We start from the raw sequence: 60,948 nt of genomic DNA, 5'->3' as shown, positions 1-60,948 counted from the left end.
AGGAGGTAAAAAGTTGATGTGTCATCTTCACTAAATAAAAAAATGAACTCTTATTAGTGTTAATATAATGGTGTGCAACACAACCAAGGGAGTGTAATTTTCCACTCTGGATGGTGAGCATGATGCATCTGTTAAATACTATTCAGTGAGATGAAAAACAGATGATACAAGAACAAACAGAATCTAATATAATAGAGAGACATGAACAGACAAAACATGCATTTGGGAAATATAGCGGTAACAGCTGAAAAGAAAAAATCAAATGTTAGTACTTATGATTTAGATTATGTGTATTGGGGAAGGTATTGGGCAATCTGTTGTAAATGATTCCCGTGTGTGTGTGTGTGTGTGTGTGTGTGTGTGTGTGTGTGTGTGTGTGTGTGTGTGTGTGTGTGTGTGTGTGTGTGTGTGTGTGTGTGTGTGTGTGTGTTGAGTAACAACAGATAGCAATAGATTTTGAACCATAGGTGCAAACTGTGTGTGACTTTACAAACAGAAAAGCCAAAGAGCCTGTTAAAAGAATAACTGAACTATAAATGTAATATTCTGAATATACCAACCTGTGTTTTCTGTTCATTTTGTGTTTATGATAACAAGAACAACACAAATTAAAACCAAGTAAAAGAAAGAAAGAGAGAGAAAGAAAATAGTCAAGAAACTTTGTATTTATTTATAATTGGCATGCCATTGCAAGTCAAAATGAATGACTGTAAAGCATAAAGGTCATTTATGTGAGAACTCAAACTTCAACCTGAATATTCATCTTTAAAAAACACTTTGAACAGACAGTAAAGTCAGGATATTTCAGTCTGTGCAACTTAAAATTCCAAAACCTGAAGATATTATAATAAAAAGAAAATAAGGTACACAGAAACTTAACCATAACTATACCAGTGATGAAACCACCAACAGCATTATAATCAATAGTTCTCATTCAATGTCAAATATTATCTCCATGTATAAATGTGACTTAGTATGTCAAAAACGCAGTATAAATACCTTCAAAACAAAACAATTCAGTTTTTTAACAGCAGAAATAAATACGCGAATTGTATAGAGACCACAACCTAAAATGACCATGAAAGCTAATGATAGAGAGAGGTGTCCTCCCTCTTAACTCTTCCTTCACTGTGAGTTTATGATTTATTATGTTTTCACGAATGTGGTCTCTAATTATTGTAAACACATTACAGTGCAAAGTGACAACTTAGTCTGTCTGCATATACTGTAGTAATTCTCATAGGCCAAAGTCCAACTAGTCCAACTAGAGGCCTTTAAGTGCAAAGTCATACATGAACATTTACTTAAAATTAAATGTTGTCTTTCGTTGTGATTTCTTTTTACACATTTCCTTTATCTGTTTCCTAAAGCAGCTGTTGAAATTAAAACTTTGAGACATTTTAGGAGAATGCCAAAAAAAAGAGAGAAATCTTATACATACACTGTAGTCTTTACTTTATCTAAGCGAGTTCTCTTCTAAAGTAGACCACACAGTGGTCTAAAGACACCAGACACCAGCTGCTTGGTCATCCGATACACAATTGATTTCTAATTTCCACACAGCTCTTAGTTATTGACTGTATGATAATTGTTCATGATTTCTGATTGTCATTCTGCAAAGCAAAAAGTTCAAACTCAGAAGTGATGTTGTATTTGAGCAGTAAATCACCTCTGCTGACACTGATGATCAGAAAGCCATCAGTGGTCCAACAATATAGATCACATTAGGGTGGGTGAGAAGTTCAACCTCCTGTCCTTCAGACTGAGCTGCTGGGCTTCATTGGAAGGGACTGTGTTTTTCCACAACCTGAAAAGCACATTCATGTTCTCAATGTTTAGATATATTATAAGTATAGCTGATAAAATATATATCAGGCATTAAGCCATTCAGAAGCAAAATCTACAGGTGCCTGCTTAAGCCAAACTTTGCCTGAGGAAGTTTACCTGATGAGCTGCAGAGCAGGACACGACTGCAGGGCTTTAACCAGGGCCTCCACTCCAGCAGCACTAACACTGTTGGATTCCAGACTGCAAAGAAATACACACATAACAAACCTTATCATATCACATCACATGGAACCGTACCCTACCATATATAACGTATCGTATTGTATCATATATCATATCACATCGTACCGTATCCTCCTCTATCCTACCCTACCAAATATATCGTATTGTATCATATCCTATTGCATTGCATTGCATCATATCGTGCCATGCCATGCTGCACCATACAGTACCATTCTGTATCATACTATTCTATATCATACTATTCTAGACCATTCCATTCCATACTGTACGGTATCAAACCAAATAAGGTTGGAAAGAATTGAACTTAGATTCCCAAACTAAACATCATAAGTCAAGATAAGATAAAATGTAAAGCTATAGAAATAAACAAAAAACAAACAAAGTAATTAAAAACTAAAACTAAAAACAACACCTGAAATCATGCTAGAATTAAATGAATAAATGCGGATGAAAAAAGAGTCTACACTGGTCAGTGTGTGTGTGCGTGCGTGCATGTGTGTATGAACAAACTTACTCGATTCTGGTCATCTTCTGACAGAGAGGCATAACTCTGGCTAACTCCAACGCTACTTCATCACCACAACCATTCCACCCCAGACTAGAGACACACAGAGAGAGATGTACAGAATATAAAAGACCATTCCAGACATCGCATTTTAAATCAGACTCAATCATATTTATGTCACATATAGGTTGATGACATGCTCAAAGCTACTTTTGGTGAGGTACACTTTGTTGTGATCATAGGCAGAGCTGAATGCTGGCAACACTCACTGTAAGCTAAACAGTTTGCATTCAATCTTGTGTTATGCAATTCTAGTAAAGTGCACATGGCACACTCATGTTTACCAATGAGAACCATTTATGAGGTTATAAAAAGGTACTTAGGCAAAACGCTCCCCCAGTGCCTTTAATATTTGTTTTCATTGTTACTTATTGACAGCTTATTTCATGTTAATTTGTAAACTCACCCCACATCCTGTATGAGAGGACAGTGAGCCAGATTGGCAACCACAGCACATAGCTCTGGTGTGCCGACAGCGGTCAGACTGAAAAGGAAACATAGTTAATATTAATCTAATGATCCGGCAATATAGTCATTCATCATTGTGTTCCCAAAACAGCAGGAGTGGGCTGACGAGAGTTACTTACTAAATCTTGGTGAGGTTCTTTGTGCCCATTATTGCTTTGGATAGGCTCACCGATCCTTCACATCCAATTTTGTTTTCTGAAACACTAGAATAAGACACACATGTGCGAACCTCAGGATAACTGTGATAAATGTAATAAATACCAAAAGGATTTATGCCTGAATGTGCATCGTGTGAGACTTACTCTAAGACAACGAGGTGTGTCAGTGATGGCAGAACGAGGGCCATCTTGGCAGCAGCGAGGTCACCCAGACTGTTCCTAGACAGGCTTAAAGGAGAACAAAGGCAGATGTTTTACTTCATAAATGCACATCGATATGCATAAAAATAAAAAAAATGTCATTTGCATTTCAAATTAGACAAAATTAGACGTATCATATAAGAACCCAATTTTGAAGACTAGAAGTTTTTACATATGGTAGTAAAGACGAAAGGCAATCCGATTTGAGTGTTGGTTTGACCAAAATATTGTGTTGTCTTGCATACAGGCAGCACATATGTGAAAAACGTCCTTACTGGAGCTCCTCCAGGTGACAGCAGATCCTCAAGGCCTCTAGCAGCTTCTCTCCTGATTGATCACTGATATGGTTGTCTGATAGACTGCAAAACAAACACACAAACACTCAACATTCAATGTAACATGATACTGCAGTTTGAACGTTCTTTTAAAGCCTCGATGTGTTCAGAATAAAATGAGATTTGAATTAAAGCCACATTAAAACGTTAAAGCCACTATGTGTTTGATTTAATAAGTTCTGAGCGTCTTTGAAATGATTCTGAAGCAAAAAAAAATATTGTTCTTTGCCATACTGTCATTTCTGAAATCTGCCACTGGGTGGTGCTAAACTCAGAAATTGTCAAATTATGTACAGTCACTTTAATAGGAGCTGTGAAGCATTTGAAGTGCTATAATAGATGTAGAGTGATTATACAACATGTAATGAATCATATACATAGCAACAGCAGCAACTAATGAAGACCAAATTCCTGAGCCAGAAGTGTCCCTGTCATTCCCACTCTTGGATAGGAAGAACAGGCTGCCGAATGGGGACAGCTGGTCACCACTCACCATAGAGAGGGCGGGTGGTGAGAGCCCTAATAAAATGGCCCGTGTGTGTTTTGAATTACTCTGTCAGTGACTCTGAGGGGAAGCCTGTGATATTTTGGTACAACTTAACAGCAAACAGCTTATTAAAAATCTCAGCGGAGCACATACTGTAAACCATTTAGAGAAGGACAAGGGGCGTTCCTTCCATTGGTTTTGCACACGAAGCTCTGTTTACTTGCCAGGAGAAGTAATATAATAACCCTGACCATGTCATTGGGGTTGTCTCTGTCTGAACTTGATGTATGACATTTCTAGCCAATTGCCTGCAGTACAAACTGTAATAAAAGATGTTGCATTATGGGAAGTGTAGGATTAAACATTTATGGAGCTGCTGACTGCTTTAGTTCTGACCATTCTTAACCTCTTCCTACAACAGAGCATAGAATAATAAATAAAATATTATATGCTCATACATGGATGATAACTGTATCAACCATCAATGAAGTGGAGTGAGTACACACCCTGGTGATGAGCCAGTTTAGAATAATAACTTGAAAATGCAAGCATTGGGGTGTACACTGATTGTTTTATTTCATACTAAGGACTATCAAGTAAAACTAGGGATATCAAGTAAAATCAAGAAAATCAGAGCAAAAGTGACCCGATGTCATTCTGAGCATGGCTGGATCTACCATACAGCAATCTGGGTAAGTGCCCAGAGGCCATTGAGCAGAAAAGGGCTTGAATGTCTTTTTATTATTTTTTTATTATTATTATTTTTTATCCTTCTCTATAGAAATAAAACAAAAGGCATGACCGATTCTCTTGATGCTGCTAATTATGGTCACTGTCAGAAATCTAATATGTCCAAACAAAATATGGAGTTACAAGGTTTCCAACGACAGCAGTGTTATCCAATCAGAATAAAATAAAAGTTGTTTAGGGGACATGAGCTTCTGTGCCCAGGGGCCTTGATTCTGAGGGTCCAGGATACCTGATCTTCCTGAGTTCTGTCCAGATAGGAAGGAGTCTGATGAGCCATTCTGCTCCTGTATCAGCCATCCTCCATCCCTCCAACCTGAAACCACAAGAGAAAGACAACGACACATCACCGATGATGGCTTTTAATTTGTAACAGATTGAAAGGAAGGAGTGTCCGCATAACTCACTCTATCTCCTCCATTCGTGTCAGTCCCTCCATAGAAGATAGGAGATCCAGTACAGCGTTTGTTTCTGGTCGTCCCATTTCTGTAGCAATCTTATTTAGCCTGGTACACACACACAAACACACACATACACACAATCGACATAAACAGGGACACATTTGCTGTATAATCAAACAATCAGACCCCTTTGAGAAATTGTTATAGTTAAGCTGAATGGAGACCCAGCAGGTGATTGACAGGGAAAAAAAGTTGAGTGGTGTTCAGCTCATGTCCAGATAATTGATATTCATGTAAATATGATTTACATTACACTATAAACAGTTGCATTCTACATTCTGACCCTGTCGCTCATCAGGGAGCAACATTTAACGGCTTAGCACTATGAGAGATTGGGCAATTATACATTTCCCTGGGTTGGGCGGGAGGGATTCATGCAGAGCTGATGACATGCTGGTATGCTGAGCTGTAACAGCAGTGGCTGCAATATGAGCAGCAAGTGTAAGCAAATGCATGGCATCGTAAATAGATCAGATTATTAGAGGGGGCCTTGGACATGTGTGAGTAGTGTGTCAATGTGACTTTAGCAGTAAAAATAAAGATGTCTGCCAAAATGCTTTGCAAGCTTCCATACATGTATTAAATATTTCTTTATTACTATGTTGTGAGTGGCTATAAACGGACCACATTTCACTGGTCTCAGAGGGGATGCCTTTACTACTGCTGAAATAATTTAATGCAATAACTTTTGGATGGAGGTTTGGTGTATCATGCTTCAATGAGAATGTTACAGTAGACTAAAGGGAGTTCCTCACTTGAGACTGCGTATGGAGCGGGTATTCCTCAGTGCTTGGGCCAGAGCCAACCTGCTGTTCTCAACCAGGTGCACAGACTCCAGACTTGGGGTGCACACACAAACACACAAACACACACACACACAGAAAGACATTAGACATTATCAAAGCCAGTCAATCGGACATTTTTGTGCACACATTTATTATGCATATGTATGGGTCAGTGACAAAAAAGAGTTGGCAAGATAAGCAATTCAAAAATATCTTCAGGTTTGCATCAGTTTGTTAATATATATATTTTGTATTTTTTGTTGATCTTATGTCATTTGGAATGACATTTGCACCATGTTTTACAAAAAGACTGAATGCTCCTGAAAATGTCAAATGGTGTAACCACAAAAAATGATAAATATGAAATATTTGATCCACCTACAGTGTATTTAAGTGTACTTATAATACAAATAATGACTTCATTTTAAAACATCACATTAAAAGAAACATTTTGGATTTTTGGTGTGTTTCTACAAAGACTCTATTTCTATAGATCTATTTCCTGTATATTATCAGATTTTTATGAAAAATACTGCTTACACCAATTGGACACTGGTTTGCATCATGTCATTGACCCATATATACATGCATGTGTGTGTCTTTGTATGTTTTACCAAAGTTCTTCCAGACTGACACACTGTCCCAGTGCTTTGACAAGCAGCAGCCCTGCAGTTGCTGTCCATCTACAATGGGACAGACTAGAAAAGACAAGTCAAACACTAACTTTTCTCTTCATACATTGTGTGGGACAGATCTTTCCACATGATTACAACTTTATGTTTTACATGATGGACGTGGATCATGTTAATAACTATAAATTATGTAACATTTCATTTGCATTTCCACAGACACACTATATATTACTGAATGTTGAATGCTTACTTGAGTGATCGGAGACGGTGCAACACTTTGGTGATAATCTGAGCTGCTGGGTCATAAATGAAATGACCTGATAAACTGGGAGAGAGAGACAAAAAAAGATGTCTTTAATAATACATAAAACATTGATGATCTTGTAAGGAAACGAACACAAAAAGTACTGTACGTGCCTGTCAGACGGCCCCAATATTAGTTTTTTTACATGTACTGTATGTCTGTAGAATGTCTTTTTGAATGTACTATAACACTGTCCTACCAATGTTAACAGAGCTTGGCTGGTTAAGTTTAGTTGTGAATTACCTGACCTAGCCCCCAGACCTAAATATGGTCCGCTTTGCAACATGACAATAATAATATGAGAGGAGGAGTGATGCTAAATCATTCAGAGTGCCTTTATTCACACTCAGCAATGAGATGAAATGAAGAGAAAAGGCTCTCGAAAAGGAATAAAATGTGTGTTAATGGTTGTGTGTGTGTGTGTGTGTGTGTGTGTGTGTGTGTGTGTGTGTGTGTGTGTGTGTGTGTGTGTGTGTGATGTTCACTTTAAGCTCTGAATGGCTGTAGACTGCAGCAGGGCCTCTGACAGCTTCTCATCCATAACCCCTTTGGAGCCAATGCTGGAAAAGACAAAAGTGGATGCTTGTCATGCTAGAGCTTTAAAATAGGCATCGGATGTGTCAAATGGGGCAAAAAAAGTCTAACCTGAGAGAGGTGAGATTTGGTAGTGAGGGAAGAACAGAACAGAGGAACTCAGCTCCATTTAAACTCAGGCTGTTGTTTGAAAAACTGGGAATAATGAGAACAAACATTATTCAGAAATATGTCTTGTATTATATATGAATTATATTCATACAAGAAAAAAGAAGTCCAACTTACTCCAACTCTGTCAGTAAAGGACACCTCTTGATGATGCTGCTCATAGCTGCAATATGGTAGTCATGTACTTCACAGTCCACAAGGCTGGAGGAGAGGAGAGGAGAGGAGAGGAGAGGAGAGGAGAGGAGAGGAGAGGAGAGGAGAGGAGAGGAGAGGAGAGGAGAGGAGAGGAGAGGAGAGGAGAGGAGAGGAGAGGGAGTTACATTCAGTTACATTGTAGAAACATTTGCACAGTATAACATGTAGTAGTTGTGTTTTTCTCCAGACCACAATGTTGCTAATTAAAAAAAAAAAACCCCTTTTTGGATTCATCAGGCAGTGCATTTAAATTAAATAAGAGGTACCCTATTTTCTCTGTAGCCATTGATGGAGCTGGATCTGCTGAGTCAGCGCTGAAAACACAAAGACAGATGACACAAAATGACGCATTAGTTCATTACATTTTTATATATTAACTATAACAAAGCCTGAAACACTTTAAAGTTGAATATTTAGCAGAATTACAAGGGACATTTGACATTTATTACCTCACTAAAGTCTGTTGGGTGGATTTCATCAAAGACAGGTGTAGCGTGGTGTGGTGCACCCTGCAAGGTAAATGTGTTTAGAGGGTGTTATTCATGACTAATACAGATACTGTAAACTTGATTTGGGACATTGTACAATGAACATCTCTGAAAGTGTATATCCTGAATGTGTGTGTGTGTGTGTGTGTGTGTGTGTGTCTCACCTGATTGCTCGTATGTTGCTGTTAAGCTCCAGACAACGACACACCAAACGAACAGCTTCCACAGATCTGATCCAACGCTCCTCAAAACTGATACTGATATAATAATACACAAATACATAAAACAATAGAATTCAATAGTTCACAACGGAGACAGGAGAAAGTTCAGTTGTGACTTAAGTGATATAAAAAATGATATAAAAAAAAGAAAAAGCTTTAAAAAAAAAAAAAAAAGAAGACTAAAGCTAAATAAACAAACAAACAAAACAAAAAAATCTTACGTCTTTGATTCTGCAAATGTCAAGACCAAAAACTTGTGATTCCAAATGTTAAAAAGCTACGTTCCCAAATGTGGAATGTCATTTTACATTTCCTTTTAGGAGCAAACGGCTCAAACTATGTCTACTGTACTCTCTCTCACCTGAGAATGCCTCCTCTCTGACTGCTGTTCAACACTTTGACAAAATGTTCAATCCACTCTGACTTCAGCTGGTTGTTCTTGAACCTGTGGACCAATCACAGATGATCATTAAGTATCAGGTAATAGCATGAAAAAGAAGAACTAACCCTGAATAATCTTATACAAAGAAAGTCAAGGCGATAACAAGTCAGGCTTTTTATTGGACGCCCTTCTGATGAATTTCTTTCAGTTTTATCTCCACTCTCAGTTGAGAAGCTTGAACTGGCAGCTCTCTAGGAATGAAAAAGTAAAGCTTTGCTGAAGAAGGCTGTGGAATACGGATTCAAGTCTTTCAATCAACCAATCAATCAAACTTTATTTGTATAGCACTTTTCATACATTGTGATGTAACACACAGCTGCTTAACATAGTCAAAACAAATGAAGATAAACATACTCATTAAAAACAGGAACTCATTAAAAAAAATAGGAATTCAGGAAACAAAAAAAATAGCTAATAAAAGATTAATAAAATGTTAAAAATATATAAAAGGAAAGAATAAAATAAAAGTCACTATCTATAAAGTGAGTAAAACCAGAGCTGTAAGGAGCAAAAGAGTAAAAGTAATGAAGTGAAACAGACATGAAAGGTGGGTTATGAAGAATAAACAATAACATAGAATTAACAGAAAAGTCCAAGTAGTAAAATAGAACTAATTCAAAATAGAAAAATTCAATTGAAAGCCAAATTCATTCATTTGTCCTTTTGCATTAAAAAAAAAAAAAAAAAAATCCAATATATTTTGAGCAATTTCCATGACATTTTCCCTTTTAATCTTTCATAAAAGTTTCCTCAAAAATCAGTTTTAAAATAATGCTAAGATTAGCAGTATAATGAACCTGCGGGGCACACATAAAAAGCCATTACATTTTTATTTAAAGTAATACAGGAACATCAATTTGAATGTACAGTCTGTTTCTAAGCTTCAGAAACGGTCTGAAGGTGGACATACTTACTCCAGTTTGGTCAGACGGGGACAGTTGGACACCATCTCTGCTAATCTGACCAGATGATCATGTTCCAAACTACTCCCTCTGAAACTGAAGAGAGAGAGAGAGAAGTAAGAATAACTCAATACATGATGGGTTTCCCAAAAGTATAAACTGCATAACCGATGGGTGCAATGTGTGTGTGTGTGTGTGTGCTGCTGCGTGTAAACTACATGGCTGACACTTCCTGTTTGTTTTCCATCTGTCAATGCATGTTGCGGGTGATTTTGGGACACCTTAAGTATAAAAAACTTCATACAGGTTGTATCTTACGCAAAAAAATTGACTGATGAGATTAAAACTGTGTGAAATTTCAAAAACCATCACACACACATCGATCAAATTGTTCTGTGAAGTGATGGGTTTTGTTAAATGTGCATCAGGGATACCTCACATACCTTACTCCACACATCAAAAGGCCGTAGTGGTAATGGCAGTGGTGTGAGGGTTGAGGTGTGAGTCAAAACAGAAAGACTCTGCCAAACCATTGTACTTGTGGGTTCAATAAGAAGTCGGAATGATGTGTGCACTGTATATAAAACACACTGTGTCTCTGTACTTATTTACTTTATTCTTTTATTTGCTTCTATATTGAGATTTTTGAATTGTTGACCAACCTCAGAGTTTTTTGGCAACCCCCGCATTGTCCGAACCAGATGAGACACCTCTCCTCGGCTCCCGAGCTATCAGCAGACAGAATCACAATCACAAAGTCAAGTCCGAGGATATAGTGTGACATCATGTATTTCATTGTTTTCTTAGTCATTCGTTCACTCGGTGCACAGACTCACCCAACTTCTACACCAGAGACGTTGTCACAGGTACACAGTGTGCTGGCCACATCCAACAACCCCTGCTGGGTCAGTCTGTTGTTGCTCAGACTGCAAAGGAACAAACATTTAAGACCATGAAAGTGTTACTCTATAGTTAACCCTTTCACTGTCATATGTACAGTATGTTACATTACTACACCTATGCATATATAAATGACATTTGGGATTTTTCTTTTTTTTAATATTCCCTTTTGAAATAAACATTTAATATACATACACATTTTTTGGCAATTGCTTAAATCTGGCTAAAATGATATTTTACAACTTCACAGCCGAGTAATAATAAATAGAAGACAGTGATAGTGAATGTAATTATAAGGCAGTACATTCTGATCAGTAAGTTTTCATTTTCACTGGAAATTAATTTTTTATTCATAAAAAAACTCAAATAATAACACACAAAAACGAAAATATGTGGGTCAAACATGAATATAAAATGTATCCTAGCCAATATCTGCTGAAAATATATCAGTCTAATCAGGCACAAATTTGCAATTAATGGTAATCAACTGCAAAAAAGTGGAAAAAATTGTTATATGTTCCTGCAGCTGCTGGAATTGTCTAAGTTGTCTCTACACAGCAGCTACCAATGAATACATTTCACAACATGTATCTTACTTGATATATCTGGTGATGTTAAGCTTTGGTAGAGAATCCACCAAATGTTTCACTGCTTCATCATCCAGTTGGTTACTTGACAAACTGCAGTGAAAAGAGAGAATAGTGTTAATGTCAATAGGAAGTGAGTGAGTAATATTAGTATGTAGATTATGTAGACAGAAAGGTGTGAATGTGTGTGTGTCTGTGTGTGTGTGTGTGTTTTGCATGTGTGTGTGTGTGTGTGTGTGTGTGTGTGTGTTTTGTGTGTGTGTGTGTGTGTGTGTGTGTGTGTGTATGTGTGTGTGTGTGTGTGTGTGTGTGTGTGTGTGTGTGTGTGTGTGTGTGTGTGTGTGTGTGTCTCATACTCTAAGTCAGACAGTTGGGGACCATGCTGTAGGATCTCCAGCAGTAGCTCCATGTTCTCAGTGTTCAGGCTGAAATGAGTGAACCTGTGTACACATACAGTCAGACAGTGTTTCTCTGCTGATTAAGTAATTCCTTATTTAGTGCTGATTACATGAAGCAGGTCACATGACACACAGACCAGACAGCACTTCACAGAAGGAGGATGTTCGTTAGACTGTTATTGCAAAATGTATATTAACTGCCTTTTTCTGTCGTCACTTGCGGTAAACGGCTCTTTCTGCCAGTGCTGGCAGAGCTCGTTATTTGCAAGCTAAACCACATACCCTGGCAGTCAGACTGAAAGAGAAACTAAAGAGCTAGATCTGATATCCTGTGTCTGTGCCAAACGAATGCTTGGATGGATGACAAACTGAGCTGCCTGAAGGAAAAAAACAACAACAAAAAAACCCCACCCAACCAGTTTTTTTTTTGGTTATACGGGTGGACAGTGCACTGACCTGCAGCTGGCTTGTTCTGCTTTCACCTCGTCAAAATGAATGAAGGATTCACTCTGAGGCCTGAAAGAGAGTTAAAAACATGTTCAGTGACAAAAATGCATATAATTATTACACAAACACATTACTTAAGAGTGCCAGCATATGGGTCAGTGACAAATAAGGGTTTGGCAAAATGAGCAATTAAAAAATGTCTTAAAAAAATAGTTTTAAAGCAGCATCAGTTTTGTTAAAATGTACATTTTATGTTTTTATTGGTTTTATGTCATTTGAAATGACATTTGCACCATTTTTTTTAACCTAAAGGCTAAATGATCCTGAAAATGTCAAATGGTATAACCACAAAAGAAAGATAAATATTAAATATTTGATCCACATACAGTGTATTTAAGTGTACTTATACAAACAATTACTTCATTTTTAAATTTTTTTTAAAATGGTTCTTGATTGACATGATTCCACAGATTAAATGTAATATTTGGAATAGTATTCCATTATCTTGCCAAACTAGTTGATATGGTGATTTATTGAGAATTTAGTGTTTTTAAGTAAGTTGAATTATTTGGTACAAAAATTTTATGGTTACACCACTTAGACATTTTTGCCATAATCCTCTAATATATTCTCTCAAAATGGATTCAAAGCAGAAATTTTATGCTGGTTCCACAAAAAAAGAATGTGAGCAAGTTATTCATACGTTTATTTTCACATTTTAACCCCTTTAAATTTGACTTAACCACATGGACACAAAAAAACATCACTGACCCATACAGAAATGAATTAAACTTTGATTTTGTGTCAAGTTGATTTCTTGACAGATGCAGTACCTGAGCTCTGCTGCTGTGACTCTTCCACTACCAGTCAAACAGTTGATCAGCTTCAATGCTCCGGCTGTGGATTTAATACTGTGGCTGACACTGAGGAGGAAGAGAGGAGAGGATAGGCTACAGAAAGAACTGGTGCACCTTATATTTCTGGTCACCACTCTGTGTGTATGCTTCTTATTTTCTGCATACTGTTTGTATGTAGGATTCCTGTTTATACTGCCAACAGGGATTATTTCAGTTTCACATAGTAATAACAATAATAATAATAAAAAAAAGAACATTGGAGACATCTTTACTCACTCTCACACTCAAAACCATCCACATAATTCATGCGTGTGTGTAGGTCTTACTTGAGTCTCTGCAGTGACACCATCTTGGGCAGGACTTTCAGCAGATTCACAATAGCCTCGTCTCTCAACAAGCTGTGAGACAAACTGGCACATCATAGTGTATAAATGTCTACCTGTTGTATTAATCATAAAATAATATTCATATGCATATACAATCATTAAACTTACTCTAACTCCAAACGGGAGCAACACTTGGTCAATCTCCTGCACAGCAGAGTCATATCAGTGGGCAGCAGGCTGCTGTTGTTGATCCTACAACATAACAGAGGTTGTTGTTCTGCGTCTTAATCCTGAAGTAATGACTTGAAAAGTGTAGAAAACTGTTGGAAACATGTCAAAAATGAGTGTGTTTCCTCTAACTCTTTGTCAGCTCACTGTACCTGAACATCTTCAGCTGTTGCTTGTCATCGCTAAGAAACACAAAGAATAGAATTTGCTTATTAACTGAGAAATAAAAACACAGACAGTGATATCCAGGAGGTTGAAACAGATGTTGATTTTCTACCTTTTTTCAGAGCAGAACTTCAGGATCACTTGCTTTCTGCCCCCATCACTGTAGGAACCAACAGGACACCATAAGATTAACATTTTGCACTTTTTAATAGGCCCGACCGTTATTGCATTTTATGGGCCGATGCCAATATCAGTATTAGGGAGCAAAACAATTCTGATATTGATATATTGGTTGATAATGTTATATGTACAGAATATATACATGAACACACATTTTTTAGCAATGACCCTTCAAATGTGGTTATCAAACACTTATGTATCAAATACATAATGGAGGCTTTGATATTTTACAGTTTAAAATATCAGTGAAATGTTATACTTTTTTTTTTTTTCAACATACATATTAAACTTGAATTAAATAAAATGAAAACAATTTTTTTAGCACATGTCAGACAACATATTTTCCGATACCAATATATCTGTGATAGATCAATATCGGCCGATAATATCGGTCGAGCTCTACTTTTTAACATCAGTTTTTAGTTTCTAATAAACTATTGTCTCCTCAGTCCACTCACTTCTGTGCAAATGTCTACTGTGTATATATACTTGTATTTTCATAAACAAATATGAAGTCATAGAGGCAGCAATTATCAGCTGTTGTACTTCTGGCTCGCAGCTTGCCTTGTTGGCGACAGTGCTTATTCTGTTATTGCTCTACTAAAACCATTAAATGCTTAAAATATAAAACAAAAGGGTACCTGATGTGAATTTGTGTTAAGTTGTTATGGGAGCACAAAGCACCAGCCAGCAACACCACTCCCTCCATGCTGATGCCATTGTTACTGGCACTGAAAAACACACACAAACATAATGAGACCGCCAGGAGGGCATTCATTTATCCTGGATAATGCCCCGGGGTAAACACAGTAGCTGCCAGCGTCGGCACATGTTGTTTGGAACCTGTTTAGTGAGAAAATAATAGACATGCTTTTGCCAACATACCATCTGTTCCTCCCTCCCCCCCTCACTCAAAAAAGCTATGGCACACACAGAACTTGCGCTCATTCTTATTAAATCCTCATCATACTAATACATCATAATAAATACATTTTGCATTATAAATCACCTGGTAAAATATGTTTTACAACTGCTTTGAGAGTATCTTTTCTTTGTCATTATGTACAGTATGTGAGTCTTACTTGATTTCTTGGATGTTGCTGAGACGAGGCAGGGCGTCCACCAGTTTGCTCAGACCTTTGTCGCCTAAACTGTTACTGGACAGACTGACAGAGAAGAATGTAGGGTTAAAACAGTGTCAAGAGCAAGATGTAAATGTAAAAAGTAAATAGTAACTCCCCAAAAAAAGGGGAAACGCCCAAATCCAATGGGGACGCAGAAAAAGTGAATGAAGCACAAGACCATTCAAACAACATCCCATTATAATTTAAGGCCATGTCTAAATTAACCATGAAGACACAGATGTTCTGGATTTTGGCCACTGTGACTAACATGACACAACTCTGAGAGAAAGCAACTGTTGAGGAATGTTTTTGGCAGATGTTTCACTCACACAGTTTATTGAAACTACTAAAATGCACACATTTGTTTTGCGGGGCTGATTTCAACATAGTATGTATGCAAATGATACTGAATCTGTAGTGAGCTGAAATGTATGTGGGTCAGTGACAAATAAGGGTTGGCAAGATGAGCAATTCAAAAATATCTTCAAAACTAGTTTTAAAAGCAGCATCAGGTTTTTTAGAGTGTACATTTTGAATTTTTGTTCGTTTTACGTAATTTGAAAATGACATTTGCAACATTTTTTTTAACCAAAAGTAAGACTGAATGCTCCTGAAAATGTCAAATGGTGTAACCACAAAAGAATGATAAATATTAAATATTTTATCCACCTACAGTGTATTTAAGTGTACTTATACAAATAATTACTCATAATTATAATAATTACAACCATTTTTTCTAAATAAGTATTGACAAATGATGTAAAATTAGTTACAAAATCATAGTGTTGTATTGCAAAAGTGGATTATATTTATTCCACATTTTAGTTTAGTTACATTTATTTTCCTGTATATAAAATCAAATTTTAATGAAAAAATGCTGGTTACACCAATTGACACTGGGTTGCATCACGTCACTGACCCATACGTAATGAGATCTTGGTTTTGTATGCAAGTCAAAAAAAAAAAAGTATATTTTTTACATTTATATAGGCTGCTAAATATTCAATGTAAATATTGTTTCTGATTGTATCTTACTCCAACACTGTGAGATCAGAAGAGGTTCCCAAACTCTTCCACACATTCTGCAGATCAGCAGGGCGTAGATCACAGCAGCTGAGACTGACGGAGGCAACGGCATCATGATTACTATCGTCACAATCATAATCTCACCAGTAATATTACAATTCAGTAATATCATTAACATCATCTACATCAGTGGAATCTCTCATATCTATAGATGAAGAACATGTTTCATTCTATACTATTTGTGACAATAATAATGTAATACATACCAGAGTGTTTTAGATATTTCATTTGCAGGTTGCTGTGTCTCTTCAAAGAACACCATAGACACCTGGACAGGGCTCTGTAGTCTGAAACACAAAGAAACACAGTTACGTTGCAGTGGTGACATCACTATTAAGTAGTCTGTTAGGTTTATAATTATTCAAGAAAGATTCATGAGTGTATGTGAATGAACCCAGTCATTCATAATAAAGGAGCTTGTTGTAAACTAATAAACTAGTCAAATGTGATCATGATTTTGATTGTTTTACAGTGTGGTGTGTTTTAGTCATAATGAATGTATTGGTACAGTATGTCTAGAAATATCTGCAACTATTGTGTTTAGGCATGCCTGCTTTTTATAGCATATAGCATACATTATGAGTGTGTTTGTACCTGATACGCAGCTGCGTTACAGCAGGACAATCAGACAGCAGAGCAGTCAGAACAACCAAACCCTTCACTGAAGAGCAGCTGTCATCCAAACTGAGAAGAGACATGAGAACATCAGGAGAACATCTGTTTGCAAGTTATTTAATATGGATGCTGAACACTGTTTTTGTGGTTATTCCTGAGCAAAAAAATTAAACGGTGAACCAAAACTTTCATAATTGAACGTTGTACGAACAGTATGTGGCTCTGAACTGAATAAGGAATAGAAGAGAGCTTTATATGTTATGATATAAGACATTTATTTGTGATGGGTAGTTTGGTGTCTTACATGATCTTTTTGGTGACGCTGAACTTGGGCAAAAACTGAGTCAGTATCTTCAGAGTTTCCACATCCCACTGGCCTCCAGACAGACTAGGGTGCACACACACACACACACACACACACACACACACACACACACACGCCTCAATGCATTTAATATGCATGAATATACTATATGCATGCTTAGTGGCAAATGATGGATATAGACCTACACTATCCACTGTGATGGGCATTAGCAAATCAACTGATGGTATCTGATAATAACATGCAAAAAAGGAAGTGATAGCTCATTAAATTTACTATCAAATCAATTGGAAAACTACTGAGGCACATATAAAAAGACAAGTTCTACCAACTACTGATGTTAAATACTTGCAATAGGAAAATGGTAAGTCAATAACTACATTAAGTGTTACAATCAGTAAAGGCAGACACAAACACACTGACACAATCAATAGTAATGAGTCATATTAAACAGGCTTTATTGTAGGAATAAAGGGGATTGAGGATGGCAGGCAAAGCAGAAGGTAGAGAAGTGATGGCAGAGCTGAGTGAATGAGGGAGAGGGCACGCCTGGCTGAGGAGAAGCGTATAAGGATTAGTGCTAGCGTAAGTACAGTAGAATTCTAGAATATGGCAACAACATTTATAAGTATTTACACTGAACTTGTGGGATTCAAATAAATAATAAAATAGATCAAATAAGATAAATCAATTTTCTTTTCAAATAAAGATGGCCTTTTAAAATAAAGTGCATTACAGAGAGCTTTTGATTGTGCTTCTTAAATAAAGTGCTTAGCTTTAGAAAAAATAAATAAATCAATTTTTACTTTTAAACTTCAACTAAATCTTAAACCATAAACTTAATTTCACATATGCACTCTTTTGTCCATGTGTATCTCACTGACAGACGAGTCCAATTCGATTGGCTGATTAGTGTCGCATGAGAAGATCGGCTATGCACAGTGGTCTGTGAGTTTCAGCCGCTCCACTTTTACCGTAATAGCTGGAGAAGCTGTGGCCATTAAAATAGAAACTGACAAAATGTAATAATCCTGATGGGTTGATGGAAGGCAAATGTGCAGGATGGGCAGGTGAGTTAAATGAGCCACAATCAGAATGGACTGTGGCTCATTTATTTAACCTGCCCAGAGGATGCCAAGAAAGAACCACGCCCATGCCAACACCACACACGAGTGAACACGGGAGACAAGGCTGTGTGACAGCGACATTTAGGACCATGATATTCTGTTTGTATGTGTTGTGTCATTGTGTGTGTGGAATGGTGTTTTGCCACATTTGAAGAGCTATACTTACTCCAGGACAGACAGCGTGGGGCAACATGCCAACGAGTTTGCAACAGTTTGCATCTCAGACTTGCTCCATTTCTGGTTCAACAAGCTGGACAAAAAATGGTAGCAACAGATTCAAACTTAACAACGAAGCAGTGATACAAATAAATAAAATTCTTTTTTTTTTTTTTTTTAAATGTATGAAGAAAAATCCATCATCACGTTTATGCTGTTCAGGCACTGACTTAATAATACAGCAGTCAGTATGTAGTAGTAAGTCAAGGTACACGCACTCTGCTTACAGCTGTTTCACTTTAAAGCAGGAGCAACATTTGTCAAGGGAACTATCACATTGGCAAAGATCCAGGGGGGGGGTAGTCACTCACTCAGACTGTCACCATGGTCCGTACCTTGAATGATGCCATTCTTCTACCTATCCTCGAGACCTTACGTCAACAAGGTCTTGTGACTGTCATTAAGAGGCTTGGCTTGCCGTTTATAAGAGCATCCGGTTGAACGAGCTTCCTTCTCTTTGCTTTACTTGCCTCATGCCCGTGGTGAAGGTGTTCTTTTGTGGTTTGCACTTGCATTTAAATAGCAGAGGGTGTACTGCTTAGTTTCAGGTTACCTTGTGCTTAGTAATTACTGTAGCTTGCAGCTTTGGGCAAGTGCTGTTTTGTCTCATATTGTTTGTTTCATAAAATGTTTCCCTCAGTAATAAGTTAAAGAAAAAAGCTGTCTCTGTGCTTGAGAGATGGAGCCCAGAGCTCCATTTTTTAAGATCTCCCTTTGGTGCATAAGATGCTTTGATCAAGCTTTTATGAGCCTATAGACTAGTCCAACCTGTTTTTGTCTCCCAACACAGCTTCCTCTTGGCTAAGAGAGTGAGTGATTTACATGCTCCGTCTGTAAATCAATGTTTGAAATGGAAGGCTGATAATACAGGCGTGTCTTCTCTGTTACACTCTCTGTTATTTATCTTTTTCAATGATTTAAAAAAAAAAGGGGCTCCCTGTGTCTAAACAGTGTTCATCCCATTGGATTAACTACCTCTGAGGCTTTAGGAAAACTAACATACATACTGTAGTAAAAGCCAAAGCTGAAGAGTTCTATGAGATGTGGACACCTTTTCTGCAATTTATAAGTAACTTGACTGTAAATTCATGAGTATTCATAAAGACAACAGGACCTGCCACTAATACATCCTCTTCTAATTAGATCTTCCTTATTCAGTTATTACAGCGAGAGTGAATTTCTTTAATTGGGATAAGAGTTTTTTTTAATTGATTATTATTTCATTTCTATAATAGTAATTATTATTGTTTATTTTTCTTCCTATTATTTAAATTAAATTAAATTAAATTAATTTAATTTAAAATAAATTTAAATTTTTTTAAAGTTTTTCTATCTACTTGTTTTTTCAGGGTTTTTTGGGGGTTTTTTTAATGCTGAAATGTATCTACTTATATGTGTACTGTAGGTATGGGTGTACAAATGTGTATTTATAGTATATATTAGTACTTATATGGTTAATTAGGAGTATTTTGGGAATACTTATTTCTAAATTATGTGGATACACCCTTAACCCATATGGGGGAATTATATGTTGGGTTTGTTTTCAATTTAAAAAGTCAATAAACAAAGCATTGGGAGATAAAATCTCTGAGGCCCATTCAGACCCTCACAGTCTCAGGTACTGTTGTAGCTCTCCCCACCAGAACTGTAACCACTTCCTGGACCACTTTAAAAGAGTTTCCTCTAATAGAATTCTGTGCACCAGCAACATGGAGTCCTCACTGTACATGTTCTAGATTTTACACAGTCAATGTGGAAACCCCTGCACCGTTGGGTTCTGCCGGTTTTTTTTGTTTAACTGCTGGGTGTGAACGTGAGGGAGTGGATTCCTCTGTTCCTCATGACACTGTGGTATCAGTCATTAAAGGAAGGTGTGTGGGGACAGTGTGTGTAATTTAAAAATAGATCGGAAGTAATAACTGAAACCATGAACCTACGAGACTGAACGATGTGCGTCACTATCTCTTGCTCAGAACTGGCTGAGACGTTCCAGACAAGAGGAGGAGGCGTCTTCATCAATGGCAATGTCGATGTCAATGACAATGGCAGTCATCACTTGATCTCACAGCTCCATAGTTGGAGCTGAGAGATCGGTCACAATTGAGATCGATCACAATTTATGATATCATCTAATGTCTTACCTGATTGTTAGTTCAGACTTGCTTTTATGTCTGCAGAGGGAAGCATAAATAAGACAGGATTTCAGTATTTGTTTGATGTTGTTCACTGAAGACAAACTGTATGGTTTCTGTATGAGTCAATGAGGGTTTTTTGTGTAAATGTTGTTTAGTCAAATTTAAAGATGTTACAATGTTAAAATAAACGTTTATAATTTTAATTATAAAATTATATTATAATAATAATATAAAACTTTTTGTGGACCCAGCATAACATTTTTGCTTTGAATCCATTTTGAGAGAAAATATTAGACGATTATGGCAAAAATGTCTAAGTGGTGTAACCATAAAAACTTTGCACCAAATAATTCAACTTACTTAAAAACAGTAAATTCTCAATAAAACACCATATCAACTAGTTTGGCATGATCTTACATTATAACTTTTGATATTAAATAAAGGTAATGGAATACAATTGTTCTAAATATTAAATTTACTCTGGGGAATCATGTCAATCAGGAACCATTTACATTTTGTTTTAAATTAAGTATTTATTAGTATAAGTACACTTAAATACACTGTAGGTGGATAAAATATTTAATATTTATCATTCTTTTGTGGTTACACCATTTGACATTTTCCGGAGCATTCAGTCTTACTTTTAGTTTTAAAAAGTGGTGCAAATATCATTTCAAATGACTTAAAACCAAAACTACATTTTAAAACGTACATTTTAACAAACCTGATGCTGCTTTTAAAACTATTTTTAAAGATATTTTTGAATTGCTCATCTTGCCAACCCTTATTTGTTACTGACCCATTTACAGCTTGTATCCTATAAAACTCACCTGGTCATTTCAGAGTTTTGGCAGAAAGATACTGTCACTTCTTTCATCCCACTGCAAAAAAAGAAAAAAAACTTGTCCTCTTGTTTAACAATTGTATAACAAATGTATCTGCATGCTGTTTAGTTGGTTTACTTCTACATAATTGTTATTAAGGGCCAATAGGGTAAGTTTGGACTTCATTTTTTCATGTGACTGAGAAAATATTTTGTATATTCAACAAACTGCTGTCAGATGAGAGATTGAGAGTAAGAGTGAGAGTGAGAGTGGGAGTGAGAGTGAGAGTGAGAGTGGGTGGGAAATTACCAAACACACACAAGAGAGAGCAGTACAGCCTCTTTGATAAATCATTTAAAAACACTGATGCTGTAAGTGTGTGAACATGTGTGTGTGGTCATACTCTGCATGAATACGTTGGATGTTCAAACATGAAGACATTTGCCCTATGAGGAAGTCCACTGCAGCCAGGGAGGTGTTGTTTCGACCCAGCCTGCAGATCACATGCACACACACAAAACTCTTAACCACAAAATCTGCAACATCTTGAGACGCTGTATTGTGGTGAAGGGGGGGAAAAAGCACCGACATGAGAAGTAGAAACTTACCTTACAGAGACCAGTCGTGGTAGTTTGGTAAAGATATCAGCTATGCGTTTAATCCCGACATCTTTCAGGTTGTTGTCGCTCAGGCTGCAAAAAAAAAAACCAAAGCCTATTTTAGCCATTTAGCCATATTATCGACCTGTGTCCAAAATATTTCAACATTATATTTGATTGCAGCAACCCCACAAACTTTTAAACATGTGTTTGCTGTAGCAGTGATATGAAGTTAGATATACTGTATAAATACACTGCAAACATACTTGATTTCAGTGATGTCTGGACATTTCTGTAGAGCAGAAGCCAAACTATCTGCTCCTGTGGCAGTCAGGCTGGCACCACAAAACCTGAAGAAGACAAAGACAAAATACATTGACATTTATTCTGTAGGAGTTAAAGACACAGTGACATTTTCCCAGTAATAATCTTGTGTCCATCTGTCAATTGTTCAAAAGAAGCAGATGGATGTCATATGTAAATCAGTAATAATTAAATAAATAATATATCATAGTATATACTATAATAAGTACTAGCAGTTGTAATATGTGTATAGAAAAATGTATTACAACATCATCATGTGTTCATGTGATTTTGGGCAACTAGATAATCCTCTGTACTAGTCGCAGTAGCTCACACAGGGACATCATAAGGGGAGGTGTCTGTTTGTTATCAGCTTGTAAAAACTTGGTTTTCATTTCCAAAAGAATGCGGCTGAGGATGAATTTATTCTTATCTTCATCTCTCTTCTTCCTGATCTAATAAAACAGGAGAAGGTGGAGTGTGTGGAGGCCAACAATCCCATATACTGTAGCTCTGTTTCTCTCTACAGCCCTGTATCGCACTGTATTTGCCAAGCTACGTCCACATTTTAGTGTTTCAATCGAATTTGAAGGATTTGATTCAAGGCCCTGTTGTAATTGTTCTATTTCCTGACTTTAAGGACAGATGGCTTCTGCTGCTGTGTATTCCTGCAGGAAATCAAAGTAACTGATACTGTATATGACTATAGTCTGAGGAAGGTTAACATGTTAAAAACACCACTGTTGTTGAGATAGATCTGAATTAAAACCATTTAAAGAGACTTTAAACACACACTGAAAGACAGTAAGAGGAAAATACAACAATGAAAAACTTACTCTAGTTTTCTCAAGTTTTTGAACTGAGGCAAAGTGGAAGACAGCTTCTTGGCAAACTTGTCACCGTACTTCCGGCTATGAAAACTGAAAAAAAAAAAAATGTTTTAGAAGAATTCAGTGTGAGATGTTGGGATTTGTCTCAAGAAGAGTTAGTCTGCTGGATGTTATCTTCTAATTAGTGATGCTGTTTCTGTGTTCATATCACCAATTCAATTTATTGGTGAATCAGTAAAGTTTAATATTGTAAGTACCTGCATTGTGTTGAGTTACAACCCAGCTGCAGTTTGAAAATTACTAAAAATGGAGATATCTGTTTTTTGCAAACTATCTCTTCATATCCTTTATAGGGGACAGTTGTCATCCTGCCATCCTTTTCTTATTACACATGAGTCCAGGCTATTGCATGCCTACGTGTTACAGACACACTGACAGGATCACAGCAGGAGACAAGAAGCTCCAGTTAGTCTCACAGTAAGTGGGACAGGTGGCTGAGGAATGCCAAAGATAGAGTAGAAGCTCTTTCCATATTCACAGCCTCAGTGCAACAGCTCTATAAATGTCCAGAGGCTAAACGCAGGTATTCAGATTAATGACAGCTCAACACCATCGATCTCATCATCTCCATCTGTTACAACAGCAGTTTTCAGTCTCAGTCTCAGTCTCTTGCCATAAAAATAGTTCTTAGCCTCACTTGGCCTTTGCATCTTGTACCATGCAAACGCAAGTGTGTGCATGTTGTACATGTTGTACTTTACATAGCTGACTGATTCTTGACATGTATACTTTATTCCTTGATGTGTTCCAACGGAGAGAAAATCCCATCATAGGTAATTATCATATGATATGTAAACACATCTAACTTCAGAAGCAAATATAAATCACATGTAAGCCTCTTCTGGCAACTTCTTCCTCACTTAGATGGAAATTAAATACACTGTGGATGCGTAGGAAGACATTTTTTAGATTCAATTTGATTTGAATTCTGTAGACAAGTGTGTGCTGATGCTATATCGTTTCGCTTGTGTGACTGTTTGTGTCGACAAACCTGAGGTGTCGAATGTACCGACACCTGGGCAGAACATCTAAACACTCCAACTCCATTGAGCACGCCCCAAAGTCCAAACCGATGCCGTTATCACCCACTGAGTTAACTACAAAAGCCAGAGCATCGATATCTTTAGATATCAGCCGGATGTTGCGTAGCTCCAGGTTGGTTCTTGTATCTACAACCAGCTTGGCCAGTTGGTGGTCTTGGCTCTCCTGGACACAGTGGCAAAGCTCCAATACCTGGGCAAATGTAGAAAGGATACATTTGGAAAGAGACAGAGATAAAAGTGGTCCACAAAAGTCAATACCGTTAAATGATACTTCAGTTCATTTTACCTTTGGTCCAGTCAGGGTGTTGTTTTGACACAGTTTTGTGAGAAGATTCAGAACAAGGGCTTGCCGTTTTTGGACCCAAGTTTGACCTCCAGTTCCACCAGAAGTCCTGGCTAATTGAACAAGGGCCTGGGTGCATTGCGGGGACGCCAGACCACATACATACTGGTACAGGGAGTCGGTGAAGACCGTCCTCTGGTCTGACCTGGTCATCCAGCGGGTTTTCAGGCTGAATCTGAGAGAGCAATGAGGAAGTTTTACTTTGATCAAGATTAAGGGACACACCTGCAGTATATTGCTGTGTAGAGGAATGTTCATCAACTCACCAGCCAGCTGAGAATAATACCTCACTACCCCGTTTATTTAGGTACTTTTTGATTTACAGAAGCAAACCAGTGACTGACACTCACACACATATCTGATGGGGTTTGGAGTTTGTACGGATGCTGTAAAAAGAGTTGATATCAATCTGCCAGAGAGCATTTTGTGTTTTACTTTGTGTAGCATTCAGCAACCTTAGTGTAAATTAAGGTAATATATTAGACAGAGCTGTTAAGAGGGCTGGGAAATAATTTAGACGTCTCTAACTGAATTACAGAAGAGCTTTTTTGGCTATTGGACAGCTTGCAGCGTAGCTATAGACTGAAAACATGAGTTTAGACAAAGCGGTATGACTTGAAAGTTCTCCAGCCAGAGTTGAACCAGGGATCTTACAGTTATATAGTATGTGTTTCAGCTATAATGACACCAGTAGTAGTACCAAGGCAAAATATGAGGCAGAAAGGAACAAGCAGGCTGTTTATATACAGTAATTCATAATCCATGATGTGGAAGAAGGCTATTATTGAGTGACAGTGATCGGTTCCTGCTGTAACGTATCTGCCGTGTCATGTCTTGTGCTGGTGGCGACCCCTTGAACCTCCATTCCTCTGATTAGACCATCTGCTTTGTGCCTGCATCGGAGCATTTGCTGCCACCCCGTATAGGAAAGGAGGTCAGCCATGTTTGGTAGCGTGCTTGACTTACTCAGCTCATCTTACTTCCTTGGCTAAGTTATTCCTGGTATACAGTGTGAATTTATCCGGTTAAATCCAGTAGCACTCTTTTGCACCTTGTGTCACTATCCTTCACACACTAATGAGTTCAGTAGCATTTTGGGCTTGGTGTAAGCCAAAAGATTGATAAACATATGGAAGTGTTGTTTGTTGTTATGTAGGAGGTGATTTTTCAAGGCTTAGGTTACAGGGCTCTATTTTTGTAGCAGTACACACAGTAGGACACTGTGCTTACCTGACCTAATAGTAACTTTACCCATCTGCTTGGTATTTTTGTACACTGCAAAGGTGGTAGGACAGCTCTAAACAGATTGGGTACTGTACATGCTGTACTTCTGAAAACCACGCCTGTTTCCAGTACGTCACCCAGCTGATAGGTCGCTCGCTCGCTCTGTCAACACGCACAGACTTAAGGAATTGCCTAGCAACCCCTATAACACTGTTGTATAACGTAAATAAACATTTGTAGTTAATTGAAATTGTAACTGACTTTCCGGTCCCATTAGGTTTACTTGAATTCCGTCTCTTACCGCTTCTTGAGCTCCGCGTCGCTAACATCATTACTGGTCATGATTCTGAGCGCGGCCAAAAACTCCTGTAAGGTCAGATGGGCGAAGCAGTAGGCGTTGAGATCCATCCCGTCCTCCCGTCTGAGCTCCACCTTGCAGGAAGACACAGATGTGCATTATTTATGATGTCACTAACAAGACTGAGAGTCTAGGGCTGTAATGCTCACTGTAAAGAAAACGTCACTCTAATCTGCAATGACAATGAGGCAACATTACTTATTGTACTCTTATTACTTTTACATAACAGGTATTAACCTCACTGATATCTGATCTGCTTTCATTTCCTGTTTTCATAATTATTTGAAACAGTCACTATTAATGCTGCTGCTTTCTATCACAAGCTTTTCACTGTGAAACTTCTGTGAAAAACAGCTCTACATCAGGATATGAACTTTATTCAGTTTTTACATATGCAAACAATGGAATTTGAAAAGGGGAAGCAGCCACGTGAGCTGGCCAGATGAGGAGCGGGAAGAGCTCTAACCACAAGTGTAGTTACAATGTTATCCAACACTAGTAATTTCATTTTTAAGCAAACACAGTTAAAAATAAAGTATGTCCCCCACATGCCCACCCCCACCAACACATACTGTACACACACGTCCCCCTGACAACCATACCTTCTTCAACAATAATCCCCTTAATTCAGTAGAAGCCTTGTACACCCACAGATATGTAGAGAACATTCACACATACAGCCATGTCTAACCTTTGACAGGAGCTCTATCCTGACTGAAAATGCAAGAACCTCCTGAGTAATGTGTTCTTCCTGAAAGAGGATGTTGCCTTCCTCTAACCCTCTCCAGGCCAGCTGACTCAGCTCACACAACTCAGACTGATACTGACCCAGGCTGGTCAGCACAGGCACAGTGCTGCACAAAGAGACCGAAAATAAATGAATTAATTTGATTAATTCGAACACCATTTGCTGCAGTGGTAGATATATATATATATATATATATATATATATATATATATATATATATATATATATATATATATATATATATATATATATATATATATATATATATATATGTATAATGTAAAATTAAGCATCATATGAAAGGGAACAGCTCCTCAATAGTGACTGTGAATATCATTCAAATGAAGAAGTTACACAAACAGGGTTCTTTAAATAGACGAGAAGTGAACAGTCAAGCTCTCTCAAGTCACCTTGTTAATCAAATTTATTGAAATGTAATGCTATGTGTTTCCGGTAACAGTGTCAAGCGGTGTTAATATGTTAAGAGCTCTAAAGAAGCTTCACCTGTGTGGAAAGCTTGCCGTCTTTGGCTTGACATTTCTTCCTCCTTTATCATGGTCACGGCTCAGATATGCACCAAGGACAGTGAGGTAGACCTGGGTGAGTGTGCAGGGTATCTGGGGTAGTGTGGGAGATAGGTTGGGTCTGCCATTTGTTCCGTCCATCATTACGTCTTCGCGCCCTCGTCTTGTTCCTACTTGAACTCGTTTTACCTCTTTCTCCATGACGTCTTTTCTTTCTTCTCTTCCTCTCGCTCCCTCCCTGTCTCCAGATGTAGCTCTTGTCTGTTCCTTTTTACCTTCCAGCAGTAAATACTGCAGACAGATGCAGCAGATGTTGCAGAGGGCAGGGAGGGACGACATGGCAAGGAGGTGTCCATTAGAAAGAAGGAGATCTTTTGCCTGGATTGAGGGACCTTCGCAGTGGAGATATAAATGAGTTAAAGCCCACAGACACATAAAGTAGACCCACACAGGTGTTTTCACTTACTTAGGCAGATTACACCTCTTCTCATGATTAACTCTCCTCTTCCTGTTGCGTCTGTTCAGTTCTTTTTACTGCATTAAGTTTAGTGATCTAATGTAATTCCCAGCCAAGAAAACAATTGTGTGAGTGTCAGTTTCAAAACAAAGAAACTGCTTTATATGAGTTTAACCTGCGCCAAAGGATCCTAGCTTTTTGTTTTTCTTTTGTTTTGCAATTTATTCTAAGAACACATGATAGAGCATTTATGGGTCAGTGACAAATAAGGGTTGGCAAGTTGAGCAATTCAAAAATATCTTAAAAAATAGATTTAAAAGCAGCATCAGGTTTGATATAATGTATATTTGTATTTTGTATTTTTGTTGGTTTTACGTCATTTGAAAATTACATTTGCACCATTTTTTTTACCAAAAGTAAGACTGAATGCTCCTGAAAATGTCAAATGGTGTAACCACAAAATAATGATAAATATCAAATATTTTATCCACCTACATGATTCCCCATATAAATTAAAAAATATATTTAGAACAATTATATTCCATTACCTTTATTTAATATAAAAGTTATAATGTAAGATCATGCCAGACTAGTTGATTTGGTGTTTTATTGAGAATTTTGTGTTTTTAAGCAAGTTGAATTATTTGGTACAAAGTTTTTATGGTTACACCACTTAGACATTTTTGCCATAATCCTCTAATATATTCTCTCAAAATGGATTCAAAGCAGAAATGTTATGCTGGGACCCTATGCAATGATCTACTGGTACATGAGGTCTTAAAGGGGTACACCAGCAATTCTGTGAAGCACACTTAGTACACGCATAACGTTGGGTGACATGCAAGAGAGGTTGACATGTCTTAACTTTTAATAACTAATATAGGTCAAGTTCCAAAAAATCCTGAATCCTACGATTCCCATAATGCAACATGATAATTCATAGTGTACATGAGGACAGCATTATTATTTGATTATTTTTGATCAGACTTTAGAAGGACACAGGATCAGCACTGGGCAATATATATGATATATTACATTTATATAATATGAGACTAGATATCGTCTTAGATTTTGGATATTGTAATATTGTGATCTGGCTTAAGTGTTTTCCTGGTTTTAAAGGCTAATAATAGTCATCACTACATTATTGTTGCACTACTATATCGAGGTATTTAGTCATAAATATTGTGACATTTGATATTGTCCGTATCGCCCAGAACTCAGAACACATTTTAAAGCAAAGTATTTAAAGCATTATCTTATTGGCTTGAATGTATGACAATATTTTATTCAGGAAAACTGTGAGGGTCATTTTATTTCGAGGACTAGACAATTAAGTGTTCACAAGATCAAATATCCGTCAACCCTGAAAGTGTTTAACAGTTCAACCTGTTTCTACGGTTTGTGTAATGTATTTTTCTGCCACAAAGGAAATAAATTCATGAGTGCAAATGAGTCACAACTGCATCTTCTGACATCTTGACTACAGACCATCGACTGTCAAGCAGCCAGTACTGCTGTCCCAGATGATAAGGACAACTGGTGTAAAATCATTTTGACCACTTCCATTTGCCTTACAGGTGAGGATGTGTGTTTTTGGCTGATAAGATAAGCTAGACAAAAGAAATTGAAATATATTTTAATAAAAAAACAAACATTGTTATATAAATATAAAAGTATGCAAGTCTTCACCTTTTACAAAGAAGTTGCCCACATACTCCTTGATCTGGTGGCGGTCCCACCCCACCAGCTGCCCCACTTTATCTGATATTCCTTCCAAATCGATGACGTCTCGTGAGCGACAGGTGACCACCACAGTGCACCCTGGGAGAAGCTGACGATTTAACAACCCTGAGATGAGGTCTGCGACAGGAAGAAGTGTGTACGGGTCCAACGGTTCCCTTTGCACCTCTTGTTTTGTGACCTTGCTGTGAAACTCATCATATCCATCCAGCACCCAGCAGCTTTGCTCTGGATTGGAAAGGAGGTAATCCAAAATGGCTCGCTGTTCAAACAAATTAAAGAGTAGCAAGGACAATGTATTAGTGCACCAAGATAAATTACAGGTGTTTAAACACAGTGTACTACTTGTAATATAACAAATTTAATTTTTTTATTTAAATTTAATTAAAATATATATTTCAAGCAACCTGAAAATGGTTGAAACACACTTTATCTCAGTGCAGGAGTGCTATAAAGGCTTAAACGTAATCAGCTAATGATGACCACATATTTAACATCGTACTTTCACACGTTACAGCAGAAAAGTCAGACATTCGTAAAGCCGCGGATCTCTTATTGCCACCTGCGTACCTTTTCCTCATGGTCCCAATTGGGAGGGAGGTAGAGATGGAAGAGTAGGTCGGACAGGGAGAGAGGCTGTGACAGTAAGTTGAGCTGACGAAACTCTAGCAGGACAAACAGGTAGGATGATGGTATAAAGCCCTGGATGATAAGAGAAAGATTGAAACAAGAGACATAAAAGAAGGGATAGAGAGAGTAAAATGAGGAGAAATTACAAATTTAACCAAGTAGAGGGAGACAAGTTGAGAAAAATGATAAATTATCCAGGAATACTAAGATAAAACCAACAGACGTCACTTACTTTGACCCTGACCCTGCTGGCTGATGCACACTGTCAGTGTGGTCATTAATCATCAATGATCATTAAGCGAAACTGCTCGTTGTTCTTTATTTGTTTGTGTTTCTTCATAAAGTAAACATTGAACTATTTAATGATGAGGAACAAAAAGGGGAACTTACAAGGCCTCGTGACCACTGCTGTCCTAAACAAGATGTGAGCAGAGTTTTTCCTGATCCGGCCTGGCCCACGAGAACTGTCACCTTTCCTGCACATCCCTGGAGGAAGTTCTCCAATGTCACTCGAGACTCCAGAGATCCATAATCCAAATCAGGCTCTGAGTCAGGTGAAAAATGTGGACAGGACACTTTAATTTTGCGTGTCTACTAAAGTTTTTAATGTCAGCATGACCAAGCCACTCAAATTAAGGTGAGTTTTTATTCAACTGCATGTAAGACATTTGCGTATATTTCTATATATTTCCTGCATTTAAATGGAGAATATTCTCTTATTATACGTTTGGTAGATTTTTCTTGTATAATAAGGGGAGTTGATGCTCACCCGGCGTTCTGCCCCCTCTGTCTGCTGACCCAGGGGTTTGATCTGGTTTCTCCCTGACTCTGCTGGCCGTTCTTAGGCTGACCCACACATTCTCCAGCTGGACATCCTGCACCAGCTGCTTTGTCAGTCGCTTCCACCTCCCCTGCAGCATACGTATGACCGCAGCAATGCACTGCTCCCAGTAATCTGTGGACATACCAGTATATTCATTATGAAGAAAACTTCTTCTTGTGGAAGTGTAAAGTCACAATTCACAAATATACAGGGTCTGACGATGCATTCTTTAATAAGTTACTTGCAGTTTCAACAGACTAATTCCTACATGTATGTGGTGACATATACAAAGTTATTTTAGAGCTCTTAAACTTTCTTCTAACTTTCAAATCCGTACATGGTCTGGCTCCACTTTACATCTCTAAACTCCTCACACCTTATCCTGCACCAAGATCCCTCAGATCTGAAAATCAGTTGTCGTTACAGGTTTCAAGATCCAGGCTTAAAACTAAAACCATGCTTTTACTGTTGTAGCCCCAACGCTGTGGAACAAACTCCCACCCAGTATCAGGTCAGCTGAGTCAGCACTTTTTTTTTTTTTTTTTCAAGTTTTTTAAAACCCACTTGTAAAGACAGGCATTTCTGTAATATTGTATAATTGCTGCTTTTTTCTATTTATGTTTCATTTATTTATGCTTGCTTATTGTGTTTATTGTGTTCTTTTCTTATCCTGTTAATATTGTATTGTGTGAAGCACCTTGTAACTTCAGTTTTGAAAGCTTATTATTAAATAAAGTCTCAGTGGGTAATTATTAATAAACTCTTATTCATGCATCTTGTTTTGAGTTCTACACATCCAGACATCAGAACAGGGGTTACCATGGTAATATGATATTCAATGAAAGGAACCACAACCCTTAAACAGGTAGTAGTGGAAAATGAGATGTAAAAAAACATAATTTGATGTTACTAGTTATCTCATTTACGCCTAAAGTAAAATATTTCCACACATATTTTTTTTAAATATATTTTTGATTTTATGAGTTCCGTTGCCCCTATTATAAAAATGATCATAACGGTAAAAACAACTGAATGTTTTATTTGATAAAGAGAAATGACATATTCTTGCTTTCTCTTGTCATTAAATATCACACATAGTTTCTAAACTTGATTTGTATAATTTCTATCAAAGTAAAGCTTCTAGATTTCTACCAATTCAAGGCACATACAATGAAACAACCACCTCAACTAATGATGCTCCTATCTGGGTGTTAAAACAGTGTGTATCTCCTGCTGCACGTTGCCTGTTTAATGGTTAAGATGTTTGCTTTACTACTATAGTTAAAACATCACTTAGGAATGTATACATCTCATAACTTTTCACTGCGTGCCTATGTAAACTTAGTTATATGGTTACGTTGACGTTGGTGGCGAGCAACAGCTGGCGCGTGTCGAGAGAAAAAAACGCTGCGTGCGTGTTTTTTCCCCTCCGTTTGTTGTATGACAGATTGACAGACTAACATCACCCCTTTGATTCCTATGATTTAACTATTTGTTCTTACTATGCGGTGCAGGTTTAGATAAACTTTTAGGTTTTAGGTGTGGTTGTGTGCAGACCGCAACAAAACGACCGCTGTCTTGTTTTGGGGACGCTGCGGTCGCCAATCACAGCCGCAGACTAGACTGCTGAGAGCACCAATGAAAGGGAGAGAGTGAATGAAAAGAGGAGGGCGGTGGTTGCAAGCAAGCATTTGAATCAGATCAATAATTATTTTCTGATAGTTTCACAAGCTCAGACACACACACACACACACACACGTCCACACAGCTCCGCTCAACCCTGCAGAGCTCCGCCACACCGCCCCGACGGCTGGTTTGAACACGGCCTCATAGGCTCCTCTCTATTTGGATTGATATTGTTCGTCATCACGAGCATCAACCGGAGGAGCACAGAAATATATGAACCCCCCATCTAATAAATGATAAGTTGTCTGATAGGTGAGGCAGTGTTGACACCAGCGCCTATGTAAAATCTTCAGATTTTCAACTAAGCGCTCAAAGCGTCTGCACGGGGGGGGGGGGGGGGGGGGGGGATCTATGACTTTAACATAGATCTGAAATGGATTCAATGTTTTAACATAATAGTATCCAGTCATTCCAATAAAAGTACAGGTAGGTGACAATTTAAAGGAAAAAATAGCACACGTTTGAGTTTGACCCCTCCGTGTTTTGTATTTATGTATGTTTTATATTATTATTATTATTATTATTATTATTATTATTATTAGTAGTAGTATGATTATTATTATTATTATTTATTAAGCTATTACTAAAATTACAAACAGTGTTTTAAACTTGTTTTCTTGATTTTAGGCTGCCAACTCACACCTGGCAGGGACAACAGGTGAACATTAGCCTAAATTCTCGCATATTTACAGAAATGTTTATCAATATGCACTGTCCCTGACAATTTAACTAAAATAAATAAATGAAATATAAAATACAGTGAGGGGGGATCTGGTGGCTGCTATGCTGTGGGTGCATTGTTCGGGCATGGTTTGGGTCCACTTGAGAGAAAGTTTAATTAATTAACTAATATTAAATCTACAAAATAAAAAAATAATTGCAATAGAAAGAGCAATGAATGACCTTGTGTGTCATTCAATTTACTCATTTAATAGTTTTATTGCTTCTCAGAAAGTAAGGAATTTATTTTTGTTTTACTGCAGTGCCAATTTTATTGCAATTGCCAAAGAGACAAATTGGCAACAAGGCAGCCTCAACCACACCGTGCCCAGTTGTTGTTATAAACCCTCGGACTTTAACCACCGAATGGCTACTTGCAAGGTTAGTTTGTGAGTGTGTGTGTGTGTCTGCAATCTATAATGGATAGGTGTCCTCAGTACCAATCCGTGGGCGTTTGATGAACAGCTGCTCTGCAGGAGGCGATGACAGCTTCTCTTCTGTTACACTGCAGCTGGAAATTTCACATTCATCTACAGGAAAAAAAACACATCTGTAAATACTGAGGATGTGAATCACACATTAATAAGATATAAATGCAATGCAGGATTAGTGAATATTTTATATAATGACAACCCTTCACTTTTAGTTTTCTAAATCATCAGATTAAGGCAAGGAAACAATGTGGGGGATTCCCAAAGTGAAAGAGAAGAGAAACAGCAGAAGAATTGTTACATCTAAATCGGACCACTGTTACCTTTCAGTTTCACTTTTCCACGTAAGTTCGTCAGTAATGCTAAATGCTAATACTCTGCTGTGGAATTCTTCACTATAAACTAATAAAAAACACAAATACCAAGTAAAGAGACACACTTTTCAGCTAAAAACAGATCATTTGGTCTTGGTTCTAGCGTTTTGGAGGAAAAACCAAGACCGGAAGAAGCTGCAACTTCATCTTAACAGTGTATTTAATTGTGCTCATGTTTTTCAGATAAGCCACATTTTATTTTAGGAGTTGTATTGACTGTGCTGCATATGCAAATACTACAACAAAGCAACATAAAGTCCATGATAACTGAGTGTGTGTGGAGGAATAAAAAGTGCACTGAAGAAATGTTGCCTGTTTATACTGCTGGATGTATAGAAAGATGGTTCTGAAAGTCTGTAAATAAAGCATAAAATCAAAGGGACACACTCTTAGACAAGTCAGCTCACACCTGTATAATTCTCACACTCGCACAGACGGACACAGACAAACAAATGTGAACTACCTGTGTGTTTGGGAGACACTGGTTCTGTTGCTGGAGACTGCGTGTCATCGCCTGGACAGACAAACACGTTGACATACTGTTAGCCAGGCCAGCAAAAAGACTGATTTTTGAAACTAGTGCATTTATCACTTATTATTCATTATCCCACTACTTGCAGCGAACAGAGCAAAAATGTACATACTGAGTGTCGTGGAAAATGTCATGTATGACTGCATAGTAGGAGGAAACACTGACATTACCACATACACTGTTTGATGCCAAATTTAGCAATAAGCCACACCAGAATGAGGCAACATTTATGGTTAAGTGTTGTACTGAAGTTTTAGTTTAATAAGGGGCATGCCGCTCTCAAAAGATATTAAACAGTAGAAGATTAACCACCTGTGATAAAACCATGACAGAAAACAAAACATCATCAAAAAAATTTGATCACCTTATCTAGCTTAAATGAGCGAGCATGCACAAAAATAAATACATAAATAAATGTTTCAAAGAGGATGAACTAATTTGTTCTGTTTTAAGTGGTTTTAACAGACTTTTTTTTCTGATTGGGCTCTAATTTAGTTTATAGTGAGACTGTCATGTCTCACTATAGTTGACTTGGCTTGAATTAACACAGGAAGTAGGGGAAGGTTGATAAAGAAACATGCAGGGCAGATGTGTAGATAGGCAAAGGAGAGTAGGGAAAACACACAGCAGAAATGCCTAACCCCAAAAAACACTAACCCTCTTGAAAACAAATAAGCATACAATAAATCGTCCAAGAATATACATGAATATAAACTTAAGAACACAACACTATGAGCTATATAATCATACAAGACATTCCTTTAAAGATAGAGTCCAAATCATATGAGCATATGATCCAAACCACTGAACGACAGATGTGCAACAAAAGAACAAAAACCACGTGTTTGCATCTGCATTGTTCCTCAAGGCTCTTCTGGCCACACCTTAATCAGGCAGCAAAAGAGGGTGCTTTCTTTAACTTTCATAAATGAAAGTAAAAGAAAAAAAGAAAGAAAGAAAGAAAAGTCCCCACATTACCGTGCCACCTTTGCCCTGCTACATGCCCTGTAAGGTTTTTTGTTAAATTCCCCTTATAATACATACAACGGCCATGTAGACTCTCCTTAAGACACTGAACTATCACTTCTCCTAAACGTTGAGCTACATGTCTGTAACTCATACATTATACATGTGTATGAAACTTAATACCTACTTTAATGACTCAAATTTACTTTTGTGGTGTGGTTTTTGACTGCATGTATGTAGGCCACCCAGCTACTAAAAGTGAACCAAGGACTGCACATGATTGGGCATGTTGTCAGACAGCAAACAGTTGAAAGACTATATAAATCTTTTAGCTGAGGACTTGCATGCCTCACCAACATTTCATCTCATACTCACTGGTTGCATATCCTGCCACTGACATGAGCCGTGACTCCAGATGCATGGGGATGTTCTCGCATAACAAACACACACTCTGAAGAAAGCGGCGGCAATGTGCAGCGCTGGCAGTCTGGAAATAGTCCAACGTGGCTGCTATTGCTGCTGCTGCTGCTGCTGCTGAAGAGCTAGAGAAGAGCGGCTGGTCGATGGTCAACCCAGCACCACCGGGCATCATTTGGCACAACTCCATTACGACTTCTGGTGACTGACGGCTAAGGATATGAAGGAGCTCTGAGGATTCTTGAGCCAAGACGAACTTTACATCTTCCTCATTAGGGCCAAGCTCCTCATCCATGATCAGACTCCATCAGCTGGGACACAAAGAAGAAAACATGAACAAAAGCACACGTGCATGTAGTGTATAACTTCACACACAATCTCACACTTGAAAGACGACTTTAACTGATGACTGAACTACAACAAAACAAAGTAGTGGACTCATGCATTCTTGTTCAGGAGCTGGTGCTGCTCTTTTATTCATTCACAGTACTTATTTCTTAATGAAACCTCATTTAAATCTTTTATTTTGCCACATATTCACTTTTATTCAAAATTGAAACCTAAAAAGTTGTGTTTCCCCCTAAATACGTGCTCTGGTTGAGGTTGGCTCCCCCAAGATGTTTTAAATATATAGCCTAATTAAATTTCCACTGTGCTTTTTTGGCTTTTGGTTTATATTTTGTTCAATAAATACTTCTGAAAGATTGTGTTCACGACTAAGTTTAAACGTCACTTATGTGAGTTAACAATAACAAAACAGACAGCTAATAGATAGTTATACTGACGTCGATATTCATGACGAATTTATAATCTCAAACAAAAGGTGCGTGCGTTTACGCAGCATTATTTCTTATGCGTGTTTTATTTATTGCAAGCTAAGCGTCTTTTTTACGCGTTTAAACTTGTCTTTTGGGTTAAGATCGACATATGAAACTTCTTATACACAGTATATATAAATAGATTACGCAGAGCAGAAAGTGACTTTTTTCCCCTGTCATCCAGGCTGTCCTGACTTAACACCCGAGGTCATTTAAGGTAACGCGTTGCAGTCTGCTGAGCCTTTTTTTGCTGAAGTCCCATAAAAATAGGGTTTTAGACATCGTTACAGTTCTTAATGAGTAAAGTGTAAGCTATGACTGAGAAATAATACAAAAACTCACCAATAAATGTTGTCGTAGACCGCATCTCTCTGCAGCCAGTATGTCTTTTATTATAAAACGAAACTCAGCACAGGGAGGGAAGTTTTAGTTTCGTTTTTGCACTGTCGCAGATACAGACTAGAAATAGGCTGTGTAGATAGATGTAGATAGTGCGCCTCATTATACTAACAATCAGTTTAATTATCTACACAGTTAACACATTATTTCAATGAGAAGCATATTAACATTCTGGCAATGACTGAAGCTACACATATGAACTCTCCCATGCAGAGTCAAAGTGCCTTATGTTTTGATGAAGAGTCCTCTCAGGATCTATGCAGTTTTAACTTATCCAGCCACATGTTTGTGACTATTTCTAGCAGTCTGACATTACAGTGAGGGATGACCAGATATCACTATGGTCACCATAGCACCTGTTTTAATCACGCATAACTTTCTTTATTTGATTAAACAGAGATGGGAAAGCAAAATGATCTTTTAACACATCTGGCCATCCTTATGCTGAAAATGTTTAATTGGTATGGCAGGAAAAGTCGGGGAGAACGGGGTTGGTTGTCACACTCATCAGATCTCGGTCCCTAGATGGCGCTGTTAAAAAGTGTTGGTACTGAAAGTTTCAGAATTTAGGTGAGATGTTACTTAAAACCACTTGACATTGAGGTGAGAGGACCTTTAGTGTTTTGCATGTGAACATGTAAATATCCAACTCTTCAGTGGTTCTCTTCTAGGCTTTTACACAATGAGTTTATAATAAAACAATCATTACCATTAAAAAGTATGAAGAGAGAGCGATAGTTAGGTAGGTTTCTTCTTTGCTACGCCAAAACATGTGGTTGTTAGCTCCCAGTTGGGGATGATTGTCACATTCTCTTCGGGATTGGTTTTCACATGTTGGCGTATACGTATATGGTGAGATATATCTACTTCTTTCTTTTTTTTAAGATAGCAAAATGAGCAGAAACTTTGTCAGGAAGATAAATAAGAGCCAGACTCCTCCAGATGTAAAGCTTATAGCACGTACCCTTTTTTCATTAATTATTCAATAGTTTCCAATGTGTATAATAAACCCAAACATCCACAACAATTGGCTATATACATAATGCACACACAAACATACAGTGAAAATACGCAATCTTGGTGCAGTAGATGTGCAGGAGATGTGTTTTACATCATTTTAAATGATTTGTTAAGACTGTCTACATTTTTGATTTCCCCCCCATTACAATAACACAGGGACAACCAACCCCATAGTGTGTGACTACCAACCCTACGATGGGGATGGTTGGCACAAGTGCACAAGACATATTTGACGGCCCATCTCTTTGAACAGAATCAGCTGAAGGAGAGTAAGACCACTCTATTCCTACTTTAGGCTTTCGTTACAAATTCAAAAGGAAATCTATTCAGTATAGCCTACTGTTTATGAGGAATTCAAAGGAAAGTAAAAAGTGTGACCTACCAACCCCGTTCTCCCCTACTGGTGTAAAATTCCAAACATAATGAAAGTGTGGCAGCTGGCCAGCATGCATATTACAGCACACCTTAATGGAACATTATTCAATGCTTCAAGACAATATCAAGAATTTGAATTGACAGTAAAAGCCCCAATGATGTCTTTCCACTCAGAACTGTTGTGGTGCTAGACAACAGGAATAAAACACCATAAATGAACTCTTGTACTCAAAGCTGGTTTGTAAGTATTCTCAGAGAAGATGCCCCATCTATCTGTTCATTCCTTCCCTACCCTGGGTGAGTGGCAGTCCCTTTTATGCTCTTTTTATGCACACTTATAGACCATACTATGATTGGTCAAAGGCACAGGGGCCCTGTGAAACTTTCTCTCTCTATTTGGTAACCCAGCCAGCTGACCAGCAGTTTTACAGTAACTTCAACAACAACTGCCTTGTGCCTCAAAACCCCCACCCCCACCCCCACCCCCACCAACTGACAACTGACCTCTGACCTCCTACAGCTTCTCCCCTCATTCTCAATTCTCTGACAGCTATCTAATTACATTGAGATGGTGTAATTAGATAGACGGAGCACGCCAAATGTTGCTTGGGGAACAAGAAAACATGTAAAGATAGAACTTCGGCACATACAGTGTGTATTACAATAATGAATACATTCAAACCAGGTGAACTGTTGTGCAAAATGATGCTCATCCCTATAACTCCTAGTGGGAGTAAAACATTTATTGAGGAATTCAAGTCCAAATTGACAGATTAACACAGATTTTCTTTGTTAATAATGGATTTTAGAAGTTGTTTGAAGTTGAAGAAGTTGTCCTTGTTTAAACTTTAATTTGTTATAATGTTTGGTGAACATAAATTAATGCTAAAAACATCAGAATGTTAGCTGTATAAAGAGTAGCATTGCTCTTTTTCTCATCAAAGTAGCCTATATGGGATACGGCTCCAGCCTCTGAACAAGTGAATCAACTCTGCAGTGGGAGGGCTTTGCTGTGACTCATCAATCATAATCGCAGCTACTACCTTGGTGGTCGAACTGTCATCAGAACATTAAATAGTGTTAAATATATTTGTTGACAAACAGGGTTGTATTTCTTTAACAACTGTGTAAAAAAACCCCACTGTATAACGCATATAATAAAACTGTACAATGATATATGATTTAAACCACAGCAGACATCTAACCACAATATGAACTAACTATACTAATATCAGTTAACACTCAAGTGTTTGTTTGCAGCAACTGACAGACATTTATATTCACACACTGAGCAAGTAACCACACATAGATAACATGTAAATTTTCTCAATACAGCAGTAGTTAGCAGAAGGGTGATAGTCTTGTCAGGTGTAAAATACATTGTACATTTGTGTAAATGTAACATTTTGAAAATTAACTCATGACAAACCTCCTTGAAATAATAAGCAATATAACTACATATCAGTACACCATTAAAAGACATTATGTGACATCCAAGTGAGTAAATGCAGGGTCATGGCAACATTTTATCACATTATCGCCTCTTAAGTTTAGATCAGTAATTAGTTTAAATCAATATACAGTCAGCCAATCCAGGGCGAGCCTTGCACATTTCCACTCTGCGATGACATGCCCATTTCTTTCACCTCCTTTAAAACTACTCAAATGACATGATGGAGTACGACAGAGGGGCCCCTAACAAATGCAGCTTCAAAGGGGCCGTATGTGCTCCTCATTGCACCCCATGTTAGCTGACAACTGACTACTAAATCAAACTCACCCTACAATGTAGACTTAATCTTTTTCTAATAACACATAATTAAACTTGGAACCCCGTTAAATGTACGTTTCAGGAGACAGTGACATTCTTGTGAAATCATGTTAAAGTTAGTTGTGAATGTTAATATGTGTTAGATTTGAAGTAAATGAATAAATATGCAGTTTTCTACAGTAACAATTAATTATAATGTGTTTTAATTAAATTGAAAATAACATTAATTAAATTTTTTGCTAACTTAGTGATTCAAGACTGCATTGTAAATCATATCTGGGTACAATTAATATAAAAGTTATATATAATAAAAAGCCATTATCTTGGAAAAAATCATTTCAGCACAAGCAGGTTTATTTGGTGTCTTAAATTACAAAACAAAAGCACTGCGCATGCACAAGAACTCAACCTATACTCTGGCTGTGTAAAAAAAATATCCACCTGTCAAGTATTTGCTGTCTGGATTATTTTGGATAAGTGGAGACATTTGGTAAAATTAACACATTTATGGAAGAAATGTTTCTAATTAAATATGTGAGTGATAATACCACACATTCCTGTTAAATGTAATCATTTTCAATCACATTAAAAAAAAAATTAAAAAAATTATTTAATCTACTGCTTATATATATTTGAGTGTTTACCAAACTAGGTACAGTAATTACTTTAAGTATGAATTCTCCCAAATTGCAAGTGCTAGCAGAATATTTCTCAGCAATATGTCTCAGATATCAGTCTACCCATATTTGGTATGTAACCCTTCCTTAAGCTTTGCTTTGTAAGCAAACCATACCAAATATAAGGGGTGGAAGAGCAGCTTCAGAGTGTGTGCCAGCAGACCAGTGACGTTCATGCTTGTGGTGAGGTTGTCTGCTGTTAAGCATTGTACTATTAATATGTATTCCTCATTCTAGATTTGTTTACAACATAGGTTGTAGAAATATTTTGTACAACTGAATTCTTTGCTTTCCTACAATATGAAATAACATTTATATTTTTCTTGTAACTTGACAATATATACTGTAGTAGTATGATACATTTGAACAATTCTTTATTTCTTGTTTTCTCCGCTGGCTTAAATCTAACATTTTTCAACAGGATTGTGGAATATAATACTTTTCACAGAGAGTAAGGTTAAGGTATGTATAACTTTTACTATTGATGACTTAAAAAAAGAAATATATATATATATATATGTATATATATATATAATCTTAGAGTTTGTGCATGGTTAATTAGTGACCTTGTGTATTTTTTCTCCAATTTGGACAAAACTAAAATCTCATAATTGTAGTTCTTCCAACTGTGAAGTCAGAATGAAAAGCTTTAACTGAAAAGAAGACTACCTAAAAATATGTAAAGACATTGTTTTTAACTAGATATAACTGCATAGATTTCTTTCAACAAAACAAACAGAAAATCAGACTGAGATTGGTATCCTTTGACTTGTTACACAGACATAAGCCGCCACCATGAGCACAGACGCGGAAATGGCCCTGTACGGCAAGGCTGCCATCTATCTCCGTAAGCCAGAGAAGGAGAGACTTGAGGCTCAAAGCAAACAATTTGATGCCAAGACAGCCTGCTATGTGGCCGATGTCAAAGAGCTGTACTTGAAGGCAACAATCCTCAAGAAAGATGCTGGCAAAGTCACCGTCAAAATCCTGGACACACAGGAGGTTGGTATCATACAGTCAGATGCAAATGGGAGATAGATGTGAACAGTACTCATTGTGACTAATGTCCTGTTCCAGGAGAGGACAGTTAAAGAAGATGACGTCCATCCAATGAACCCTCCCAAGTTCGACAAAATTGAGGATATGGCCATGATGACCCATCTCAATGAAGCCTCTGTCTTGTATAACCTCAAAGAGCGTTATGCAGCATGGATGATCTACGTAAGAATATCTGATATTGAGCAAACACAAATTTTGAAAATTACTCTACAGTCCTTGTAGAAAGAAATGAGGTTATCTATAATATCTCCATGATCACTTTCAGACCTACTCTGGGTTGTTCTGTGCCACTGTGAACCCCTACAAGTGGCTCCCAGTGTATGATGGTGAAGTTGTAAATGCCTATAGAGGCAAGAAGCGTATGGAGGCTCCACCCCACATCTTCTCTGTCTCTGACAACGCTTATCAGTTCATGCTTTGTGGTAAGTTGTGAACAATGGAGAATGTATCAGTACATGGAGGTTTCTTCTGCAAAATACATTAATTGCTTTTCTTTTTCATTTTAACAGATAGGGAGAACCAGTCTGTCTTGATCACGTAAGTGTTTTGTTTATCAAATTTTGCAAATTAATCAAATATTTTGATCAAATTCTTATAAGTCTGTGTCTATACCCAGTGGAGAATCTGGTGCTGGAAAGACTGTCAACACCAAGCGTGTCATCCAGTACTTTGCAACAATCTCAGTTGGTGGAGACAAGAAGAAAGAAGCATCAAAGATACAGGTACGATAACATTTCTGAAATTACAGAATATGTTTCAAGAAAAACAACCAAGTCCTTTGATGATATGATATGAATTCTAAACATGAATTGTAGGGGTCACTGGAGGATCAGATTATTGCAGCCAATCCCTTGCTGGAGGCCTATGGTAACGCCAAAACTGTGAGAAATGACAACTCCTCTCGTTTTGTAAGTATGGAGCGATTTCTACACATAAGAAAGGTCTTGTTGCATATTGACCATGTGGAGGGATGTTAAAAATTAATCTTTCCCAAACAGGGTAAATTCATCAGAATCCATTTTGCAACATCTGGCAAATTGGCTAGTGCTGATATTGAGACATGTAAGTGACAAATTCTTATTTTAAGTATATATAACTCACTAAGAATAGCCCAAATAGTGACTCATGAACAATATTTGTAGATCTGCTAGAGAAGTCTAGAGTGACATTCCAGCTTCCTGATGAGAGAGGCTACCACATCTTCTACCAGATGATGACCGACCACAAGCCTGGTATCCTTGGTAAGTAGACTGAGTCATTGTACAATGTTAAACTTACTTTTAATATTGATGTGAAACATAGTGTGCTGAACTTTTCACCCTTTTTGATCTGCAGAACTAGCACTCATCACAACCAACCCCTACGACTTCCCCATGTGCAGCATGGGTCAGATTACAGTGGCCAGCATTGATGACAAAGAAGAGCTGGATGCTACTGATGTAAGTGAATGTATCTTCCTAATGTGTTCATATATTTTGTCAATACAATCAATACAACATAAAAACAACAGTTTTCAACGTATTTTCTGAAGTGATTTTCATTTGTATGAATACCTTCTTTGCACACAGAATGCTATTGATATCCTGGGCTTCAATAATGAGGAGAAAATGAGCATCTACAAGATGACAGGTGCTGTCCTCCACCATGGTAACATGAGGTTCAAGCAGAAGCAGCGTGAGGAGCAGGCTGAACCTGATGGCACAGAGGGTGAGTATTGAATATTAGCTCAGGTGGTAAGGTCCTTTACCAGACTGGTTTCTGTTATACAATGACAGACACTCTCTGTCACATACTGTATATATTAACTGTAAAACAATTCACTTTTTCAGAGGCTGATAAGGTTGCTTACTTGTTGGGTCTGAACTCTGCTGACATGCTGAAGGCTCTGTGTTATCCCAAAGTGAAGGTTGGAAATGAGATTGTCACCAAGGGACAGACTGTACCTCAGGTAAATAAAAAATATTGGTATCAGTTTCTTCTACTAACTAACAAGTTATATTTATGTTACAACTGATTAGTCAGTTAGTACCACTTAAGTTATCCAGTATAGACTTTATTAGGAACAATAAAATTGTATTTTTTTAAATTTGTAATATCAGGTGAGTGTGACATTTAGCTTTAAAATCAAACATGTTAACAGGTTTTTGTCTGATTACAAATAAACAAGTGTATATTGCATAAATTTAGAAAACCACTAATCCAGCATTCTACAAAACAACGAGTCAATAAGTCAAATCTTGTCTTTTATTTTTTCTTCAGGTGCAGAACTCAGTGCCTGCCCTGGCCAAGTCTATCTATGAGAGGATGTTCTTGTGGATGGTCATCAGAATCAACCAGATGTTGGACACTAAAAAGGCCAGGCAGTACTTCATTGGCGTCCTGGATATTGCTGGCTTTGAAATCTTTGATGTAAGGTTCATTCCTAACAAAGCTGATTTGTTTAAGACAAGGTATTTTTATTGATTTGCATTGAATACTCAATCATTCATTCACTCACAGTTCAACAGCATGGAACAGCTGTGCATCAACTTCACCAATGAGAAACTGCAGCAGTTCTTCAACCACACCATGTTTGTCCTGGAACAAGAGGAGTACAAAAAGGAGGGTATTATCTGGGAGTTCATTGACTTTGGTATGGACTTGGCTGCCTGTATTGAGCTGATTGAAAAGGTAAGCACTTAGTTTTGGGATTCTATGTATTTGTGTTATTCTAACTTCATGTACAACTTAATGACAAACTTTTTCCCACTTTTTAAAGCCCATGGGCATCTTCTCCATCCTTGAAGAGGAGTGCATGTTCCCCAAGGCTTCAGACACATCCTTCAAGAACAAGCTTTATGACCAGCATCTTGGCAAAAATAAAGCATTTGAGAAGCCAAAGCCAGCCAAGGGCAAGGCTGAGGCCCACTTCTCCCTGGTGCACTATGCTGGTACTGTGGACTACAATATCAGTGGCTGGCTTGACAAGAACAAGGACCCACTGAATGAGTCTGTCATTCAGCTGTACCAGAAGTCCTCAGTTAAACTTCTGTCTCTTCTGTATCCTCCTGCTGTTGCTGAGGGTATGATATTAACTTCTTAAGGTTGTAGATACTGCATATTTTGACTAAATGTAGAATGTGTTGATGGAAATATGAAGTCACATTCTAACAAATGTTTTTTTTTTGTTGAACTTCTTAACAGATACCACAAAGAAGGGAGGCAAGAAGAAGGGTGGTTCTATGCAGACTGTGTCTTCACAGTTTAGGGTAATGTTTAACATTGCACATTTAGGAATAAAATCAAATTTCAGATTATAATCAAACAATTATGACAAGATTTACTATCTTGGATCTACAGGAGAACTTGGGCAAGCTGATGACCAACTTGAGGAGCACCCATCCTCACTTTGTGCGCTGCCTGATTCCCAATGAGTCAAAGACTCCAGGTACATAGATTATGTAACCTTAAGTCTTGTTGGGATGGTGTACTTAGTTTTGTGCTGCTTTGACAAGGACAATAAAAATTCACAAAAATGGCTAACAAATGTCTTTCATACAGGTCTGATGGAGAACTTCCTGGTCATTCACCAGCTCAGGTGTAACGGTGTGCTGGAGGGTATCAGAATCTGCAGAAAAGGTTTCCCCAGCAGAATCATCTATGCTGACTTCAAGCAGAGGTATCACTGACAATATTCTTTACATCTTCTAATACTTGACACAAACTACTGAGGAAATCTTACATTGACCATTAACTCTCAAATCAAAAGGTACAAGGTACTGAATGCCAGTGTAATCCCTGACGGCCAGTTCATTGACAACAAGAAGGCTTCAGAGAAACTGCTTGGTTCAATTGATGTTGATCACGACCAGTACAGATTTGGAACCACCAAGGTAAGCACCTTGCATTTCTCATTTTACTTTGGCATAATCAAAAAGGAGGTTGTTCCGTTTGTTTTTTTTCTCTGTTTATCAAAAACAACTGAACTAATTTTAATGATTAAAGTACTATGTTAGGCCAAGAAAGTTTATTAATAATTGGTATAGATCCAGAGCACCCAGCATGTGGTTATTTATTAAAATATTTGCCTTAAAACTATTTGTTTGTTTTACATGGGGTTTTCTCTGAGTTCATCCTAGTATTAGTGTTAACTGTAGTGGGCAGACGTTCATTTTCATTTTCTGTTTGATCAGGTGTTCTTCAAGGCTGGTCTGCTGGGTACCCTTGAGGAAATGAGAGATGAAAAACTGGCATCTCTTGTCACCATGACTCAGTCTCTCTGCCGTGGTTTCCTCATGAGAAGGGAGTTTGTGAAGATGACTGAGACGAGGCACGTTTAAAACAGTTAATCCTGCACATTCAGTCATGGTATGAAAAAATCACAAACAACAATGTCCATAACAGCACATGTTTTTCTCCAGGGATGCTGTCTATACAATCCAGTACAACGTACGCTCATTCATGAATGTCAAACACTGGCCATGGATGAAGGTGTACTACAAGATCAAGCCTCTGCTGAAGAGTGCTGAAACTGAGAAGGAGCTCATGAATATGAAGGAGAACTATGAGAAGATGCAAAATGATTTGACTACTGCTCTGGCCAAGAAGAAGGAACTGGAGGAAAAGATGGTGTCTCTCCTGCAGGAGAAGAATGATCTGCAGCTGCAAGCAGCATCTGTAAGTAGACATCTAAAGATATATGGCTTTTCTCACTTTGTGTCCACAATATGTAGATGTACTAACACATTTTTCCCAAATGTGAACTAGGAATCAGAGAATCTGTCAGATGCTGAGGAGAGATGTGAGGGACTTATCAAGAGTAAGATTCAGCTGGAGGCCAAACTCAAAGAGACAACTGAGAGGCTGGAGGATGAAGAGGAAATCAATGCTGAGCTTACTACCAAGAAGAGAAAGTTGGAGGATGAATGCTCTGAGCTCAAGAAGGATATTGATGACTTGGAGCTTACCTTGGCCAAAGTGGAAAAGGAGAAACATGCCACTGAGAACAAGGTTTGGAAATATTACCATATCCAGCATATCAAGTAACATTATCAAGATTAACATTTGATAACATCGTTCTTTCAAACTTAGGTGAAGAACCTGACTGAAGAGATGGCCTCTCAGGATGAGAGCATTGCTAAGCTGAGCAAGGAGAAGAAAGCCCTCCAGGAAGCTCATCAGCAGACTCTTGATGACCTGCAGGCTGAGGAAGACAAAGTCAACACTCTGACCAAGGCCAAGACCAAGCTTGAGCAGCAAGTGGATGATGTAAGATGAACAGCAAGGTTTCCCTTGAACGTGATATTTTAAAAAATATGTACACATTAATAACTCTAACTAAATATTAATATGCAGCTTGAGGGTTCTCTGGAGCAAGAGAAGAAGATGCGCATGGACCTGGAGAGGGCCAAGAGAAAGCTTGAGGGTGATCTGAAACTGGCCCAGGAATCCATCATGGATCTTGAGAATGACAAGCAGCAGTCTGACGAGAAAATTAAAAAGTAATAACATTGTTTTATTCCTTTAAAACAATGATAAGGTTTCTAAACATGGCAAAAGGCAAGTATAAACCTTTACTATAATTTTTTCTAACAGGAAGGACTTCGAATTGAGTCAGCTCCTTAGCAAGATTGAGGATGAGCAGTCAATGGGTGCCCAGCTTCAGAAGAAGATCAAGGAGCTTCAGGTGACTCACACAGTGTTACATAAAATACTTACATATAGATATTTACTATTACAAGTTTAAAAGTGAATGTTTACTGAACGAAAAACATATCTACATTAACAGGCCCGTATTGAGGAACTGGAGGAGGAGATTGAGGCTGAGCGTGCTGCTCGTGCCAAGGTTGAGAAGCAGAGATCTGATCTCTCCAGGGAACTTGAGGAGATTAGTGAGAGGCTGGAGGAGGCCGGTGGTGCCACAGCTGCCCAGATTGAAATGAACAAGAAGCGTGAGGCTGAGTTCCAGAAGGTCCGCCGTGACCTTGAGGAGTCCACACTGCAGCATGAGGCTACTGCTGCTGCTCTGCGCAAGAAACAGGCCGACAGCGTTGCTGAGCTGGGTGAACAGATCGACAACCTCCAGCGTGTCAAGCAGAAGCTTGAGAAAGAAAAGAGTGAATACAAGATGGAGATTGATGACCTCTCCAGCAACATGGAGGCTGTTGCTAAAGCAAAGGTACATAATATGTTACACAGTGTTTTAATATCCTAAGTTACTAAGTACATGAATAACTAGTACAAATACAATCTGATCTGTGATACTGACAACTTTTCCTCATTAGGGAAATCTTGAAAAGATAAGCCGTACTCTTGAGGACCAACTTAGCGAAATAAAGACCAAGAATGATGAAAACCTCCGTCAAATCAATGACCTGGGTACACAAAAAGCACGTCTACTGACTGAAAATGGTATGTATGAAATAGGGTTCAACTACAGTGGTCTGCAGTGTGTCTGAGAAACTGAACATAAAGTAACGTTTAATGACAATTTTCACACAAGGTGAGTTCGGCCGTCAAATTGAAGAGAAAGAGGCTCTTGTCTCTCAGCTGACCAGAGGCAAACAGGCCTTCACACAGCAGATTGAGGAGCTGAAAAGACACACTGAAGAGGAGGTTAAGGTAAAAAAGAAAAGAAGACAACCTTTAAATAAGAGTGTAAACAGGGTATTATGTATGACTTAAAATTTTTAAAAATTGCTCACTCAATAATATTTCGGATTTTAGGCCAAGAATGCTCTTGCCCATGCACTGCAATCAGCTCGCCATGACTGTGAACTGCTGAGGGAGCAGTTTGAGGAGGAGCAGGAAGCCAAGGCTGAGCTGCAGCGTGGAATGTCCAAGGCCAACAGTGAGGTGGCTCAGTGGAGAACTAAGTATGAAACTGATGCTATCCAGCGCACTGAGGAGCTTGAGGAGTCCAAGTGAGTACAATCTAAAAAATAAAATGGCAAGATGTTTAGCATTATGGTACAGCTCAAGTGATAGCAGTGCTACTTGTGTCAATACCTGTATGTAAACAAATTAATCCAAACTTTTCTTTCATTTCATTAGTCTTTTTATGTTCAAGGAGATTCATAAAGAATGTGATTATTTGTATTTCATATATGCAAAGATACCAGGAAGGATATAGGTATTTGTAAGTTGGGTATAAATCTTTTACTGAGAAACACATTTGCCATTTTTTAACAGGAAAAAGCTGGCTCAGCGCCTTCAGGAGGCTGAAGAGCAGATTGAGGCTGTGAACTCCAAGTGTGCTTCTCTGGAGAAAACCAAACAGAGACTCCAGAGTGAGGTGGAGGACCTCATGATTGATGTGGAAAGGGCTAATGGGCTGGCAGCCAACCTGGACAAGAAGCAGAGGAACTTTGACAAGGTACTACCATTTATTTATTGCGGCCAAAAAACAAAGAGAACAAAAAGTATTTGTCATTGCATGTATTAACTAAGTCGACTGTTATTGACTGTGTGAACTGTGTAAATTAGGTGTTGGCAGAGTGGAAACAAAAGCATGAGGAGGGTCAGGCAGAGCTTGAAGGAGCTCAGAAGGAAGCTCGTTCTCTCGGCACTGAGCTGTTCAAGATGAAGAACTCCTATGAGGAATCTCTGGATCACCTGGAGACCATGAAGCGTGAAAACAAGAATTTGCAACGTAAGTTCCAAACAGATCGTGTTAGGAAGTACAGCTTGATTGTCTTCAACACGTATGTGTATGTATTTTATATTTACATTTTACATGTAAATTTTTGGGTTTAAAGATATTTAACACATGCATCTCTTTTCAGAGGAGATTTCAGATCTGACTGAACAGATTGGTGAGACTGGAAAGGGCATCCATGAGCTTGAGAAGTCCAAGAAGCAGGTGGAGACAGAGAAGGCTGAGATCCAGACAGCTCTTGAAGAGGCTGAGGTAAAAAAACTTTCCAGGGAAATCTTCTGAAAATATATTTTAAATAATGGATGAATTCATTAGACAAAGTCTGAGGCAAAGATGAACATTTTGTTCTGTGATATCATTAGGGAACTCTGGAACATGAAGAGTCTAAGATCCTGCGCGTCCAGCTGGAGCTCAACCAGATCAAAGGTGAGGTGGACAGGAAGCTGGCAGAGAAAGATGAGGAGATGGAGCAGATTAAGAGGAACAGCCAGAGGGTGACTGACTCCATGCAGAGCACTCTGGATTCTGAGGTCAGGAGCAGAAATGATGCCCTGAGAATCAAGAAGAAGATGGAGGGAGACCTGAACGAGATGGAGATTCAGCTGAGCCATGCCAATCGCCAGGCTGCTGAGTCCCAGAAACAGCTGAGGAATGTGCAGGCACAGCTGAAGGTAATATTGTAATATATAGTTGTTGTTGCACAGACTATAGTCAGTCAGAACATTTACATTTTGGTATTCATGTAAATATTTTCCCAATATTTTTTCAACAGGATGCACAGCTGCACCTTGATGATGCTGTCAGAGCCCAGGAAGATCTCAAGGAACAAGCTGCTATGGTGGAACGCAGAAATGGTCTCATGATGGCTGAAATTGAGGAACTGAGAGTTGCTCTGGAGCAGACCGAGAGAGGCCGCAAAATTGCTGAGCAGGAGCTGGTGGATGCCAGTGAGCGTGTTGGACTCCTGCACTCTCAGGTGAATATTCCTTCAAACTTCCATTAATTCACAAATCTAAACCATTATGTAAAGCAAGTTATAAATCAACTCATTTGACTTCTCTTTTAGAACACAAGTCTACTGAACACAAAGAAGAAGCTTGAGACTGACTTGGTTCAGATCCAGAGTGAAGTGGATGACAGTGTTCAGGAAGCAAGGAATGCAGAGGAGAAGGCTAAGAAGGCCATCACTGATGTGGGTTTACATTTTATTTGTTCTTAATTTGAGTAAGTAAAATTCGCTTTTTCAGATATTTTTAATGACATTTCATGCTTCCTCTGATAGGCTGCAATGATGGCTGAGGAGCTGAAGAAAGAGCAGGACACTAGCGCTCACCTGGAGAGGATGAAGAAGAACCTGGAGGTCGGTGTTAAGGACCTGCAGCACCGCCTGGATGAGGCTGAGAACCTGGCCATGAAGGGTGGCAAGAAGCAGCTCCAGAAACTCGAGTCTAGGGTAAAAAAGTTATTTTAGAAATATGCACAGTTGAAGAGATGTAAGAAAACATACAACATGCATTCTAAATATTCTCTGATATTTCTGCTTTCCTCAAGGTGCGTGAGCTTGAATCAGAGGTTGAGGCTGAACAGAGACGTGGAGTAGATGCTGTTAAGGGTGTCCGCAAATATGAGAGGAGGGTGAAGGAACTCACCTACCAGGTACAGCCATATTAACACTTAAAATGTACAATTCAATCAATCAGTCATTCCGACAACATTTATACATCACGTTTATTTTCTATCACAGACTGAAGAGGACAAGAAAAACGTTAGCAGGCTTCAGGATTTGGTTGACAAGTTGCAGCTCAAGGTGAAGGTCTACAAGAGGCAGTCTGAGGAAGCGGTAAGGACAACATACATTTTCAGTACTGAAATCTGTCAGTTATTTTACACAAAGAAAACTTCTGGTGTTTTTTGGACATTCAATCATGTCTATCTCTATGGAATTCCAGGAGGAGCAGGCCAACGTTCATCTGTCCAAGTGCAGGAAGGTCCAGCATGAGCTGGAGGAGGCTGAGGAGCGTGCAGACATTGCAGAGTCCCAAGTCAACAAACTGAGAGCAAAGACCCGTGACTCTGGCAAGGTAAACATTCAGTTTAGATAACCAACTATTGTCATTCTTGAATATACATCTGTCAATATGTGAGAGTAGATACATTACAGTATTATATTCTACCTACATAGTATTAGGTTTAAATTAATTCATCTGATTCAAATTATTGTCACCTAAAGCTCATTAAAATCTAACTCACATACAATATTTATCTGTTTACAGGGAAAAGAAGCAGCTGAGTAAAGCACAATGAGCGTTTTGCTGTGTTGAATCATAAAATATGACAAAATCCATGCTGAAACAATAAAGATAAAACATTTACCCTCAAATTGCTGTCTGTATTACTTTCATGTATTTGCTTCCAATGAAAAGTAGATGTTAATTTTGAACAATTAGTAATTCAGACAATTTGTAAAACTCAAATGTAAATCATGTGAAAACCATGAAGCTACAAAAGTAAACAATTAACTTTTACATTCTTTAATGCTGACTGTTTTGGTTATTGAAATATAAAATAAGCGGTGCGAGGATTACTGTGACATTAAAAGGTTTTCAGCCAAACAATGAATAAAAAATGTCTAATTAGACATTCCTTAACATTTGACATAACTTTGGCATGGGCAAATAATAAACCTGATGTGCAGAGAGACTGGAAAGACAGGAAGAGTATGCAGGATTTAGTGGCATCTAGCGGTGAGGTTGCAGATTGCAACCAACTGAATACCCCACCTCTCACCCTACCCTTCCAAGCATGTAGCACCTATGCTTTGCAGAACCTATGGTTGCTGCAAAACTCACAACAGACGTGAAAGTCCCTTTCTAGAGCCTTTGTTTGCTTTGCCTGTTCTGGTCTACTGTAAAAACATGATAATGATAATGCAACATGACGGGCTCCACTCATTATGTAGATATGAAGGGGGCTCATGCTAAGCTAACGAAAACACAACTATTATTATTTTAGGGTGATTATGCACTAATTAAAACATACTTATGAATATTATATATATTTCTGCCAAGTCTGTTCTGTGACATGCCACTAAATGCTAAACAATGAACCTTTAATCACCAAGCTGGTCAAATAGCAATACATCTGGCATCCAATGTTCACATCTCATGTACTCATGTTTAGCTGCATCCAGCTTTCCTCACAAAATCAATAAATGCGGTGACAATATTTTAAGTCTTATCATATAAATACAGAATGAAATAGGGAGAAGCCAGATATGTATAGGACAAATAGCCAAATTATATAAAATATCATTTATTTGAATCAGGCACTCCACAGAGAAACCTGTGGACGATATGTGAATTACTCTGATTTGATATTATAATGTTAAGTGTCTGGACCATAACAAAACATAAACTATATGCATACATATTCAAACATATAAAATAACTAATGAATACTTGGAAGTGTGATGTGAGTGACAACTGGGTAAGCTTCAAGTTCACTTTTACATACTTTTGGCTTTTACATTTAAACATTCAGAAAATATTTTGCTCTACAAACAGAATGAGGATGACATTCAACTAGCATTGATGTGTCAAGCCAAAAATGGACAAGAAGCTATGTCTGCAGAGTCAGTTAAAGTGTTAATAGCCTGACCTATGAGTGTGAATGCCACAGACATATCTCTTACACCCAACTACAAGTACTAGTAAAGTTATTTTCAGAATTTACTAGGTCGCCTATAAAGTTGGAATAAAATATTTGTACCTCTTTCCATTAAATGATTGTAAAAATGTGATTTATTCTTGATAGATAAAGTGTATATAATCTCAAAATTGTAAAGGTGATTACTGATGTGTATGAATAGACAATAAAAAGAGGAATGTTTCTGAAAACAAAATTATTCCAACTTTATGGGCAACCTGGGTATTTCTTGTGAAACTAACCTTAACGTAATTGTTTCAATTTAAATTTAAACAATTTAAACACCCCTGTTCACATAATTTAATTTAATTTTACAAGCCTTTTATTCAATTTAGTGTTGCGTAAAATATAAATTGGTAGTTTTATTTTATTGCTAAATTTAATTAAATCATTAACTTTAAAAAAAATAGTTTAATTCTATTTTCACTCAAACTGATTTTTTATGAAAGAAGACTTTGAATACATATTGTAATCAGTGTGCTGCAATAAAGTGCCCAAATCAATGAATATCAAAAAGGACATCAACTCGAACTTTAAAATTACCTATTTTAAGTAAGGGATTATCACACATTTGAGATCTGTTTTGCCAGTGGAAACCTGAAACATAAGATGTGTTTCAGGCATGTAGCATCAGCTGTTGTCCTAACCATATTTGGCATGCGTCCCATATTTAACTCTTGCTTTGTAAGCAAGACACATCCAATGCAAAGATTCAGATTCCAGTCTGTGAGTGTGGTAGAAGGCTGATTAAGTTTGTGGTTTAACTATTATAATGCTTCAGACCACAGCAGTCCAAATATGCAGCACTGTTATTTATACATTATGATATATGTAACAGCAACCTTTTTATATTAATTAAACAATTAATTTGAACTATTATGAACACTTTTTTCCGAAATAATGACAAAAGTTACGTATGAACCACAACTTTGTATTACATTCACACATAATTTAAATTACTTTAAAGTTAATGAGAATGTTTTTAACTCAATTATTTTGAATGTGTTTTGTTATATTATTACCAGCTTCTTAAATAGTAACCTGGCTTCAAACTATGGTGTTGCATTTAGATTGTTTTGTGAATTTCCTGCTTGGAACTAAATTACATTTATAAAGAATAAAAGTCTCAGAGTAGAATTAACACAGAAGTAAGCTTCAAGGATGAGTACAGTCAGTCAACAGGTGGCGGAAATTGTGGATCTAAGGGATGTTCAGAAATAGAGAAGGTGTGAAGTGTTTGAGCAGCTGGTGATGCTAGTGTGCGTGATGAACTTCTGGACTAATGCAAACATTTCCCCACTAATTCATGAATCAAATAATAAATGCACATCAAGAATGTAATAAACAAGGTAGTTTTGAAATAACCTATATACAGAGTACATTGACATTTAGCACAAATCAAATAAATCCAGTGTACATACGTGAAGAAAAATCTTGTTGGCAGCTCAAGGTGGAGGACCTTAATAAGCAGAATGAATATAATTCTGAATGTAATACAATTATGAACTCACCACCTTCACAGATCTGAACCCACTCCATGAGAATTATGGGACCTAAAAACAGGTTGACTGTAAAAGGCTGAGAAAAAACATCTTAAAATGAAAGGGCCTTTTTTTTTTTTTTTTTTTTTAAATTATATGGTCTTAATGACTATTACATTTCAATCAAAACTATATGAAACACAATTAATCCAACTTTACATACACACTTCAGCATTCTTCATACTGCATACTGCTTTTGTGTGACATGAATATTAAGAGCCCTTTGTATCTTAACATTTACATTTTAGCTCTGGTGCTGAACTAAACTAGTGACCAAGCTCCCAATATGCAAATATTTCCACTCCACGACACTATATTCAGAACATATAGGTTTGAATGTTGCCACTAAAATTTTTTGATGTCAGTCCTTGGTGGAAGACAACAACAGCCATTGTGCTTTTGGATCTAGAGCAGCAACAATGGATTCCAATGATGACCCTGAGTCACAGAAAAAAAAAAAACCGTCTGAATATTCTAAAGCAATGTGACAACTACACATACAGCAATCCATTTGGCAGTGATAAGCACAATAATATTATTACATATTATACATATTATTATACATATTATACATTATTATTAAGACTATCAAAAACTATTTCAAATAATGGATGATTCTTCCCGTTTCTGTGGACTAGAGCTAAAATTAATAAAAATTAAAAAAAAATGTGAATATTTTCTGTGCTACTTAGATTCCCTCTATTTTGGTTGAAAGACTTACACATAATCTTTTTAATTAAATACATTTAGAATTCCAGATATCTCCACCAATTCCCCTCCCCTAAGCACATCAATCCAACTATGAGTATAGCAGCTGAGAATTGAACACAGTAGCAATTCTGGCTAACTATAGGAACTTCTTTGGAAAATTAGGAAGATTCTCTAATGAAAATCATACAGTGATTGGGTTTCTTTTACATCGTACACTATTTGGCTCATCAGGAGATCATATGTTAGAATCGCTTATATGGAATTCTTACTATTTGACAAACATTCAAGGAAAATATTTCAGCATTTGGAAAAGATGAAAGGATTTATATAATTACAACTGTCTTACAACTGAAGGACTAACACTTGAAAGCCTTTCTACAAAGTTATGCGAGTAGAAAATAGACTTGAAGCCTAAAAGGATACTTGGGGTCTTTGTTATGCTCATAAAACGCTCATGAAATGTGAGCCGCTACAAAGCCTATGTTGACAGCTGTTTTGCTGAAAATGAATGCTTATTTATGCTGTGTGTGACATGAACAACTGGCCCATGTGGAGTTTGCAGATCCTAATATGAATAAAAATGTAAAAAGAAGACATGTAAAAAACAAATGTTCCTATCCTTGTCTATGAAATTAAACCTTATATTACCATTTCATGAAATTTAAAAAAAAATTAAAAAACAAAAAAAACCTCTTTTGTCAAAAATGATTTAGAAAGGAACTGGAACAGCCTTTACAAGTTGTAATCAAAAACATAACATGTATCCTGTAGCTACAAATGTAGCGATGTCTGCATTTGGTGATACCCATACCACATTTGGCATGTATCCCATATTTAACTTTTGCTGCGTAAGCAAACTGGATTCATATAAAAGGAGTCCAAGAAGACCTCTCAGTGTGTGGTACAGGACCCTCGAAGACAACTGCTTGTGGTAAGGTCGTCTCCTATCTGCTCTGCTTAGTAGAACAATATTAAATATTAATTAAATATTTTAGTTGAGTGGATCTTTCCTATTTGTTAAACTACAAATATGTGATGTGTTTTCAACAGGATTGTGGAATATATCAGATTTTTGAAAGAGAGAGGTTCAGGTATGAATAACTTTCCACTATGTTCTAATTTGTATATATTTTATGTGAAACAATTCATCCATATATGCATACAATATATGAATGAACTGGTTCATCCATTTTCACAGTTTTGGTTTGACAATTTATTTTTAGAAATTAAGTTACTATTAATATTATCGTCTGTCTAGACAATCATTTTGAATGTGCTATAATGAAATGACTTTATATATATATATGAAATTGGTTATTCAGAGCTGTTCAGGACCACTGAAGAAGTTTTAAGATTCACATAATCTAAAATTACCTCATAGACATCCGCTGCCACCATGAGCACAGACGCGGAAATGGCCCTGTACGGCAAGGCTGCCATTTATCTCCGTAAGCCAGAGAGGGAGAGACTTGAGGCTCAAAGCAAACCATTTGATGCCAAGTCAGCCTGCTATGTGGCCGATGTCAAAGAGCTGTACTTGAAGGCAACAATCATCAAGAAGGATGGTGCCAAAGTCACCGTCAAACTTCTGGAAAATGATGAGGTTAGTATCATACAGTCAGATGCAAATGGGAGATAGATGTGAACAGTACTCATTGTGACTAATGTCCTGTTCCAGGAGAGGACAGTTAAAGAAGATGACGTCCATCCAATGAACCCTCCCAAGTTCGACAAAATTGAGGATATGGCCATGATGACCCATCTCAATGAAGCCTCTGTCTTGTATAACCTCAAAGAGCGTTATGCAGCATGGATGATCTACGTAAGAATATCTGATATTGAGCAAACACAAATTTTGAAATTACTCTACAGTGCTTGTAGAAAGAAATGAGGTTATCTATAATATCTCCATGATCACTTTCAGACCTACTCTGGGTTGTTCTGTGCCACTGTGAACCCCTACAAGTGGCTCCCAGTGTATGATGGTGAAGTTGTAAATGCCTATAGAGGCAAGAAGCGTATGGAGGCTCCACCCCACATCTTCTCTGTCTCTGACAACGCTTATCAGTTCATGCTTTGTGGTAAGTTGTGAACAATGGAGAATGTATCAGTACATGGAGGTTTCTTCTGCAAAATACATTAATTGCTTTCTTTTTCATTTTAACAGATAGGGAGAACCAGTCTGTCTTGATCACGTAAGTGTTTTGTTTGTCAAATTTTGCAACTTAATCAAATATTTTGATCAAATTCTTATAAGTCTGTGTCTATACCCAGTGGAGAATCCGGTGCTGGAAAGACTGTCAACACCAAGCGTGTCATCCAGTACTTTGCAACAATCTCAGTTGGTGGAGACAAGAAGAAAGAAGCATCAAAGATACAGGTACGATAACATTTCTGAAATTACAGAATATGTTTCAAGAAAAACAGCTAAGTCCTTTGATGATATGATATGAATTCTAAACATGAATTGTAGGGGTCACTGGAGGATCAGATTATTGCAGCCAATCCCTTGCTGGAGGCCTATGGTAACGCCAAAACTGTGAGAAATGACAACTCCTCTCGTTTTGTAAGTATGGAGCGATTTCTACACATAAGAAAGGTCTTGTTGCATATTGACCATGTGGAGGGATGTTAAAAATTAATCTTTCCCAAACAGGGTAAATTCATCAGAATCCATTTTGCAACATCTGGCAAATTGGCTAGTGCTGATATTGAGACATGTAAGTGACAAATTCTTATTTTAAGTATATATGACTCACTAAGAATAGCCCAAATAGTGACTCATGAACAATATTTGTAGATCTGCTGGAGAAGTCTAGAGTGACATTCCAGCTTCCTGATGAGAGAGGCTACCACATCTTCTACCAGATGATGACCGACCACAAGCCTGGTATCCTTGGTAAGTAGACTGAGTCATTGTACAATGTTAAACTTACTTTTAATATTGATGTGAAACATAGTGTGCTGAACTTTTTACTCTTTTTGATCTGCAGAACTAGCACTCATCACAACCAACCCCTACGACTTCCCCATGTGCAGCATGGGTCAGATCACAGTGGCCAGCATTGATGACAAAGAAGAGCTGGATGCTACTGATGTAAGTCAATGTGTCTTCCAAATGTGTCCATATATTTTTGTCATCAATACAACATAAAAACAACTGTTTTCAATCCATTTTCTAAAGTGATTGTAATTTGTGTGAATACCTTCTTTGCATACAGAATGCTATTGATATCCTGGGCTTCACTAATGAGGAGAAGATGAGCATCTACAAGATGACAGGTGCTGTCCTCCACCATGGTAACATGAAGTTCAAGCAGAAGCAGCGTGAGGAGCAGGCTGAGCCTGATGGCACAGAGGGTGAGTATTGAATATTAGCTCAGGTGGTAAGGTCCTTTACCAGACTGGTTTCTGTTATACAATGACAGACACTCTCTGTCACATACTGTATATATTAACTGTAAAACAATTCACTTTTTCAGAGGCTGATAAGGTTGCTTACTTGTTGGGTCTGAACTCCGCTGACATGCTGAAGGCTCTGTGCTATCCTAGAGTGAAGGTCGGAAATGAGTTTGTCACCAAGGGACAGACTGTACCTCAGGTAAATAAAAAATATTGGTATCAGTTTCTTCTACTAATTTAGAAGTTATATTTATATTACAAATCATTAATACCACTGAAGTAATCCAATATAAAATTTATTAAGAACAATAAAATTGAGAAAATGTGTTAGTCCCTGCTGACTTGTAATATCAGGTGAGTGTGGCATTTAGCTTTATATTCAAACATGTTAACAGGTTGTTTGTCTGATTACAAATAAACACATGTATATTGTTTAAATTAGACAACCACTAATCCAGCATTCTACAAAACAACGAGTCAATAAATCATCTTGTCTTTTATTTTTTCTTCAGGTGCTGAACTCAGTGCCTGCCCTGGCCAAGTCTATCTATGAGAGGATGTTCTTGTGGATGGTCATCCGAATCAACCAGATGTTGGACACTAAAAAGGCCAGGCAGTACTTCATTGGTGTCCTGGATATTGCTGGCTTTGAAATCTTTGATGTAAGGTTCATTCCTAACAAAGCTGATTTGTTTAAGACAAGGTATTTGTATTGATTTGCATTGAATACTCAATCATTCATTCACTCACAGTTCAACAGCATGGAACAGCTGTGCATCAACTTCACCAATGAGAAACTGCAGCAGTTCTTCAACCACACCATGTTTGTCCTGGAACAAGAGGAGTACAAAAAGGAGGGTATTATCTGGGAGTTCATTGACTTTGGTATGGACTTGGCTGCCTGTATTGAGCTGATTGAAAAGGTAAGCACTTAGTTTTGGGATTCTATGTATTTGTGTTATTCTAACTTCATGTACAACTTAATGACAAACTTTTTCCCACTTTTTAAAGCCCATGGGCATCTTCTCCATCCTTGAAGAGGAGTGCATGTTCCCCAAGGCTTCAGACACATCCTTCAAGAACAAGCTTTATGACCAGCATCTTGGCAAAAATAAAGCATTTGAGAAGCCAAAGCCAGCCAAGGGCAAGGCTGAGGCCCACTTCTCCCTGGTGCACTATGCTGGTACTGTGGACTACAATATCACTGGCTGGCTGGACAAGAACAAGGACCCACTGAATGAGTCTGTCATTCAGCTGTACCAGAAGTCCCCAATTAAACTTCTGGCTCTTCTGTATCCTCCTGCTGCTGCTGAGGGTATGATATTAACATCTTAAGGTTGTAGATACTGCATATTTTGACTA

The 60,948-nt window shown here is 37.7% G+C and overlaps 3 protein-coding genes across 5 annotated transcripts in view; 2 read left to right on the top strand and 1 right to left on the bottom strand.

Annotated features, from left to right (window-relative positions):
- Positions 1–647: 647 nt before the first annotated feature.
- Positions 648–37,675, bottom strand: nlrc5 (NLR family, CARD domain containing 5). The gene is made up of 56 exons (XM_062420967.1): positions 37,633–37,675; positions 36,431–36,783; positions 35,021–35,071; positions 34,193–34,282; positions 31,293–31,478; positions 30,914–31,068; positions 30,464–30,595; positions 29,843–30,155; positions 27,674–28,085; positions 27,113–27,275; positions 26,365–26,495; positions 24,783–25,014; positions 24,445–24,686; positions 23,400–23,483; positions 22,527–22,610; positions 22,270–22,353; positions 22,065–22,154; positions 21,668–21,718; positions 20,844–20,873; positions 18,653–18,736; positions 17,342–17,425; positions 17,017–17,106; positions 16,629–16,709; positions 16,372–16,455; positions 15,295–15,378; positions 14,854–14,943; positions 14,145–14,192; positions 14,020–14,049; positions 13,808–13,891; positions 13,640–13,723; positions 13,290–13,379; positions 12,466–12,525; positions 11,968–12,051; positions 11,621–11,704; positions 10,961–11,050; positions 10,787–10,852; positions 10,137–10,220; positions 9,142–9,225; positions 8,724–8,816; positions 8,521–8,580; positions 8,338–8,385; positions 7,994–8,077; positions 7,820–7,903; positions 7,660–7,734; positions 7,121–7,195; positions 6,853–6,936; positions 6,209–6,292; positions 5,400–5,498; positions 5,225–5,308; positions 3,699–3,782; positions 3,367–3,450; positions 3,184–3,267; positions 3,003–3,080; positions 2,546–2,629; positions 1,945–2,028; positions 648–1,807 (listed from the first exon to the last, which is right to left on the bottom strand). The coding sequence occupies exons 2-56, from the start codon at positions 36,765–36,767 to the stop codon at positions 1,720–1,722; spliced, it is 5,808 nt and encodes a 1,935-aa protein (XP_062276951.1). The 5' UTR covers positions 36,768–36,783; positions 37,633–37,675; the 3' UTR covers positions 648–1,719.
- A 4,652-nt stretch (positions 37,676–42,327) lies between these two features.
- LOC133982362 (myosin heavy chain, fast skeletal muscle-like) lies at positions 42,328–52,521 on the top strand. Of its 2 annotated transcripts, XM_062421398.1 has the most exons (40): positions 42,328–42,534; positions 42,567–42,588; positions 42,620–42,753; positions 42,857–43,013; positions 43,101–43,128; positions 43,208–43,313; positions 43,407–43,499; positions 43,590–43,653; positions 43,734–43,832; positions 43,927–44,030; positions 44,160–44,298; positions 44,421–44,539; positions 44,851–45,000; positions 45,091–45,261; positions 45,350–45,653; positions 45,775–45,839; positions 45,931–46,018; positions 46,132–46,249; positions 46,340–46,463; positions 46,764–46,900; positions 46,992–47,247; positions 47,338–47,580; positions 47,662–47,838; positions 47,926–48,071; positions 48,166–48,256; positions 48,359–48,748; positions 48,855–48,981; positions 49,073–49,191; positions 49,297–49,493; positions 49,762–49,945; positions 50,056–50,221; positions 50,355–50,479; positions 50,590–50,898; positions 51,000–51,203; positions 51,294–51,419; positions 51,510–51,680; positions 51,779–51,883; positions 51,972–52,067; positions 52,177–52,308; positions 52,501–52,521. In XM_062421398.1, exons 1-40 carry the CDS (start codon positions 42,328–42,330, stop codon positions 52,519–52,521), a joined length of 5,814 nt encoding a protein of 1,937 aa, XP_062277382.1. The 2 variants fall into 2 exon arrangements, with proteins under 2 accessions (XP_062277382.1, XP_062277381.1); XM_062421397.1 differs by lacking the exon at positions 42,567–42,588 and having other exon boundaries at positions 42,610–42,753.
- Positions 52,522–57,580: 5,059 nt separating this feature from the next.
- Positions 57,581–60,948, top strand: part of LOC133982361 (myosin heavy chain, fast skeletal muscle-like) — a 10,121-nt gene continuing 6,753 nt past the window's right edge. Inside the window, exons 1-14 of one of the 2 annotated variants that reach the window (XM_062421396.1) lie at positions 57,581–57,787; positions 57,866–58,006; positions 58,109–58,265; positions 58,352–58,379; positions 58,459–58,564; positions 58,658–58,750; positions 58,841–58,904; positions 58,985–59,083; positions 59,178–59,281; positions 59,406–59,544; positions 59,667–59,785; positions 60,099–60,248; positions 60,339–60,509; positions 60,598–60,901. In XM_062421396.1, the coding sequence (XP_062277380.1) occupies positions 57,581–57,787; positions 57,866–58,006; positions 58,109–58,265; positions 58,352–58,379; positions 58,459–58,564; positions 58,658–58,750; positions 58,841–58,904; positions 58,985–59,083; positions 59,178–59,281; positions 59,406–59,544; positions 59,667–59,785; positions 60,099–60,248; positions 60,339–60,509; positions 60,598–60,901 (1,882 nt within the window). Of the gene's footprint in view, positions 57,788–57,862; positions 58,007–58,108; positions 58,266–58,351; positions 58,380–58,458; positions 58,565–58,657; positions 58,751–58,840; positions 58,905–58,984; positions 59,084–59,177; positions 59,282–59,405; positions 59,545–59,666; positions 59,786–60,098; positions 60,249–60,338; positions 60,510–60,597; positions 60,902–60,948 lie in introns of both variants that reach the window. The other variant, XM_062421395.1, reaches the window with a different exon arrangement.

Source organism: Scomber scombrus, chromosome 6 (assembly GCF_963691925.1).
Source record: "Scomber scombrus chromosome 6, fScoSco1.1, whole genome shotgun sequence".
Taxonomy (NCBI): domain Eukaryota; kingdom Metazoa; phylum Chordata; class Actinopteri; order Scombriformes; family Scombridae; genus Scomber; species Scomber scombrus.
The sequence above is the reverse complement of the archived record's forward strand: the minus strand, read 5'-3'. Positions and strand labels throughout refer to the sequence as shown.

What these genes read in the sequence shown, in the direction of transcription:
- nlrc5 (XM_062420967.1), bottom strand. Translation starts at nt 36,767, where the DNA reads ATGGATGAGGAGCTTGGCCCTAATGAGGAAGATGTAAAGTTCGTCTTG. An exon ending in AGCAGTGGTCACGAGGCCTT is followed by an intron (nt 30,596 to 30,913) that starts GTAAGTTCCCCT and finishes CTTATCATCCAG; the next exon opens with GGCTTTATACCATCATCCTA. An exon ending in CGCTCCATACGCAGTCTCAA is followed by an intron (nt 5,499 to 6,208) that starts GTGAGGAACTCC and finishes TGTGTGTACCAG; the next exon opens with GCTAAATAAGATTGCTACAG.
- LOC133982362 (XM_062421398.1), top strand. Translation starts at nt 42,328, where the DNA reads ATGAGCACAGACGCGGAAATGGCCCTGTACGGCAAGGCTGCCATCTAT. An exon ending in CAATGAGTCAAAGACTCCAG is followed by an intron (nt 46,019 to 46,131) that starts GTACATAGATTA and finishes TCTTTCATACAG; the next exon opens with GTCTGATGGAGAACTTCCTG. An exon ending in AGACCCGTGACTCTGGCAAG is followed by an intron (nt 52,309 to 52,500) that starts GTAAACATTCAG and finishes ATCTGTTTACAG; the next exon opens with GGAAAAGAAGCAGCTGAGTA.